Below are 57,558 nucleotides of genomic sequence, written 5' to 3' on the forward strand. Positions count from 1 at the left end.
GAATGGGGAACGGGTGGGGCTGTACTTGGGTGTGAAGAACCCAGGAGTAAGATGGAGCTGCGGACTGAATGAGTCAGCGGGAAGAAGCTGCTTGAGATAAAGCCAACCTCATGCAGGGTTGCAGTAACATGAGTGCTCCAAGGTTACTCCATCCTGCTCGGTGTTGCTGGCTCTTGAACTCAACCATCGCCTTCGTTCGGGGGTGGGAAAGATGATGAGAATAAACTCAAAAGAAGGCAGAAGAGAACAGCTGGGGAAAAAAAAAGACTTTGGGAAACCCAGTGCCTGAACAAGAATTTAATTTGTCTAAACTAGAAAAGCAGCAACAGGAGATGGGAAAATGTGTGTTCACAGCTAAGCACATAAAGATCGTTATCAAGGAAACAGCAACCAGCAGCTCTCCAAGACTGCTGGGAGGAGCACATGAAGCAGTTGGCTTTATTTGCAACAAATACCCTGAACACATCTTCAGGCTTAAGCACTGTATGTAATCGTTACTTTGTTAGGATTTTTTTCCCTCCTTTACATCAAATATCCTGAAGGTAGCAGTAAATATATATATTACAACATGCTAGCTTAGTCATCCGCCCCATAGAAATGCTGCAAAAACTTCAGTTTGGCACAAATGCAAAGACACTCCAACCTCAAGAAAAACGTGGTCCATTTTGCCATGAGGACATTGTTTGTTTTCAGTGCAATTTCTGTACTGAGCCCGTAATAACTATGATACCTGTCCCCTGGGACCAGTAGCTGAAGGAGCAATGAGTTACACATTGAGTTTTCTGTCATCAACATGCAAGGCTGGTTTGTGTTATGCAGAATGCAGAGTCCGAATGCATCAAGCAGCGCAAAGCATGAGCAATACGTCACGGTCAGATTTTTTATTAAAAAACAATTTTGATTCTCTTTGGGATTTTGAGACATTCATCTTTAAGAAAATTAAAAGAAAACTGGATCAGGAGGGGGAGGCGACAGCACTTACTACCCTACAATTTGGAGCTGGAATGTCAAAAGCAAAAACTCGTCTTTGTGTTTGCTGTTAATGCATGAAGAAATGTCAGGGTTTGTGGTTCAGCTGCGATTGTGCGACCCAGTCTGGAAAGAGTTATTTATTTTAGAAAAAAGTTTACAGAACTAGAAGCCACGTTTGCTGCAACAAATGCTAAAAGGCAGCGTGCCAGCCCAGCTGTACCCAATGGGGAGAGTGTGGGCAGCAATGCCGGATGGAAAATCCAAATCACTTTCCCAACCAACGGTGGGCACTGCCTTTTCCTTCACACACTACCCTGCAGCACATCCTGCTAATGCACTTGAGGAGCACAGCATCATCAGGGTGACATTCGCACCCTTGCTAACTCAATGGAGACAAAATATATCACTGAGGGTAGAGCTGAAACTCCCCTGAAGCCCCACTAGTGACCTCAACAACTTTCAAAGCGGCCTTTGCATAAGGTGCAAATCTCACCCCAAAATGCTGATTTTTGGCCCCTGCTGTGCCTGTGCTTTGCAGAAGCAAAATTCTTGCAACACCTGCGCTCCTGCAGTGCCAGGCAAGCCTCGGGGGACTTACCGATTTCCCAGCATAGGAAAAGCTCTGTTTTCCTAAACAGAATGCAAATAATCAAGGTTTGACTCTATGACATATAACTGTGTTGGGCAATGTTTCCTGAAGCAATCTATCCCCCAACCCAGATGGGAGGTGCTGTAAAAGCTGACAGGGGCTGCAGCTAGCAAATTATGCCAGAGACTTAGGAGATTGTAGAAAATATTCCCAAAACTTTCAACTCCACGTGCAGCTGCAGCACGGAAGGCAAACAGGATGTCAGTTGCACTGATTGAGGAATGTAATATAACTGAAAAGAGTTGGTTATTGTTGTATGAGGAAATGATAAACTCTTGTGCAGAGTATGATTTGGTCAAGAAATGATAAGGAAATAAACTATATCAGTTCTCCAGGATTAAGACAGGAGAAACGTGCCGCACAATGGGCTTATTCTCATTTCTAAGAGCATCTGGTAGATGGACCAGCTATAACGTCCAAGAGAATGATGTTTTGTGTCCGTTTGCTTTGTCCAGCTGCCAAATGTGAAAAACACTTTCAAGCAAACTCTCAAAAAGTTTCCCATTCTCTGCCAGCACAGCTCTGCAGCCACACACCCAGCCTCACCAGTGCTGCCAGAGCCAGCTCCGGCATCCAGCGCTGCAAAGCACCTCTACTCTGAGAAGACTTCATGCAATGCCACCAGAAACAGTCCCAAGGAGAACCTCAAAAAAATAAATAAATAAAAGGAAGAAGCTGCCTCTTAGAATAAGGTAACGCTCAGGGTCACCTCTGGTGACGTGACCTCAGACAACTCTGGTTTTCATTTGCAGATGTCATGCGAGAGACTGTACTCCAAAGAACTCTGAAGCAGCAAACAATTGCCAGCTTGGGCTTCACCCTGAGCAACATTTCACGCTTTGCCACACGTAACCCAAATATTTTGCAAACATTGCTTCAGCAGCTCACCAATGAAAGACAGAAAAAGAACAAAACAAAACTGTTACTAAATCAAGCAAATGACGTAGGGTTGGTTAATGAAAGAGATGACTGCTACACCGTTGGCCTTCTGTGAGGTCAAAACCAGAATGCGTTTGTTGATATACCTTCAAAATTAGTTGGAGCAGCAAGAACAGATGTACTCACCTTCATGAAAGTACAGGTTTGGACAGATATCAGCTTTGCTGGGTCAGCCACACATGATGATTTGTCAACCATGGCTCTGAAAAATAAAGACACGTACTTAAACCCATACATCTATAATAAAGGCAGGACAGCTATTGGATTCGGTTACTGAGAGAGAGAGCAGCAATGATGACACCTGGAGATACCGAATCCCACTTTTCAGGTGGGATGACAAGACCTTAAAGGGCTTGTGGGATTTCTGCAAACCCTGTATCTCCCTTGGTGTTTCTCACACAGCCAAGTCCAATAGCATAACCTCACTGGTGGCTGCCCTTAACACCGGTTTAAACTGACTTAGCCTCCTTGTTCCTCCCATAACACAGACTTTCCTTACCCCCATGAAGAGCTGACCTCTTTAGAGCAAGCCTTCAAGTGGCTTGTAAAAAATGAGAGATCCCATCTGAGGTAATGGCCTATGCTCCTTCTCTGGTGTCTCAGCCATCAATAGAAGACCCTTGGGGTCCCCAGGGATGTCTCTCTTTCTCCAGGGATGCGGAGGCAGCCCAGATGCTCAATGTAGACCACTTGACTCTCATTAGGTGCTAGAAGGTACATACGATCTCATGGCTCCTCACCCAGGCCACCAAGCCAGAGAAGCCCAGTTACAACACTGTCCTGGGAGCTTTGGTACTAAATGCTTCTGCTATTGAGTTTGCTTCAGGGAGGAGAGAGTAAGGCACCAAACTGTGCTCTTCTCACTGTTAATAGGCATCGTTTTAAAAGGTTTGGAGGTTCAGTGAATCCCCTGAAGTTCAAGCAGTTGTCTAAAACTTTGTGTCTACCAAAGCTTGAACAGGTGATGGGTGCCAGATTTTTAGATCCCTTGTTTCACCAGGAACACCTGACAATATTCCATGGAAACCAGTGGAAATTATCGTGGTGTTGTCTAGTGCTTAGCGGTGTTGTAATCTGGTCAAGAGTAAGAGCAAGCTTCATCCTTCTCCATTTCACCTAAGCACAACTACCTCTTTTTCTTTCTCCTCTGTATTTCAGTATCTGTTTAGAAGATAAAAATGGAAAAAAAAACCAAAACAAAACCAACAACAACAACAACCACCAAAAAAAACCCCAAACCAAAAAACAAAGCTCCAGAGGTATATGTAGAGACACAGGGTTTTCTCAAAGCCACAGTAAGGGGCTTTTTTTCTTACTTTTACCTGTTCTGAGTTTTACATATCAGCTCTGGTTCTTCTGGAGTATACCATTATTGCTTTATACAGTTTCACAGTAGCAGAGATTTCATACAAACAGCTTGTGTTTTCTAATATCTTCAAGAAAAGAACAAAGAGAAGACTATGTTTGTGATTTTTTGAAAACATCCCTTTTGCTCTAGTTTGCAAAAGACCAGGCCAGATTCCTGCCAGAGAAAAATTCAGCAAGATGGGAGAGATTTGAAGGAAACTTAAAAGTGGTAGAACAGAGAAGGAAAATAAATTAAGGAGATCTATTTTAGTGTATTTTTTCATCTCTTAAGTCCTATAATTGAGCATTATCTGACTATAGACATCATCACAGGCCATTTTTGCTAAAGCATTTAGCTGTTTATCTTTTCTGCTCTGTATGCCGTGATATTTCTGGCCAGAAAAAGGCTATATATCAAATTCATACCCTTCTACTTATTTCTTAATAAAAATCAGCTAATTGCATCATTTCTTCTCCCTGCCAAATGGAGACTGTCGTTTTATTTGGCCTACTCCAACTTGTTTTCTGTAGAAGTCATGATATTTCTGGATTTTTTTTCTCATTTGAGAAAATAAACTTTGCAAAATGGCATAAAACTTCCACAAACACAACCTGATTTGGACCTGAAAAATGCTGTGTTCAGACTAGGACTTTTCTACTGAGGCCAGTGGAATTATTACTCAGTGTTTGCCAGTGATACATTGGGGGGGAAAAAAAAAACAAAAAAAAAAAAGCACGTTTAAATTCTGTCTAGATCTCTTCATCTTGTATTACATTGGGCTTCAGTGTAGTGCTTCAATACTTCAATGAAGTTGAGTGAAGTAAATGGAAGTGTTTGCTGACTCAGTAGATCTTATCTTGCAGCCCCACCACAGGAATCCGTGCAATCACAATCATACTTTAGAACAGCACGTCCAAACTTGGCTATATGGCTTCTCAGATTATACAATTTGTTTCCCTCTTCCACACGAAGAACACATGAAGTATTTTGTGTTATCACTATTAATTTTACCCTTCCAACTAGCAGAAAGCTATGTTCCTTTCTGCATCTCGAGGCTTTTGGAAAAACAGTCATTAGAAGATAAAGTAGTCTTAGAGGATGGGATTTGCCTCGTACTGCCTTATGAATGACAGCTCAGCTACCCCTGAAATGTTGCTGCTTGAAGGAGCACAAAGTGCTGCTGAAATACAAGGTCTTGCATGGACCTCCAGAAGCACACACACGTGCTACCTGCATGTGCAGCTTCTCCTCCTGGCTTTGCAGTCCCTGAAATCACTACCAGAAATACAATCATTGCAACCCAGTGGTATATTTCCCTACGGGAAACCATCAACCCTGACAGACACGTTTTCAATTTGTTGTGCTTGACCATGTTGGATTTTTTTTCTTCTAATGACTATCATCTCGAATGCTGGCACCTCACATGAAACATGACAGACATGGGGACTCAAAAGCCTTTAAAAACCTCCAAGGAGGTAAATGAAGTCAGGTTTGTGGGGAGACATCTCAGCTTCACATACAGTATCTCCATCCAGGATCTACATACAGTATCTCCAACCCCCTTTGTGATTAAAGCATTGGTGGCCTTATATATAATGTTAATGGAATATAATTATTTCTCACCAGACTTTCAAGTGCTACTGCACATTTGTATTTAATGAGTATTTATTCTGGGAGGCCTTCTCATGACCAAAGTCTTCTGCAACTTCTATGTGAAATGACAAGACATGAAATGCTGGCCATACCTCCCCTGCAAGGCACCCAGCTTCTTTATTCAATTACACGCAACTACTTTGAATAATGCGGTCCTGCTTTTTCCTTCGGGAAAGTCTGGTCTGCCCATATCCAAACAGGAACCCTTTGATGCTCACGGGCTGCAATGGCTCCGAGGCTGCCAAAGCCAACTGTCGAAGTGCAAACAAGAAGAGACTCATCCGTCCCACCGCAGTGCCCCGTCTGCAGACATTGCCTTCAAAGACGCTTTCTTTGGGCTATGCTCTTCCGTCTGTTATTCAGCCTGGAAGAGAAGCTGGGTTCCTCACACAAGGGCTGGGCAGCAGAGGAAAGCTCCATCTCCCTCTCCTGCTCCAGGGCTGATGGCAGCCCTATACGAACCTCGCTATACTTTAATGGGGTAGCCGCTGGGATAAAGATAACAGTGAATTCATCAGTGAATTCTGTGTGACCCTTTCTCTTATCACCTCCCACTGTGTTAGCTGCTTCTCTGCACTTGCATCCCACTGAAAGGGGGCAGGATGAGCAAATCCTCAGCGCAGGCTGAGTGGGGGTTAGGCTACCTTTTCCTTTGGTATTGCCCTCGGGACCTCCACGCAGACATGGAGGGCTCCCACCAGGCACAGAGCTGGAGTCCGTGCCGATGCATCCTCTCCGTGTCTATCCCTTGGGTTCCCAGCCCTCTCGGTTGCATCCTGCATCCTCACGAGCAAACTGGAGGACGCCTCATTAACACTTCAGCAGTAGGAGCCAAGCGTATGTTCCTGGGACAGGCTTTCTCCTGCAGAAAGATAAGAAGAAAGAATAACAAGAATGCAAACACCACTCAGCACTTCCAATGACACCAGAAGTATCCAGTTTTGGGATAAAGCCTTTCCTTTCTAACTCAGACACTGAGAGGTTGAAAACAATCTGCTGCTGGGAGTTTAGCCTGGTTTTCTAAGGAAACAATAAATCAAGTACTGCAAAGGCAGCGAAGGTTGGCGCTGGGGTCGAGTGGGTGTTTGGCTGCTTCTGTCTCTCCCCCTCCAACTCCAACTTCAGCTAACTCCAACAACGCGAACCAGGCTATATCTGTCCTGGTTGCTCTTCCAAATTACATTCTGCTTGCAGATATGCTTAAATTCAAGTCATTGATCGGCAGTGTCCAAAAGCTTCTTCTGAGCTGGAGGAGCCAAACGCCCCTGCAGCTTGGCATGGTCAGTTCATCTCCATGGGCACCTCCACCAGTTCCAGCCAGTGGAGGGTCCCAGCACCAGCCTCAGCCCTCCCCTTGCAAGCACTGCATGCTAGAGAGAGGATTTGGCCCGAAAGTTTAAAGCAAAGCAAAACTGTGCAGATGCCCGGAGTCAGGAAAAGCACAAATCGTTTGCATTGGCCTGCTGAAATGTTGGCCGTGTTGTATAATTGTACCTTTGCACACCAGTTTCCAAGAAGGAAAAAAAAAAGTAACTATGCGCATTTTATTGCTGAGGTCAGGTTCCTGTCTTCCCAGTCCTGTTTCTCATTCTCTGATCAAATCATTACTCTTAATATGACTGGTTCCTTAGAGCATGTTTTGCCATAAAGTGCTTTAACCGTAGAATCTTATTTACTGTGACCTCAATTGAAGGGTTTATTCAGACTTAATCTATAAACTCTTTTGTGTAATCAGCCAACAACTTGAGATCAGCAGCAAGTCCTGGGCCCAGAAGTCAGCTGTGCCAAGCCCAGCCACTCTCAAGGTGACCTAAAACTGGGTTGAAATAACACTCTCTGGAAGAGTAGAACAATATAGTGGAGTACAGCACATTTAGAGGAAACCATCCCACCTACAGCAAGACCAAAAAGCCTTTCATGAGGATATGAGGCTAACCTAGAACAAACTGGGTCTGGGCCACCTCACTTTCGGACCTAATTTGTCAAGTTCTCTCATGGTGAAGCCGAGGAGAATCCCACCTCTGTGCCCGCTTGGGAATAGGGACCCAGTATCAGACATGCACTCAGAAATTCTCCCAGGGAAAAGTCATGAGCTGGTAAATAAGATATTTTTGTGGTCATTTCATGTTTCTGGGAGCAACATAGCAGGGGCACTGAAATGCCATGGTCTGGTCATTCATTGCCAAGAAACGAGTATCACAAGAACTTCTTCCTCCAGGCCACTGATGTGTCTGAAGGTACTATTCTTCCCTATACATCTCAAGCTATTAGTCTGTTATACAAGATGCTTTTTGCTGAATTTAATAAGAAAGAAACCAAGTGAAGTCTCTCATGCAAGTGGCTTTATAGGGTTGCTGTGTCTTTTTACAGATCACACATTGGTTCCCATACTGAAAGCTATTCTACTCGGCACGAAGCATTCAGCATCGTGAACAGTCACATCTTTATAGTCACAGCTTGAACTTTGCATGGCTTTAAAAAAAAAAGTGCACCCAAAATATGTTTTCTGGAAACATTTTGATTTTCAAACTATTTGGGTATCCTAAAACAAGAAAAATACTTGACAAAGAAGAACTGCTTGTTGAAAGCATTACTTGTTTCGTATTTCAAAGAGAAAATTGAAAACACTTATAAAGGGTGTAGCTATTTACCAGTCAAGAGTGTTCTTATAAACAAAATAATATAAAACATATCCTCTTTGCTCTTTTGTTGTTTAATATCTTCCAGTGTATCACCATGTAGAGAGCAGAACAGAAGGGAAAATAGACTGTGTTTCCAAGAAGCCGTGCAATAGATGTAAAAGGTAAAGGACAATAGCGTGGCAGCAAAGTTTTTTAGCTTTATATGCACAGGCATCATGAGTCAGGTACCAATTTTCCATCAGAAAAGCTGAAGAGAGTCTCTCATGACATCTACCTGCAATTGCAGTTGGGCACATCAGGAAAAGCGAAGAAACCTGAAGGCCAAGAGAAGAGTTGAGTTCATCCAATGGACAAGTGCGTGTAGGAAATCCTTGAACTTCTTTGACAACCTCTTCACAGAAATTCAGCTTGAGAAAAAAGATTAGTAATAACAAAGTCCAATTCACTGTTAAATTATTCTTATTAAACAGTGTTTCCCATTTTATTTACAACTGTTACGCTCATTGTAATTGCTTTATTCACACCATTTTACCCACAAAGAGCCCTCAGACTATGAAAAATATATTCATGTACAAAGCCTAAAACACATCTCTCACAGATGGGTTTCCAACAGTGAAAGCATGGGGAGGATATTTGTTCTTTTTGCTGGGGTGGAGAGGCTGTGAGAGTGCTTAAGAGACTGCATGCTGAAGAAGTGAAGGAGCTGGTTTGTTTTAAAAAGCGACAGAACCAAATGGCTTTCTATCATTTCACATCTGTAGAACAGCTGAATTTACCCTGTGCTTCATCCAACCATTTTACCAGGTTTCTGTTCTTTGTAAACCAAGCAAACTTCTAGAAATAACATTATAGTAAGTGAAGAGTGATGCATTTGCTGACGCTGGTCTCTTGATACACCGTATACCTCAGAGGAGCGAGCAGTCAGTTAGAAGAAACGCCATGTGAAGTTTATTTCTGTTTCCAGGCTCATGTGATTCCCTGGGAGAGGGCAGCTCTGCCTGAATCCACGCAGCCTTTCCAACCGTAACAGGAAACCACCATCAGCCATGGCATAATTCACAGCAAAGATTTGCAAGCCCCACCAGGTCATGTTCTGAACCTTGGACAGTGATGAGATTGCTTTTAGTCTAACTGGCCCCGAATATGGGGCCGGGTTTAGCATGCATGACCTTATATATCTTACTCTGTTAGCAGCAACAGTGTGTGCTTTTTTAGGCTGTAAACACCCGCAGCCAAAACGCGAAGTTCGTTCGTCAACTGCAGCGAGGTTGTGCCAATTTACACCACCTCAGACACTGCTGGTGAGGGTTTACTGTGCCTTGAAAAACTGAGTGTCCCATTCAAACCCCGAACAAGTCATTTACAGTTTCAGACTCAGATCTAACTTATGGGCAAGAACACAGTCTGAGCCGTGTATTCAAGTGCTGCAAATCCAAAGCAGGGTATCAGTTTTCTTTCATTAGGGAAAAAGAAATTTCTGAGATGAAACTTTCCTTTAAGATTCTCATTCATTTGGCTAAGAAGTTGAAGTAAGATTACCAATTGTATTTCCCAGATACCTGGGACCAGTTATACAGATTCTCCAAGACATCAAAACAGATCAAAAGATTTATCACAAGACAGAGAAATTGTGTCTAATAAGGACAAGCTCCTGTCAAAATCAGAAGTAATCCAATACAGTAATGTTCAGAGTATAATGCAAGACCTCTCTCTCCTACTGTCCAAATCCATACCATGCAATGTCAGGAGTCAGGGTGACACACGTACAGGACAGGTTGGAGGGGTTTTCTGTAAAGGAAAAGAACAACACACAGTAATTGTCCACCAGCTTCCTGGAGCATGGAAGAAGTTTTTCAAGCAGTATGTGACTTGTTTTAGTATTTAGATTGGGCATGCTGTCATCTTCCCATGAGAGTACTAAAATTTTCCAGGGAAAAAGTCCACGCCTTGCTTAAAATGCCACAAAATTCAGATGTCAGAAGTTCAACTTTCCCACCAAAAAAGTTTTGATCAGAAAATGGCCACGCCTTGAACCACCATTGCTAATGCAGGCGCCAAAGCTCTCCAAATGACTTGTGTATCTCTGTTCCATGCTATACAGAGTTACTGCATGCTCTGCTGTCCATTGACAAAAACCCAGTTGCTTTCTCGGGGCAAATAATTCATAAAGGAGAGTGCAGAATTATGTTTACCTGCTCTATGATCAAAAGAATGTCCTGAGTTAACATGTTTTTTGGATACGTACCAAGCCATCTTATCTTCATTCCAAAAATAAATCTCAGATTGATCCTAGTGGGCATTGTGTCAAAGAGGACAAGATAGGGGTAAAGGACAGCACAAGACTGGTAGGGTGAAACGTGCAATGTGGAACTGGTTGTTGTCTTTACCCTTTCATGACTACTGACGGGAAGTTTTAGTTGGAAATCATCCTCACAAGGAACTCGAGGGTCCAACATGGTGGTTTGGGTGTATTGCTAGCAGTTGGCTTTCTGAGCAGGCAATACCTATTTCTCTCTTTCCCGAAGCCATGAGACAGGCTGTGTACAGGGATCCAACATGAGTAAAAGCACAATGAAGGAAAATCTAGTAAGTTTAAAAATGTGGCTGCCTTTTCTATGTCTCGGGACATGGCCCTAGTTTCTTTGGCTCAAAAAGCTCATGGTTAAGATTGGTTCCTCTGGGTGAACAAGGATGTGAGCAGCTCTTGCTTTTATTTTGATGAAGTACAAACACTGGCAATCTTTGATGTTATTGGAAAGATGTTTCACATCTGCCTTCCCTGCTTCTGGATGGGAATAATTAGCTTTATTAATAAGGAGACAAGCAATCTTTCTTTTTCCTGGCCCTCCTGCCCAGAATCCATATCTTACTGACCCAGAGCAATATGGGCTGCTGTTGACAGGCAGGACTTGGAGGCTGATTTCACCTCCTGGCCCATTTCCCTTGGCACATCATGAAGACCCCCATGACTGTATCCTTTTGGTACAGTCAAGAACTGCAATAGTTATGACACACTCTCTTGAGACTTTCTTGCTTTTCTTATATATATTTAATCAAAATATAGTCTCTCTTCTTAAAAGTTCATTTTATTCCCTCCTGTCTTGTTATTAGCTACCCAATACAAAGAAAACTATACCCATGTCCCTAGAGCACTAACTAAGCCCTGCAACAATGACAAGTTCGTGGACAACTGTCCCAGCTGGTGTGAGGAGGAAGAGTGACTGAACATCTAAGAGGATGCAACCAACTGTCAGACTCATCACCGTAATATCCTGTTCCCTGAAGTCAAGACATACTTGGAAACACCCTTCGTCACAGGTCATCTCTCACAATGCCTTGATTCTGGATTTGGAATAGTAAATTCCAAAATTCCCATTCCCTAACTCCTGCTCCTGCCATAAAACAGGTTAAGACACCAAAAGCTCACGTTGTACCGTGTGATGGGGTCGCAGAGTAAAGCATGATGCCATCTTGTCATCCGCTGCCTCGCTTGCGTGAGGGTTGGTGTCCAACCAACCACGCTGCCAGCAGACTAATGGGGCTTAACGAGGGCTGATTATGTTCAGGAAGAGGTACTACTGCGCCCAGAGGGAACCGTCCCTGCAAGACACTCTATTCAAATACCAAATGATGCAACACCCTGACATTGCTCCACATCAGCCCACCAACACTCTGCAGTTATTTTAACAATGGGTCTAAAGCAGACCTCAATAAAATAAGCGAGGAAATGAGCATCAAGATAGCTGCAATTTAGTAAGCGGCTCTTACCAAACCGTGCATCGCATACTCGTGAATCAGAGCGGTGCAGTTTGCAGACTAGGACTTACGCAGCTGCGGTTCAAGTCTGTGGGCTTCCTATGGTGCCTGATTGCCTCTTTTTGTGCCATGCAATATCCTCCAACATATTGTGAGGACCACTCATAACCCTTTAATTAGAAAATTCGCTGGTAAGCCTGTGTTACAGACCCACTCCCACAGCCCTGTGGGTACCCACACGAGACGTTGCCCATACATTTTTCTTAATGCCAGCTGTAACAGCACAGCCACCAACGACCAGAGGCATGGTTTGATGCCATCTCCTGTCCTGCTTCTTCCACGGTGGAAATAATTTGTCCTGTAAAGACACCCTCACCAAGATGCCACCACTCCAGAAAATCTGCATTTTTCTGCCTGGCTGGTTTAGAGCCTCTAATTTGTACAGAACTGGGGTTCATCTGCAAATGCTGAGCAGGCAAACTTGGGGCAGAGATGTAGTGCTCAGGCCCTGGCTTAATGATAAACGAGATCCTGACAGCATTTTGTGAGCCTTCCTTTTAGAAAGGGGATCTGTGCCTTTACACCCTTTGCAATACTGGGTTCCTCTTCCAGTCAAAACAAATTTTGAAATCTACAGTCATTTTCAGTACAAATTGCTGCCGCAGCTGCCCTCCATGCTCAGCACCACCCTGCCTGCCCCTCTGCCATGGGAAGGGAGAAGGAATGCCAAGGTGGGGCAGGGTGTGCAAGTCCCAGGGGTCTCCGATCTCCTTTTAATTAAAGCTAGAGATTACAGAAGACTAGACCGGTCAGTGAGCGACAATAAGAAGGGATGGGAGAGCTCAACACAAAGTGGGGCTTTGATGAGAAATTCACATCTGACAAAATTCCTGTGCCCAGAGGGCTGGTAGGTAGAAAGTGTTTGGTGGGAATAGGATTTCCCTCTGGTTTGCATGACCCCAGCTGTGAGAACGACTCCTTTACCCATCCACCAAAACTGAGATGCTCCCGTGGATGGGATGCAGCTTATCAAGACAAAAAGCCTTGCTGCATCCCAGCAAGGGAGCAACCTGGCGTGTCTCAACACGTGGGTGTTTAAACCAGGTCTATAAATAGAGTAGTTACAAGGGACCATCCACTTGTCAGTGATCAAGCACAAAACTAATGATACCTGAAAACTAATGATATCTGTCATTGGTGTAACAACAGAAGTTGGGCTTTTGTCCAGGCTTGTAATCCTCGGCAGTTTTCCAGGTTGTGTGTGCTATTTGACCAGCTGAGTTAGCTGTTCCACTTCATTTTCTCTGAGAAAGGTCCACTGGGAGGTCATCGATATGAAGAGGTAGAAACAACGGCCGTGTTGTCTGGCCACCTGCCGAGCTGGAAAGCCACCCATTAATTTCCAGAAAGCCCAAAGGCTGCTTGTGGCTGTCCTTTCCTAGTGAGAAATTTCCTTTACATTGCATTTAGCTGGAAGAGTATCACGATCTGGTATCTCATGGAAGATGGTTTTCCTGGAAGAAGACAGAGCCTATAGTAGTCCTCTTCCACGTGCTTTCAGGGGAAGGGTGAATCTTGTCCTCAGCATTTTGGGGCAATTTCGGCATCATGTGGGATCTTTCAGTAGAAACTGTCCAGAGCAGGTTTGGAAGACACAGACTTATCTCCTACACCCCTGAGACCCTCAGACTAAGAGGAAAGAGAAAATTGGCCCCATGTGTACTTGCTGGCATCTCTGTACCAATACAGCTCTCAGCTCAGTAACAAGTATTTTCCCTAGAGCCATAGTGTGCCTTTTCTCTTTGCATTGGATCAAATCCAGGGTCAAAAAGCAAAATGCGAAGAGGAACATCCATTCCCTATTCCTGGAAAGGGACCTCCACCTGCACTGCCATGCGGGCCCAAAAAGCGACCGCCGAGAGGTGCAGACCTTCAAGCTAAGGTATCTGCTAATTAATGAATCAACTGCTCAGAGTGAAAAGCTTTCACAGAGTCCTTGCAAAGCTCGGGTTTGACTTAAAGGAGCTGAGGAACAAGAAGCAAGAAGTAATTTGGGACCACCTAAGTGGCAGCAGTCTCTCCACCGCTGCGCTGGACAAGCCTTGGCAGGATGGGCCAGGGCACATCATCCTGAAATTAGGCACCAATGATGAAACTGAGTCTTTCATAACTGGCAGAATAGAACACTTTTCTTTTGGGGAGGAAGAGGAAAATGTGTTTGTGGTGGTTCAAAGCATTGGGATCACCTCACATCCTGACTTCCACTCACCCCTCTGGTTTTTGGGGACTGGCTTTCGTTCAACGTCCAAGGCAAAACTGCCCTCAGATTTGACAAAAATAAGGTGTTAGACTCCAGTATGGGTCTTCATCATAGCCCCTTGCTCTTCACTCCTCCTTTTGCTCCATTCCTCCAAGAAAAGCCTTTCTCCTGCACAGTTCTGCCTGGAATCTCTCTTTTCTTTTTTTTTTTTAAATGGACACTTCTTTTCAATTTCAAGAAAAAAATTACTCCCCTCTTCACCCAGAGAATACCTCAGTCTCCACCATGAGCCAGAAAATGCTGGTCATACACCATGGGAAACTGAAAAAAAAAAAAAAGGTCTAATTAAAATTTTCTGTTAATGCTTTTCAGTGCCAACAAACTTTTAAGAAGCCATGCTTTCAAGCATGAAAAGAAATGACTGAAATATCTGCAAATCCACTTTTTAAAACTCTGAATTTTTTTTCCTTTTTTCATTTTGATCAACAAAACCACTTTTCAATTAAAACTGCCTCGCTAGAAAAATGAGGGGTGGCTCTCGCTCCATTTTGCTCCTCAATGTAACAAAAGTGTTTTGGGGGATCGGGTGGCTGCATAAACTTTGCATAAATGTGGTTGGCTCGGGGTTGATTTTTTTTTTTTTCCCCCCCAGAGGTCAGTCTGGCAATGAAAGAAAACCCCTCATTTATCTGCAATTTGCAAGTATGGAGTCAAACCAGCCGATTCCCCAGGAGTGCCCCGTTAGTGACCCCCGGATGAGGAGCGCTGCCTACTTGGGTCCCTTCCAGGCAAGCTGCTGCCCTCGTGGGACTTAGACACCAACCAGCTTCATTGACCCAAGACCTTGGAGCAGCTCCAAGCCTGCATCTCAGACGTGAAAGGTTGGCACACGCAAGACAAAAAAAAAAAAAGAAAAAAAAAAAGAGAGAGGAACACATACCCAATTCTGTATTATTGCACGTAAAAAAGACCTGCCTTACAGATCCTGCTAATATTTCTGTTCCCAATGTATGAATTATTAATATTTAGTATCTGTGACTCACTAGTATTTACTTTAGGAAGTATTTTTATAAAATTTGACTGGTTTTCTCGACGTAGGAGCTAATGGAAGCTCCTGTTGTTAACGGCCAGGGAGCCCTCCCTGAACAAACTTTTCTGGTCACTGTTTAAACTGGGCTGCTGGGCTCTTTTATGGCCCTGAACCTCCAATGCCGAGCACTGAGGCTGGCAGGGATCGCTGCCGATGGCTCTGCTGAGACGCAGCTAATTTTAAATCTGGATCTCAAGGCAAAGGAAAAACCTCTCTTTTACTGGCAAAAATGTCACAGTTGAACGCTGTGTTCAGATTACGGGAAGAGGCTGCGAGAGAGCACACACAATCCCTTTTTTGGGTACTTGGCATTAATTTTATCTGAAGTCACGGATTATATAAGAGAAGAGCAGAGACCTCACACAAGCTTCTCCTGCGTCAGCACGGGAAACCCGGGGGGGGCCGGGGACCCCCTCTGCACTGAGCCCTTGCTGTCACACCGCGCTGCGCACGTGGCCGGGGGGCCAGGGCTTGACCACTTTTCCAGTAACTCTCCTCAAAAGACGATCACAAGCGTTTTCTGGAACAGCATCCCAAGCTGTCCACAATATCAACTAGAGTTGGCTCTTTAAGTCCTTTTCTTCATCTAGACTAGAGTTTTGAGCTCATCAAAACTCAAGTACTTTCATAATTTTATTGCTCTTGTTAACATGGTTGGTGCCCAAACAAATTCCAATTTAGTGCTTTGGATTTACAAAAATCATCGTTTTCCTGATAAAGAAGCCGCTCCTCAGAAAAGCATTGACCAGCAGTAGGCTACTCAGCTCCGTGCATCTGTTTTGCTGTAATGGTTTAAGACAGCTTGACTTCGCTCGTGTATTTGGAAAGGCGAACGCAGCCTGCTGAGCTGGCCGGCTGCCCCCAGACGCCTGAGATTGTTTCATGACTCTGTAGATGAGAAAATTTCCATGGTCTCCATCTTCCCACCAAAAGCCTGTCCTCAGATGGTGCTACACGCCTGGCACTGGTATGAGATGCCTCCTCCACATTTCAGCAGTCCGCGCTGCTCTCCAACAGCCAACACTCAGTTTGTGTTATTCTGCTCGGTGACATCCCTACAGGGATGCCCTAAATCACCCCTTGCCAGCATTCCAGATCAACAATTTTCTAGAATTGTCCCCAATACTTTACCTCAGGCGTGGCAGGAGGTCCACAGGTCCATCTACAAACCCATCTCGAGGTCCCACAGGACTCATTTGTCTGCCAAAAGACCTGCAGGGGAAAAAAAAGCTGAACAACAAACACTTAGGAGAGCAATGACTAGTTTTTGTTATCTCAATCCATACTAGCATGACCCTGTGTACCTTCACCTAGGCCACTTCTACTAGAAGGTCTCTACCTGTATCACCCATGGGACAATACCAGTCCATGATTGTGCACCATCCTGGTCCAAATAGATGGTAACACTTCCCATATGATTTCATGTTTCCTTTGGCCTTGAACAGTATAGAAATTACAGCTGGGAAGGCCATGAAGACATTTTCTAGTCCACCCAAAGCAGGATCTCATTTTTAGGAGCTGCCATCCAGCATTTTCTTAAAAACCTTGAATGATGGCCTGAAAAGACCACGCAGAGTACCTGTTCCAGTCAGAGCCTTTCCTAATGGCCAGTCTCAATGTTTCCCACTACACTTTAAACCCATTACTTCTCAGTGGGACCCCTTTGGGCATGAAGAACAAATGCCCTCTCTCCCCTTATGCTACTTTTACAGGCTTCAAGAGTCTTCTCCCTTTCCTTTGTTATCCTCAGCAACCCTTTCTTGGGGGCTGTTTTAACTCTCAGGTCTCTCTCTTTGATTCCTCCCAGTCTTCTCACAGTCAGCCGCATACTTTTGGGGCAGTTTTGTACAAACCTAGACATGATACCGTGCTAGTGACCTTAACAACACAAAGCAAAGCTGAAAGGTTTCTCACGTGTCTTGCAGACTGTATCCCTCTTTGCACACCTAATATGACATTTACCTCCTCGGCAATAGTGTGAAGTTTTTTACTTTTTTGGCTCAGCTGGTCTGAGTTACTGCCTTGCTGGTTGGTCTCCACCTTTTATTATTCCTCATATTCCTCCCTTCCGAGTCCTGGCTTGTTCTCACAGACTGTTTCTCCAGCTTTTAGGGTGACTTGTGTTTTCCCGTCTTACCTTTCAGCACACTCTCAGTCCTTCTCAGCTCTGTGCCATCCATCCCGGCGCAGATTTAATAAGCATATTCTCTGTTCCACCACGCAGATTATTAATGAAGTTACTGGTTAGAATCAGGCTGAAATTTTGCCTGAAAAGCACAGGTCTCCATAGATTTAACCAAATTTCTCCTGAAACAGCGAGCAGGGAGAGCCCTGCGTCCTTACTGATGCAGTTTTGGAGCCCCTTGCATTCATCTAAACTGTATTTTGATTACAAGCACATCAAGTGAGAAGGTATCAAAAATCCTCCTCGAGTTGATCTGTATCAGGTTTTACTCTTTTTTTTTCCTACTCACAAGGCCTGTTAAGCTGGTAGAGAAGGAAATTAGGCTGCTTTTAAGATTTTTTTCTGACAAACTTGCTCTCTGGCCCCTTGGCATAGTTCATCGATGGTACTTTCTTCACTTCCACAAGTGCAAAAAGATGGATGGGCAGAAATAAGCCTTAAAGCAGCTACTGAAATAAAAACCTGAGGATCGGTGTCAAGCACTTCTCCGGACCGTGTATGTTTTGGCAGGTCCTCTCTTGGGGTCATGGTCACCCACAGCTGCTAAACCAGAGGAGCCCGAAGCCTGCAAGAAGCAACACTTACTTGTAAGGCATTCTTAAGCACTGAATTTATTTCACAAGCCTGTGCTCCCACCTCGTTTGGCTTTCAGCTATAATATTCCACCTGAACCTCCTGACTTTTAGCCCGCTATAAATAGCCTTGTATTCAGTTTGAAACTTAAGAGCAGCACGAAGTGCTTGGCTACGCAGAGGATGATGAGGGAAACTGCGTATAGCCCTCGCTGCTCACACGGTACGAAGGGTGAGGAGCAAACACTGCCGAGAAGAGCACTGCATAAGGGAGACCTTGTCTGTTGATTTAACTCCATAACCCTATTTTAACCACTGTCAACAAGATATAAGGGTGGTTTCTATTTACACTGAGGCTTCTTTACACTGCTCTGTCCACACCCTGAAGTGGCATAAACGTCTTCTAAGTGCCTTAAAGTAGGTCCTTAGTATAAATGAGAATCAACCCCGTCGTTTGCAAAATGGCTTTGAAAACATCGCCCCGGTGCATCCTATAAATGAATGCGGGTTTTTGGAAGAACACCCATCCCAAGGTATGCCCGTGCTATACATAGCCTCTGATGAGCTCAGCACAGGATGAGGAGCGGGCAGCAGAAGGCAGAGCAACAGGCAAGACGACGTTTCTCCTGAAACAGCGAGCAGGGAGAGCCCTGCGTCCTGCTGATCCTGAAGGATTACCAGCAAGTAGGAAAACAGGGTTATTAGGTCCGCTCCTTTTGTAGACTGCTCTCCTCACTCAGATCCACAGGGGTTTCTCTTTCCTTTCCACTCTATTTACATTCAGTTCCAGTTTTTAAGTCCTCTTCGCTAAAGCATGAACCTGAATCCCACCCCTGATGGGAAAAAAAAAAAAAATTTTCTCCTACCTTTTTTTGTATTGCTTTAAGTCTTCACCTACCTGATTTGCAAGGCTGCTGCACGGAGAGAAGACACAGCTTTGTCTGCAGCATTACTGACACACAGAACTCCTGATAACAGCATTTTTTTTTGTTGACAAGCATAGGGTAAAGCACATGGTTCGAGCAGGAGACAACAGTTAGCAAAACCAGAGCCAGCACCAAAGGGATGGAAACTAACACAAAGGACAGGAATATCAGCCTTAAATTTTGGATGCTGTGCTGTTTTCCTCCCTCTGCCAACCCAGACCTAAATTTTGCAGTGGTATTTTGGGGCATTTTGTAGCCCTAGCAAATTGGAAATCGGGTAAGTGTTGCAATCAATAGGATGGTCTAAGCAGCCTCAGCGTGACCATGAGCATTAGTCTGAATACCCTTGTCTGCTTACTCTTAAGCTTGTTAAAATCTTCTCCAATATTTTCAGCAAGGGAGATATTTTTGCAGCAGCGAGAGTGGGGGAAAGCAAGCATAAATCGGGCATGAGCAAGCTCGAATGGGCAGTTTGTAACTGGAGAGCATGCAATAGCCATGAAACTTTCCTTCTGCAGAAATCATCAGCAGCTCAATAATTGTGTTACCATGTCAATCCTTGGTTTGGGTTTTACAGGTAAATACCATTCAACCAAAACTGTATCAGGCCAGCTTTGGAGTACTGCAAACATCTCTGTATTTTATGTTGATCTTGTTGCGTACGTAACAGAAAACATAAAATTTCATGGCCTTGTCAATCAGGACTCCCTCCCGTGGTTCAGTCCACATTTTTGGTCAAAAGCCATATGGTGCTCATTGCCTGGAGGCTGAGTTGTAAACCTCCTTGTCATGTTGCTCCTTTAACCAAGATGGTGTTGAATTACCATGAAACAACTTGGTTTGATTTGTGGTGCTGTCAGCAAGTATGAGCTTGGAGAAAATTTCAAGGGGAATTTAAAAAAAAAAAACACACACCCCCCAAAACCCCCCAAACCTGTATACTTTTTCCCTTAAAAAAAATAAGGGTACATTTAACAACAGCCTGGTCGAGTGGGGAGGAGCTCATCTCAGTTGTATTTTGCAGCACTACTTCATTAAACACTTTTTCCAACCCATTAATCTACTTCAGCCCTTATATTGCAGGGACTTACAGACAGACACTGATTTTCCCTTACTCTCAGGGTGTTTTAGGAAAGGATACATCTTATTCTTGATGGGGTAAAGGCTGACTTTTAATGCTTGGGTACTGGGCAGTTTTATTTATTTGTTTGTGGAACAGACTCTGCACATCCTGATCTCGCTTGGGCTCTCCAGGGGATACTCTAGTCCCCAGGAGTAATCCCAAATAGCTCTTCTAAATACAACCCCAGCTCTGGCTAAGCATTAAAGACAAGGGAAGCATTCATTCTGGGAAGGTTTTATTTCACAAATAATTCAGAAATCAAAAGAAAATGGAAGGGGGAAAGAAGATATTTTACAATTCTGTTATTAGAAAAAAATTATAGTTTATAAACAAACACACGGCCCCTTGAAAAACATGCAAAGGCACACAAAAATTTACAAGAAACTTTTATACATAGGAAGTAAAATACATCATTTTTCATAGAAAAAAAGCAACTCTATGAACTGGCCCTAAATATTTAGACTGCACAACCGACCAACTGGAGACTCCTCAATCAGCTGTTGGCTGAACGTCTTAAAATGAAGAAATTAATGGAGCCAATGGACCCGACAGCACACCGGCAGCTGGGGAAGCGCCGCGCTTTGGCTTTCACGCTGGTTGTGTTTTCTGGACATTTGGCTATGCAGAGCTGAGATGTCCTGCAATGACAGTGTCTGCACTGGCAGTCCTGGTTTCAAAAAATAAATTTGTTGGAAAAGAACAACCAGGCAGCATCCGCTTTGCCAGGGGTTTAACCAGACGCTTCGGCAAGGCTACACGTGAGTGCTTCAAGTTGGTACGTGCTTACTAATCTGCTGAGCTGGGGTCAAAGGAGGAACGGATCTGGTGGTATAAAGACAAGCTGCATCTTTAAGCTGCATTGAAATATATTAGGCTGAGAAATGTTTTGGTATCGGAAATAAAATCAGTAAATATGTGGCTAAAACCTGGTACTGTCCCACCTATATATGAATAGCTAGCACACATGATTGCAAGTAATTGATATATCATGACTGCCTTGGAGGACCTGATCGCTCCTAATTCTGGTGGAGGTATGTTTAAATTAATAGCACCCAGGACCTCGAATAATATTTGTGTAGTAAGTCACAATTTCTCTTTTGTACAACAAATACAAAAATAAACAGATACAGACTTAAATTAACATTGGTTTCTAAAAATCCAAACCAGTTGGCTGAAGATAAAAATAGGCAATTGTAACTTGAATTAAGCATTTTAGGATATTTCTGTTGGAATAATAATTCTTCCCTCACCCCCTTTCTGTCAGGTAGATACATCCCACGCTGTTTGGATTTTTATGTGCTCACAATAGTCCCCTGGACTTTTCCCCAAGAGCCCTCACAGTTCTTTCCATCATTTTACAGCATACGTAATTGTCACGGACAGCATATTAGAGGTGGGATCCCATGTTAGCATTGAGGCATTTTATGTGCTCTTGCAGTCCCCACGAAGAATACCTGATCGCATCTCTTTCTTACTCTTTCTGATTCAAGAAATAGCACTGTGGCTACCATTTGGCCCATGATGGTCATAGATTCGTGCTGCAGTATTTAATGGGCTTGAACCAGACCATGTATAGCGTAATTATTCACAGTGGGCAGAAACAGGGAAGCCTTATCTCGCTGCCAAGACGCTTCCAACCAGCAGATTTTCAAAGAGATGTTCCAGCTGTTTTTAACATCAATTTACCTAGTAAGAAAAAAAATAGTTCAGCTTTCCTATCTAGAGCAAATTCTGTACACCTTGAAAGACGATACTCTGTAAACGAAGACGACACAGAGTCATTTCTCTCTATCCACCCCAAAGGTAGGTTTGCTGTGCAGCACTTTTGGAGACGATGCAAAGCAGCTCCATTTTCATACTTTACAAAAGGTCTCTTTCCAAATTCAGATTTCACAGAGAAAGAAGCCCCAACGTTGAGACAAACTGAGTGATAAATGTAATTTCCTTGCTGATTTCATGGTGTTTACAGAATTAAAGAAGTGATTAATCAGATCAACATTTTTGGTCTGTGTTTTGAAACAGCTTGAAGAGATGGCTTTTATATCTGTCTAGATTAAACCAAACAGAGCCTGAGCGTAAGAACAGCTAGGAGACATCTGCCAAATAGAGGGAAATATTTTCCCATTTGTTATACAACATTAAAATCAAGTTATTGAGCAGAAGGTCTATGCATTTACAAGAACTGAAGAACTAAAGTTTACGTTGCCTTCTTATGACTAATGACGTTACTGGATGTGTGTGCATCAAAAGACAACCAGATTTGTGTTTCGATCAATTCTAAAAATTCATTTCCAATATAGAGCTGAGAACACTCTCTTGCCTTAAAAGAGCAGGTCATCCTAGGCTCTTCTCTTGGCTTTGAAATGCATTTGGGTACATGCTGAGACATAAATAACAAAATACAAAATAACATCATTACAACATCTATGGGTTTTGCAAAACATACCATCCTGGATATCAAATGCTCATGGGTACAGCATTTACACTGAAAGTGGGGATCTGTTGGTTTCACAAATTGAACAGGAAAAATTCATCTACCCCAATTTACGCCGTATCCTTCACGTCTCAGAACTGTACACACCACAAAGAGCTTCACAAAGGTGAACATGCTTCCTATGTATGCAACCATTCCTAGCAGAAATAAGATTAACTTTATCACTACTTAACTACTACAGATAAAACAACCAGCACTGCTGTATAAAACAATACGCTGCATTTAACTGAAATTTTATTTGAAATGGCGTGTAGTATAGGATGAGATGTGCCAGCACAGGAGCCCCGATTCACTGACTTCTCATAGGTTGCCAGACTTGCAAAACACCTGTGAATGTTTGACCAGCAAACACTAAACCTGCTGTTTTGATTCTCTGGTGGCCTCATTTTCTGCAGCGAGGATCTCTGCCTCTATTTCACGCCCTACTCCAGTCCCCAAAAAACCTTGATGTCCGGCCGACAAGAACGTCCTCTCCCCAAACGTGACACCATCGTACAACGTAGCCTAGCGCGATGCCCCAGCAGCCTTACGCAGCGGTGCTGATGCATGCCACCTCGTTGGGAAAAGACCAGATTTTCTCTTCTTTTTCACAGAAAACATCAAACATACGCAAAACCACTCTACCAAAGCCCAGCCTCTCCCCAAAAGATGCAACTTTTAAAACAGTTTCTCGTTTTAAAAGGGTCCAGCGCCTGGACAGTCGCTCACTTCTGAGTCTGCTCGGCAGTGCACGTCCTCACGCCCATCACAGTAGATGCTTCACACCCTAAAAATGCCATCCAGGGCCAGGCCGAGATCCCTACATCTGCTGTACATTGAGCCACCGCTGTTCTGTGTAGCACACCTCTCGTAAATTGGAAGTTAGAACAGTTTATCGTTGCTGAATGCCCCTAGAGAAACAAAAACACGAAACGAAAAGATACAACGCTGAACGGGTGCGATGAGATGCGAACAGCTGAGTCAGAACCTGGTGTCTTTTTTTTTTTTTTTTTTCCTTTTCTTTTTTAATTCCCTGAAAGAGATCAGCAAGGAGGGTACGGTCAGAGCTGATACCATCAGAGGAGCCTTCCTGTCTCTGGAGATCAACAGAGCGTTCTCCCAAAGAAACCTGCACCTTCCCTGGGAATTTACTGCTTCACAGCAAAAATTCGGAAAGCGTTTCCATCTGAAGGATTCTTCAAGCTGGAGAAAAAAAAGAAAAATAAAAACATGTAATGAACCAAATGCAGGCACTGCAGGACCCAAAGTACGATAGACCTACAGGCATCTTCAAATTTCTTTGGGGTGCACTGCTTCAGCCCACTGGCTCTATGCTGCTGTGGCCCTACCAGGAGCAGGAAAAAGATAAAGGATGAAAAAGAAGAGGAACAAATCCACAAGTTCCCCTTTGTTTTACGTTTTCAATCCAAATCTACAGTGCTAATGCCAACAAAAGGAGCTGGGGGAAAAAAAAAAGCCTCTCTTACAGTGCTAGCTTTTATCCAAGGAACACTGTGCTCCCTTATGCAGAGATTCAGGCGTAAAGAGAAACATGTTTTCCTAAAAAACAGTTGTCAAATAGGCTGGCAGATTCCCAGGGCCTGTCTGGCCCATCTCCTGGTGCTGGCAATGGGAGTAGCCAGATCAGCTCACGTTAAATGACAATAAATATGGATATTCGTTTTCAAACTGCAGAGGTGTCCCCAACAGCTCTGACTCCGAGCTGCTGGGGTGGCTGTGCACGTGGGGGCAAGGGGTTGTTTCTATTCCCAGCCCTTGTTTCTTCAGCCCTGCTGGGCTGCAAACCCCAGGAAAAGGGCAAAATTTCATATTCCCACAAAAAAAACATTCCAACAAGGGTAAAGACTCAGTAAATCTTAACGGCAACCTTTTCCCATGCCTGTTTGGGTATGTATCTTTACCAAAGGTTATTTCCAGTGTCCTAAAGGATAAGGTTTTCACCTTGATCTTTGAAAAGCTATTTCACTCTCCGGTGGATCTCACAGCAAGAAGGTGCTCCTTATTGCTGAGTGTAAATAACACTTTCTAAACCTTCATGCTCACCCTTGCTGCGAGAACGTCTTTGGTTTCCCTCACCTCCTAGATCAGCACCGGGTGCTCATATTGCATGTCACTGCTAGCGGTAGGGTTTATTCTTAGCTAGGGCAGAGTTTGCCATCCAAGTAAAACGTTGTCTGTTAGTATAAAAGGTAAGTGAAAGCAAGACAGAGATAGACGAAAACTCATACAAACAGGAGGTTTTGTCACCTAAATCCAATCTATGTAATTGCAAATCACAGAACTGCAAAATGCTGACCTTGACAGATCTATAAAGAAGCCCATATTTAATGCCTATATCTTTCCTGTCTTAGTGTATTTTTATTTTCTGAGATGCTGTACAGCATGCTGGGATTTCCATTATTAGAATAAAGACAGCAAACTTGTTTGGATTTCTTATGGTGTATTATAGAAGAGAAAATACATAGAGCAGGCAGACCCATGTTAGTAGTGACCCCCCCCCACCCCCAGTAGTGGGAAATTCTATGTTTGCAAAGATAGCTCTGAGAAATCACTACCATCACACCAATATCTGAAAAAAATGCATCAGAGACTGAAACAGAAGTTTCAAATTAGAAAGGACTGAGTGCTGACTTGATCACTGCAATCATCTGAGGTGCAGGATTTTGGAAGCACTGATTTGCAATTCTTCACTGAAACCAGCAAGGCTGGCCCAAAAGAAACTACAAAAATATATGGACTCATACTGTAATAAAATATAACAAGGCTTAACAATGTTTCACACCAATCTAAAAGCAGCTCCTCGCTTGTGGAAGGTAAGAGCAGGACAACACGCTCTATTTGTTTGGGTCTCAAAATTCACAGTGACACTGTTAAGTCACATATTTCCAATCCACCAGCCTTTGTAGCTGATATCTGCTGACTTTGACATACAACTGAATGCACAGTCAAGAATAAGAGAAAAGTACAAAGAAAAAAATCCCACCTCTCAGACTGGACTCCGTTCTTTAAGGAGCCAACATAACTTTTCTTCTTTTCTACAGGCATCACGTCCACAAAACCACCTCTTTCATCTTGAATGACTCCTGCATGCACCGCGGTTTTGCAGATACTGGAGCTCTGAAAAACATTTGATTATTTTGGCTTACAAACTGTCTATATTGTATATTTGGAGATTTACCGTCTGCATAGGCACCAAGGAAAACCAGGGAATTAAAAAAAAAACAAACAAATAAATAGAGTGAAAAAACTGTGAAACAATTCTGTCCCCCTTATGGACAGTGTAGGGATAAAAGATGTCATGGACCAGATCTTGCAGGTATGTCCTAAGAAGATCCACCACCACCGCAGAGGACCAGCGGCCTTCCCACCACTCCCGCCCGTGGTGGAGCTGCGCCTGGGAGATTATCCAGACCCAAAACTGAATTGAGGACAACTTTCCAGCCAGCGACTCTTGGGTCTGCACCAGAAAAACCGCTGCGGTGAAACTCTTTGCTAGCGACCAGCCGCCTCAGCAAAGTTTATTCACCCGGTTGCCTGAAAAGCAGACGCTTTTCCTGAATTAAGGGAAATGACCACCGATTATCCAGGACAGTTCACAACCTTCTTTCTAGGAAAAACAGAAGGGCTGCACCCATTGAGTGGTGTAGTTTTTGGACAGGCGTTACCCCATAAGACAACACCAGGTATGGAAGGAGATTAACACTTCTGAAAAGACTAAAGCTTCTCTATTGCACATCAAGCCGTTCCCTGCTCTCCAAGATGTGCAGAGTCAGACAAGCTGGAGGAACATGAAACACTAGCAACTGATGACTAAGCTCCCAAAGCATCCAGAGAAGAGAGCAAATGCAGAGAACGCTTAGGCGTAGTATAAACTTGGCCATCGAGTCTCTAGAGGATTTACATACAGCAGGCTGAAATAAAAAAAAAAAAATAAAAAAAAAAGCAAAAACCAGCTTTGCACAGGGAACAGCAGCGGGTGAAAATCCCAACCCCATAAACTCCCTGATCGCTAAAAATCAAAGTACCACAAAACCAGTGCCAAGGGCAAATGTTCCCGTCGCGTACGTACAATACGGATCGTGCTGTTTCATTCTCGCAGCCATATATGGCAGGTTTGCCTTGTCCCCTATATATTTATCACTTTGGATGGCCTATCTCTTGGCAGCTCTCTGAGTTTTGAGTGCCAATTTGGTATTTTGCTTCTATATATGGTCAAGGGAGCAAGAGAACGCTGCGTTTGGAAGATATGCTGTGAATTCACCCTAGTATGCAGTGGGAAATCTGTAAACCTAAAATCGGCTCATAAAATTAAACTGTCCTGAATCAATTTGCAACACTCTCCACTGGGAGACATCCTAAACAATGTTCTTTTCAAGGCATTCCTGGTTTTTTTTTTCCAGGACTTGCTGTTCTGCCTCTGACTCAAAGCTTTGACCAGCAGGCTTTTTGTTGCCTTACCCAAACCTCCTTTTATCACTCTGTTGGATTACAGCCCTCTTATCTCCCAGGCCAGGCATCACTTTGATGAACTGATTGCAGAGCTTTTGGAAGATGAGAATAAGAGCCTTCCCCTCAAATTCAGAAGTAGGACAGCTGTACGGACAACGCAACGGCTTTCCATGGCGTAGCCCCTTGGGATGCTCTGAGAGCATTTCCTGACGAAGTGGACTCTGAGCCACACACCATAAAATGACAATACTTTCAGAGTGGGCCATTAGCAATAGTTTGTGACTATGAGCTTAATGACCCATAATTTCCTCATTAGCGTGACTGGTTTAATCATTAAGTTCGTATCTCCTGAGAGCTGAGCCACCCAACTTGCTTTGCTTTGGTGATAAACACCTGCCTCCTTATGTAGGTGATCTATCCTTCTCCAACTAATTGCCACACAACTGTGAATAAAAGACCTTATCTCAAGAGCAGAGAGTCATTTTCTCTCCCAACTCGACAGGACTCCTGAGCCGGGATGGGGACAGGTTTCCCTTGCAGTCTTGTGTCACACTAGGAGCCAGGCAGAGTGACAAACGACAGTGTTAATGAAACTTGAAAGCTCTTTTACAGCCTTGATAAAATACCCCTGGGTGTTCACACAGCTCCAGCATCAGCCCAGAACTGGTCCTGTCCACATTAGCAAGACCTGAGTTTTATTTCCTAGGCACAACCATGTGCTCATAGAATTCCCCCCCCCCCCCCCCAATTTACATGGCAGTGTAAAGAACTTTGCTGTGATGTGCCACCAGGGAAAAGACGCAACAAATTTTCTGTTCCCCAGCCAACTGCTTCTCACTACCAGTTTCAGCACTGGGATGATGCTGGATATGTTCCCCCCGTGCCCTCCCTGTGCCACTTCGATCTGCAAACCCTGCATGCAGGCAGCAAGTCTGTTCTCACCAAAGAGTAATGCCATTCAATGGAAAGACCTGGGATTCGGGCATCAACTTTTCCCATGGCGTATTTTCTCGCATTTTGTTCATTTATCCCAAAATTTAAGGCTCCTCTATGCCCCTGGTTCCACAGCCTTACTATAATTTCACCATGAACAATTTCCTGCACTGCTTTTTAAAGCAAAGGCTGCCAATATCTCTTTGCGCTTTAAGCCACCAGGAGTACTGAGGAGATAATCTTATAAACACATAATCCAAGATAATTTTATAATGATGAGTTAAAAAAACAAAAAAATCAGAAAGCATTTAAAGCAGGTAAAAATCCCTTAATGCAAACAGAGATAGTGGCTCCTATGCCCCCTGAATAAAAATCAGCATTATCCCACAAAACCTGCCAATTCTTCATGTCACAGCTTTGTTCTTTGTGGCAAAACAAACTTTCACATGCCTTCCTGGGATCACGTAAATGTGAATGCTATCTCAGGCCAGAAGCACAGTCAATCAGGTCATAACACAGACTAGCCAAGCATTTTTGTCATCACAGTTTGGACTACCAACTCCTTACCTGCCAGAGCATTTAGCAAATGGATGTTTTGGAGAGGGTGCTAAAAGGCTAGAGGGCACCTTGCAGGGAGTGTGGACTGGAAATGGGGCAAAAGGCTTCATTTTCTTTTAGATAACTTATTTAAGAAGACACAGTTGGAGCACAAGTCCCCCCAGGGCCATGACGGTGCCACTCTAGACACGAAGCCAAAGAGCCCTCCCAGAAGACTAGCACTTGCCTCATCCAGCTTATTGCCTGCTTAAATTATTCCTCGGCCGCAGGCTCAAGTTAATTCATAGCATCCCCTCCCGGAGAGCATCCTGCAGAGCCCACGCTCCCTTGGAAAAGCCTTTGCCCAAATTCTCCCTGCACGGCACACGTGTTTCTCTTGTCAGCTTTCCAGCCTGAATGTTTCTCCGCACCAATACCTCTCCCTTTGCAGCACGTTTCACAGCCGCCTCAAACTCTTTTTTTTTCCCAGCTGGTTTCACCTCCTTTGCTACCAACCTTGCACTCTTGTAAAAACCTAAACGTTTTCCTTATTACACCCACATCACCCTTATTAGTACAGTAGTCCAGAAAAAATGTTAACCAAACCCTCTAGGAAGTGGCCAAATACTTTTTTTTTTTTTCCTATTTTATTTTTCTCCCAAATCACAGTCCATGCTGCCATTTATGAAACAATACCCAGAGGGTACGGTAGGAAATGGAGCTTGCGATTCATTAAAGGACACTAATCCTTTTGCGTCAGTACAAATCAGGAAACAACGCCAGCCCGGGATGCTGGTCCTTGCCTAATACCCTTGTAATCACTAATCTGAGGTAGTTTTGTCCTCATAAAAGAGAAAAAACTATTTCCCATTTCCTGCAGGTCAGAGCATGCACAGAGGCAGGTACCGTAGGGTGGCAGCTACCCCATAAATTTGCATGTGAGCTAGTCTAGGCTAACCTGTTTGTGCAGCTCTACCTTTAAAAAAAATCAGTTTCAATAGGTTTTCTTTTAAATTGCTTTCAAAATTTCTTGCCCAAAATTATTGTATGATTTCTACAGGATGTTTTTTCTCAGGAGTCTGCAAAGCTCCACACTGATCCCAATCTGGGGGTCCACAATCTACCGACTGCTTCCCCCAGGCCTTCAGAAAGCACCTTCCTACACACCAGCCAGGGAGCTGGCATTTCTAAACACAATCTCCAATAAAGGAAGAAAAAGAAGAAAAAAAAAAAAGGGGGGGGGGGGGAAAGAGGTACCCACAAACAGAAAAATGTTGAAACCTGGTTTTTAAAGGCCTAATATTAAAAGATTTCCAAAAAATGACTCTCTGCCTAGTTTTAGCATCAAGACTCTGCTCATCCCCGTGAGCAGAGTTTAGAAAAACAAACCAATAAAACCAACTCGCGTGCTTTCTTTCCACTGCTCTGCGCTGTGTCGCGACTGCTCAAAAACGCTCTTCAGCTCCCAGAAAGAGGAGGACAGGGGAGGGGGAAGAAGGCCTACTTTTGCCAACTATAAAGTGTGACCGTATATAATAAAAAGCCTTTTGATGCTCATCTCTAGATCCCAAAACGCTTTGCAAAGGCAGGTAAGCGCTACCGTCATTTCAGAGCCAGAGCCCCAGAGGCACAGAGCGGTTAAGTGACCTGCCCAAGTCCATAAGAATAAGTCGATGTCGGAGAGTGGAAGGGTTCCCCAACCTGGTGTCATAGCTTTTGGTGCTACTTCTTCCTCTAACCTCATTTACCCCATCCCCAAATCGCAGCAACGACAGAGATTTTGACTGCCTTCCCTAAATCGCAGAGTACGACCCCGGCTCTGCGATATGAATGTTGCGATATACGGGGTCATCAAGGAGCGGAGCATACTCACATCTGCATAAACGTTTGTGCCAAACACCGGCGCCCAGTACGATGGCTCGTCTTTACAGTGGGCAGGACAATAAATCCTAGAAAACAATTTATTCATATTTATTCTCTATATCAAGGCTCAACAGGAAAGCAAGCTGCATTCTTGGGACATTTCAAGTGCCTGCATCTGGTCTGCAGGTGGCAACAGTGAATTTAATTATTTGTTCCCCTCAGATGACATTTGGTAGTTACTGCGGAACTGTAAATAGAAGCGTTTAGACCAGTAGAAGAGGGATCGGTCTTTTATGACATTTTCAAAGGGGAGTATTTACGTTTTTGCACAACGCTGTGCACGTAATTATTTGCACGTGTTTGTGCCCCCCCCCCCCCCGCCACGACTTACACCTGCACAAAGCAGCCTTCTAGAATAAACTTCTTCCACGTTTTAAGGTGGAAAGGAAAACCACGTCCAAAAACCAGCAAGTGCAGGAGAATAAAGACAGAGCGCGAAGTCGCACGCTCTTACACGGGGGTGTGCTGAAACGGGATCACGTTGTGTTATTGAAGGAGTCAGAAATCTTTTCTACGCGATGCCAAGCAAAGCAGGGTGGCAGAGGGAAACACGCCATTCCCAGCCCTCTCCTCCAGTTCATCTGGTCAAATCAGCTCCGTTCCCGCTACCCCTCAGATTTGGGGACCTCGGCATCCTCCCTGCCCAGAGCGGAGCGGGTTTAAGCTGAAGTTAAGCGGGCTCGGGGCACGCAGTTACCTTGGGCAATGGGTCGCCGGTTTTTTGAACTGGCACAGCTCAGCTACTGTAGTATAGCAATCCAGCGTCTGTGCTGCGGAGATAAATAGGGACAGGCGAATTACTAGACCTAATAGCTCAGGCGGCTGCAGAAAAAAACCACACATCGCATCTGGCGAGTCGGCTGAGGGCAGCAGGAGGAAAGCTGCTCGCTCCTTTACCAGCACCATGCACCCAGGAGAGGGCTGAGCACCTCTCCAGCAGAAATCCTGCTACCACCCTACGATGCGGCCTTAAAAAGGTCACAGCTTTCAAAAGAGAAAAGCAGCTGATCCACAAGACGGTGCAGTTTTCCTACAGTTCCGGATGTGGAGTGTAAATAACCTGACACCGGTAGTTTTCCCTGAAAGTGGCTCAAGTGGATCTAACCCAAATGCTGATTATATGGAGGAGGAGGAGGAGTTATTCAAAGACATTCAGAGAATGGGAATTGTTTCAAAAGTTGGACTCCACATTATTTATTTATATGCTCATCGTAAATATGATGACTCACTGTTATAAACTAATTTCGTATGTATTATGTGTTTCATTATACTACTGCACTATTATATTAGGTACTTTTTTTTTTTTTTTATACAGTGTTCACTCTAGGCTGAGGCTTTCATACAAGGATGGCTCATCTTCCATCACTTTATTATCAGCAGCTTGTGACACTGCAGCTAACGTTTGGATCCGATCGTGATCCACCACCAGATGCTGCTGGAAACGGCCCGTTATCGCCTTTTTCTGTACCTTCCTCTTAGATCCCCACAGAAAAATGAGGTGGTTGATGGTGCAATTGCCCAGAGCGGGTGACAGGTCACCACTCTAGGGTTTAGTTGTGGTACTGAACCATTTGGTGTGACCACTTAAAATGAAAAAGAGCTCTGTAAGGAACGACGTTTTCAAGTATCCCATAAAATTCTAGCAACAATGGTTTCTTCTCAACTTTTAAAACTTACTTGTGACTTTGGAAACCATGAACGCATTTGAAGGCTTACTTTTCCTGCAAAACAAGCAGACGAAAACATTTATTAAAAAAATAAGCAGACTAGAATTACTTGAATCGCTATGCCTACATATGAGTAACAAAGACGACTGAACATCTGCATATGCTTAAAGCAAATGCAAAAACTTTTTCATGAAGGTGGTACCTAAAAGACTCCACGCCGTTCCTGGTAGACTTCACAAAAGCCGGTGTCCTCCCCTTCCTCGTGATATCAACCAGTCCTCCTTTATTGTCCAGGATGCCGTAATGAATTGCAGCACGACATATGCTTGATGACTGACAAGAGTACAAATACAAATAGTATGTGAAACAAATCTCATTCAGAGAGCAACGCTGACCAACCGCTGTGCAAAAAATGAAGAAGAAATGAAACCACCACCAAAGTGCCAAATGGAAAATAAGCTGAGTACACTCCTTTGGAATCTGGTTGTTAAATCTTGCTCTCCCAATACAGCCTTATTCTTCTATTATTATTATTATTATTATTTTAAGCACTGCCTGGTTGAATGGCAAGCTTTTTTTAAATAACAAAACCGTACATTTAGATACAATTTAGAAGAAAAGCAGCATTGGAAATTAACAACCAGTATGAAATATTTCCAGTTCTCGACAAAATATTCAAACCCAAAATATTTCTGCTGAAACCACTTGGAGGAGGCGGCTGTCTGCAATCACAGAAGTTGCAGGGCAAATATGTATCATGGGCGATGCAGTCATGCACCAACAGTGAGAATGGGGAAAGCAAACATGCTTTTACACAAAACCCCTTTTATCTTCAAGCTTTCTTCACCCCAAAAGTAGTTTTGATGGGAAAACAGTGGCATGCTTTATAAATAAATTATCTTCCTAATTCAAGATCCAGCAAATCAGCCCAAAATATTATTGAGTTACAACATTTACCAGTGTTTTTTGTATAAAGTTTCTGTTCAGCACGACAGCTGCCCACACTAAAGAAGAGATCTTTGTACGAGCTGTCTGTTGATCCCCATCCCTCACTTTCCATGGGATTCATTGCATATTAAGGGCATTCATGATAAAATCATGTCTGGAATCCCTTTGCCTCTCCAGACTGCTGCTTTTTTTCATCACTAAGGTGAGGAAAATACAGATAATCTTTCTTAGCACCCTTTTACAGCACCACAACTGGAGAATACAAAAAGCCAAATTACACTAGAATTGTTGGCATTTCCCATTTCTGTTATTACCGCTAACTCCCCACAAATCACATCTATGAGCTATTAAAAGGTACTTACACTCTCATAATAAAATGTTCCAAAGATCTTTCCCTTACTGTACAAGCAGCCAGCTGGGCACAAATACCTAGTAAAGATATATATCTTTGAGGGTGGCGAAAAAACAATTCAAGAAAAACAGACTTTGACTCTATTTCATTTAATAGTCATTCCATTCATTTCACGTAACTCTTCCATTTAAAAACAAGATTGCAAAATAGCTACTTTTTAAAACAGTTTCTCCACCCTCCTTAAAAGCCCAACCAATATTTAGATTCTGTGGATTTGATTTTTCTCCAAGTGATAAACTGTCCTGTTCTTTGCAGAAACCTTAACCAGAAGTTCTTGACTGACTGGGAGGGAACAAGCCATGAATTATTGGTCTGGCTTGGACAGTGGTGGAATGCATGAAAAAGGTTCAAAAATTACTCTGCCAAAATTTATTAAATTACTTTGGACACTCGAAACTGTGGGTCATCATGGCTGAGTAAAAATAAACTGAGTCACCTTACTGCTAGGCTTGGCTGAAGGCTTTGTATTAAGAGAAATTAAGGCTTTTTTTTTTTCTTTTTTTTTTTTTAAAAAGACCTACCTAGATAGTCACAAAAAAAATACACAGTATAGCCTATATTTGCGAGAACTGGACAATTTTTAGGCCACTTTTTCCCGCAGCGCTCCAAGAGGTATCAATAAAACACTACCTGTTGCATGTTGAGCCTCTGCATTTGTCTCTCATCTTGGTTTCACAGGTAATGACTTGTGCTGAGGAGAAAAAAAAAAGAAAATAAATTAATATTTTATAAAGGAAAGAGATTGCCACAGCCTGCTCTTGAGCTACGGAGATGAGCAACAGCCATGCATCTTTCCTGGAGGTCTTTGGTGCAGGAAGATAAAAATCTTATCACAGACAAACCCAGCCTGGAGCAGTTCATGCCTCTTTAGCTCTTCACCTGAGACAGGTGTCTTTGGAAATATTAGCAAGGAAGAAACATCTGACAGCTGAAGGCTTTGATTTACAGCCTCAGGTCTGCAGCCAGAGCTCTCATTCTCCATTTAATTACAGACTCTCAAGATGCTGGTAGATAAACTTGAAAAGGATGCATTGGCTTGCCTCACCTTGTTTTTACAATAAGTCTCTTTTAATTAACAGCAATTAGAGAACAACTAAGGAAGTACTACCAGCTCCACAAATAACTTCAGAAATCTTCCCAAGGAAAAAATAAAAAGGAAACAAACTGAAAAACCCAGAAAAGCTGCAAAGGGGATAACTGCTGAGCGTGGAGTATTTTAAATAGGAAACAAAACCAATATTTCCTAAATTGATTACTGATCAGGGGACCTTTGGTCTTCATCGATACTCCCTTAAGATGGCTTAAAAAACCAAATAACTACCACAGATTGACGTGCAGAAGGCACAAGTGGCTTTTGAAAGGTTTGCTCCCTGCTTCTGGCAGGCTTCCGCTATAATTAACAGCGAATTTTCGCACAGGTTACCTCCCCCTCCACTCAAACATCCTCCCAGTTATTTTTTCCCCGAGCCTTCTCATCGCTTTCCACACCTTTTCCCATAAAGGTACTCAAAAACTTAGAGGAGCTGAAAAAGAAAGAGGCCATCTTACTCATGTAGGAGTCCGGGATGATTTTCTTGGATTTGCTGGGTTTGCTTTCCGGAGGATGGAACCGCACCGGCTTTTGCTCCGCCACCTGCGAAATCTCCACTTCGTTAGTCTCATCCGTCTCAGTGATGACGGGATCTTCGTAGCGGTAATCTTGTTAGAAGAGGGGATTAAAAATAATTACAACCTGTTCGCGTCGATGGGGAAGTCAGGTTCAGAAATTGAGGAAGGAGATTTGGTTTGACAAGGATCTGGTTTTAAATAGTTGGAAACTCCAAAATGCCAGCAAAAAGCAGCGCGGGGCTATCGCCAGGGCAGGTGCGGCACCGGGAGGGGAGATCTGCTCCTCTCCCGCTTCTCTGCCCATGAAGTGGCATTCAGAGCATCTTACAATAAAAGTTTGAAACCAACCCCGCTAATCAGCGATATAAAGTGCTGATATTTCGTCTTCTGCTTCCCACACAGCTCTTTCTCTCTGCAGGAAAACACAAATTTGCTAAAGGGCTCGTGCAAAGAGGGCCCTCGTATTTAGGAAGGTGGCTGAAACCTCTTCTCCTCCCACCTAGGTTTTGCTTTTCCAAACCATCCCACCAGCACGGCTTCAGCCGATCCTCCGGTAAAGCACAGGTTCTGTCCCGGCTTCAGCGGGTTTTATCCCTCGCTTTACCTCCGCCGGAGAAAACAAGCTGCCTGCCGTTGCAGCCGGGCAAAGGGATTTGGGAAACTGCGCCAGCAAAATTTATTCCGCTTTGGCCGATCTCACCCGAAACCCTGTGCTGCTTTCATCCTCGGTAACGAGGAGAGGAACGATACAAACGAAGGGATGACGGATGGTGGCTCCGAGAAGGCTTTCTGCCTCTCGCCGTACCACTGGGACATCCCCTCTCCTCTCCCCGCTGCAGCCCACCCGCACCCTGGGGTCCTCCCCCAGAACCCTAAATGGCTAAAAATGCGAAACGCAACGTCGCAGCAAAATAAACGTCTGCTTTGGGCGAGTCTCCAGGGAACCTGCCTGTTTCCGAGAGACCAGTTCTTTGTGAAGCAAAACACGTGGGAGAAGAAAAAGGCCCTCAACGCGCCATCCCAGAAAATCCCGCGTGCTAGCGCCGCTTCACCGGAGGTTTCAGCGTTCGTATTTTTCGCTCTGTTGACCTCTATTCCGAGAAAACTCCACAGGTCAGGAAAAACCGTCCAACGATCCCCTCCTCTTCTCCAAGAGGCACGAATCGCTGTATTCATTTCGCAGCCGTGAAAACCAAGGTGGGGAGAGAGGGAAACGCTCCGTCCCCGGCCCCCGAAGGAGCGGGGCAGGCGGCCAAGCTCTGCCCACCCACGTCGCCTTGGGTAAGCGCCGGAGAACATTCCCTTCCCAAACAAACCCCGCGAGGACGGGAGCGCTCCTGCCTGCAGCCTGCCAACAACTCCAAATCCCGCCGGAGCTCCCGAGCCAAACCCACGTTAAGCTCGGAGCAGTTTCTCCCTTCCCCGATCCGAGCGCTCGCTCTCGTTTTCAGCGGGGAAAAACGCGCCGAAACCGAGCTCCAGATTTTAAGCAGTTCAAGGGCTTTTCCGTTTCAGCAGCGGCCACCGATTTACCACGTGTCGCGATGTCGAAATTGTAAGGATGGCTAATTAAAAGGCGCGTTAAAGCTGCGGCTGCTTCTAATTAAAAGTTTCCAGGCGTAAGTTTGGGCCAGCCTTTTCCCTCCACCACGTACCTTTGTAGCAGAGGTTGTTCTGGCAGCCTCCTCCGTAGCTCGGCGGGCACTCGGAGCAGGGGCGGCCGGTTTTATACGGGGCTTCTCCGATCCAGTTACCCCTGCAAGCACAGGAGCAATTTACACCCATCAGACACCCAAATACCCATCCAAGCCCCCGAAACCACCTGGCCCTACAGGAGTGGGGCAAACAGGGGGTTCTGCTGTGCTCATCCTTGGACAAGGGGCTGTAAATGGGAAAGACGGTCTGTCCCCAGCTCTTTCCATCCTTGTGCTGCCTGTGGTTCTCCAGCGATCGCTCGGCAGCTGCCTGCCTGCTGCCTCCATCTGCCTGACACTTGCCTTCACTTCTCTCGGTCATCAGAGCCACAAGTCCCCCACTATTTTCCGCAAACCCCCCAGGCAACTGTATGGGACAGGCTGGAGCACAGCTCTTACCATTTAAAAGCTGCTCCGTTTTCCGTATGAAACCATTTCCAAACAGAAAAAACAGCAGAAATACACGGACCCTCATGCCAGATCATCTGGGAAGCAGAATGGCGCTTTGCGCTCCCTCCTCGCTCAACCTGGCCATCCTCGAGTCCCCAGGTTTGCCTCTGAAGCTCCAAAAATGTCGTCCTGGCCCAGAGCAACTAAGCAAAGACTAAACAACCAGCCTAGGCAAACCTCGTAAGAAAAACGTTCCTCCTCATTTCACCTCCAAGATGACATTTTTAGGGTTTGACTTAAATAAATGCCATGCAGTATCGCTTTTGCATTAAACTTCTGTATAAATACTGCAATCTTACGTAAACAGAAGTAGATCAATGGATTACTGCATTTTCCACAAGAAACTACCCAGAAACAAAAGCCCTTTTTGGCACTCCATACTGCAAACTTTCGGGGCTCGAAGGAGCCGGAGTTCAGCCCGTGGCTACGAACCCTTGGGTTATTGCTCTTTCAGCTGTCTCCACCTATAAGGCTAGATGAGGACAATGCGCACTGATGCCAGAGAGAAAAGATTAAGCAGAAACTGCCAAAATAGAGTATTTTTCCATCCAGCAGCCCTGAATGGATGACGTGCACACAGCCCAGCCTGCTGTGGGAGCTCCACGGGCGATGGTGTGATCCCTTACGAGGAGCAGGTTATTAAATCCCACCAAAGCACGGCGTGCTCGGTGTCTAACGTGGGGAGAGGGGCTTCGACAACCCACCCATAGAGCTCTGCCTGGATCATGCCATCCGCTGCCAGCTCTATGCCCGCACACCGTTTTTTTTTTCCTCTGCATTATTCTCCCCTATGATCTTCAGAAGCCAGATGCTCTCCAAGCCACTCCATTTGTATATAGTGATTTCCCTATTCCATTTTGGTTTTCAGTTTTAAATTGCCAAGGACTTGGAGTGGGAATGTTTCTCCTATTAGCCATTAAAGCAGAAAATATTAATTGCCATTGCCAGGGAGGAAACTTCTCCTGGGTGCAGTAGTCAAGAAAGGTGATTTTCATTTTGAAAATTAATCAAACCATCAAGCTAGCTAAATCTTGACTGATGCAGTTATTTCACTTCTTTTTTTTTTTTTTAAAGCCACGGGGAGCTCACCGGGTCTGAGATTTATCTCTTTTTGCTTGCAGCGGGCCCCAGCTCGCTTCGCTCCCACCACCGACTGCCACGGGGCTGGCTTTGCGCGAAGCAGCCGTGTGTTTCAACCAGCAGATTTCCGTGGGGAACGGGACCGAAAAAAACGCCTGACGATACGGCAGCCTACCTGGCTGGCTACGAGGGCGGCTGCTGGAGCAGCTCTGAGCGGCATTAATCACCACCCCATCTTCTCCTCCCCACCTTCCGAGCAGCAGAACGAGCGAGCGAGCCTCGCTCAGCTCACGCCAGCTCCGTCCTGGCCATCTCCTCCTCCTCCTCCTTCCCATGGCAGGAACATCAAAGCTCTTGCCTGGCCCCGGCCCCTCATTCCGTTTTCCAGGCAACGCTCAGAAGTCTCGAACCGGCTCTGCGCTGCCGCCGAAAGAGAAAATTTAAAGCCACAACCACCGGTCTAGACTGAAATCTCTTCCCCAGATCCTGGGCTAGTTCAGCAAGTTTTAGGAAAGCTGGAGAGAGCCCAAGCTCATCTGCCTTACTTCGGCGAGTAGTTGCAGACCAGGTAGACAGCATTCTCCCAGATTTCGCCCCAGACGTTCATCTGCTCGCAGACGTTCACGGCGCAGCCGATCTTGTTCGTCGTGGCCCAGACTATCTGCGAGCGCAACGCGGTTATTAAAAACGAGCAAACCAGCCCTCTGCGGGCACGCGTTGCGGTGCGGGACAAAGAGGGTAGAGGTACAAAAGCCCTTCGTCTCCTTTACCTGGGTGTAATGCGTGCACATCGAGCCGGTGCATTTTTCGGGGCACCACGGGTTGCACTCGTGGGGATACGGGTAGGTGTAATCTTTAACTTCGTCATACCAAGCCTGGACGTGGAAAGCTGGAGACCGATACCTGAAGGAACAAAGACAGTTTAAATCACAGAGTTCTGGTAGAAGTTTTCAAACCATACCCGTAGCCTCCTGCTGTGTTGGAAGCTCAGGTTTTTTCACTACAAGTTTTGCTAATTTTTAAATAAAAGTTTCTTAAGGCAAGTTCCATTCATTGAGAAGGTGTTGCTTAAAGAACCCAGTAACATGGTCTAGTGAACAGAAAAAAAAAAAAATCTCATTGAAAGTGTTAAAGATGATTTTTTCCCTAAGATTCACAGCCCAGTCTGACTTTCTGTATTATTTATAGGTTTGACATGCCCTTCAAGTGCCGCTGACCTGAAATGTCCTCCTGACTTTTCCACACAACTACAAAAAACTTCTAGTTTGGCGGAAAGTTGTATTTTGAAAGTAAACAGAAGTTAAGGTTTGCCAAACATCTTAAACCGAAAGCCATCGTGTACCTATTTCACCACCAGGCAATTTGCTAAATCTGGAAGGACGCTCGCAGTTAATACTGTAAGACCTTTGAAAGCGAGTGGGCTTTTTCACACTCACATCACACCCAGAGTTAGTGCAGACTAGTTGGTGCACTACACACGTACAAATTTATTTTTTTTGCAGCAATTTCCCTCTGCACCAAGCCCCCACGTACGCCGCGTGTACTTTGTGCAAACTATGCACCAGATATTGCAGCCTGTGGCATTGCTGATGCTATATGTGCCGTTTGGGGGAACACAAATGGTGTTGAAACTACCTATAGAAACTCATAGGCATTTTGCTTGCTACGTACACAGTGAGCAAACAGAGCAACCTGCAATTTTTGTATCAGAGCAGCACTTCAAACCCACTGCTTTTTATTGCTTTCAACAGCTCACATGAAGCAAGCGGCCAGAAATATAAATGATATCATTACCAACTGGAGTTTGGTCTTTCAGCCAACTCTTCATTAAAAATCATTCATTAGAAGTATTTTAAAAACATTAATGTCATGATGTCATTAAGTGAATACTTTCCGAATCCTATTTTACAGGAGAGGAAATTGAGGCAATCAAGTTATGGCCCGTTCCTGAAAAAACTGAGATAAATCTGATTTCTTTTTCCTCTCGGTGACTGCAAAGGGAGCAAGATTGGATCCACCTCCATCAGTAACCCATGGCCATCTTGAGCGCTTGTAGGAGAGCCAAGAACAGCATGATCTTTTGACTTTGTTTCCAATGGATTAACCACTCTACTTTCCAATCATTATTTAATTCTGCCAATAAAAATGGGCCCGATTTTTATATCGGGCTAATTTCACACTAGCAAATTTCCATTGCTTTCAACCAAGCTCTACCCGATTTACACAAACATAACTGCACTTCCACCCATTAGGGCTCCTGAGCACGTACAAAATGTTTGCTGTACAAAGCAGGTTTAACCTATAACAGGCTTAATGATAGGGGCTTAACAATAAACAAATTTCACCATGAGATGGAGAGGCAAATCCAGTTGGAAGCCCTTCCTAACTGGGACAACAACAACTCTAGGTTAAAAACTTCCCCAGGAAGTTGAAAAAAAAAATAAAAATCTGCATTTCCAGTAAAGTGAAATAGGATCTGGATAAATATTTATGGGAAATACAGCAAGAGATAATTAAGTTCTGAACTAGCAGCTGAGTCCAGACATTGTTCCTGAGAAACTTCAGCTTTCAGCCGGTTCTCAGCATGGTGTCAGAAACCCCCCTGGAACAGCAGATTTAGGAGCAGGGCTGAGGACTTCTGTAGCTGTTCTCTTTAAGGAGTAAGAGTGATCTTAAGCACATTACAGCTGCATTACCCAGAGATACAGATAAACGGAGTAACCCACATCAATGCTGGTTTGCTGGGAACAGTCAGCCGAAGGTGGCTGCAGATGTTATCGCTATAACCATTTCACCGAAGCAACAGCAATTAGCGATCCTCAGCTTTTCTCCCGTCTCCCCAGCGCTCTACTAAGCATCAACAAGGCACACCTTTCCAACTGGTTCTAAAGGAGGCTCCATAAATTGCTTTTTGCAATGAGCTTGGAGCACCTCAACTCTTACCTGCCCCAGTGAACCGCCAAGTTCTGTCCAATTGACCTGATGAGGGCACTAGGTCCATGGTCCCAGATGCACTGCTGAGCCCAAGCGTGGGCTGATCTTTCCAGCTCGTCATCCCAGGTCTTCAGGGCACGGGGAGAGAAAAGAACAGGTCAATTCGTCATATCAAGCTTATTAGATCAAGAGACTCAACCAACAGCAGTTAGTGGGGAAAGACTAAAGGACAGCTCACCCCTGGCGTCTGGCCTGTCTTTGTGAAGCCAGCACGTCTCGGTGATGTGCCCTAACCCAAAAGCAAGTTTGTCAGGACGTCCCCCTGCCATGGAAATGCAGGGCACTAAAGGGTCTATTATTTTTCCTGCTTGATGCCATGCTTCCTAGGAGATGCTTTGCATAGGTCAGCAGAAAACACACCTGGGAAGACCTTGAGAACCCCTCTAAGACTACCCACCCTAAAACACAAGACATTCTTTGCAGATGGTTTTCTAATCTGTTAAAAAAAAAAAAACCAAACCATCACGGATGGAGATCCTAGCACTTCCTCATGACACCCATTTCTGAGATCTGCAAGAATTCTAACATGCATGAACTCTGATGAAGTTCAGCACGATTTTCCATCCACTGTCTTTACTGTCAGGACATTTCCAGGCTTTCCCATGAAGGGGAACTCGACAGTGGATGTGCTCCTGCCCTCCGCTACCGACACAGCTGGAGATTTTTGGCCCAACCTCTTAATCAAGGAGTGTGGGTCTGAGTCTCCCAGTCCCTTCTCCCCTCCTCCTTCCAGAATAACTGCCGAGTCCACCGACGGACCCAGTCAAATTTAACAGAGGTGGCAAAGTCCCAGAGCTGTTAAGCTAATACCACTCTCACTGAAAGAGGCATCGGGTTAGAAGTGACAAATCCCATTTATGTTCCCACTGAGGGAAGGACATTGGTGTGACATCAGTCCTCATTGAATATCACCCAGCTGTAAGCCAAACGAGAGTTCAAACTCGATACAAAGGCAAATCGGAAAGCAAGCTTCACTGGCTCCACTGCCCAGGAGTGTATTTGTTTTAAAGGCCAGACTTGCCGGACCCAGTAGACAGTACCCTGAATTCATTGTGTAATTACTGACAGCTGGTCTATTCAGAACAGTCCTTAGAGGATAATTTGTTGGGATTAAAATATTACCGCACATTCCTACAAATAAAACCAAAGAGAAGAGAGGTCTTGTAATGTGTCTCCAGCCCATTCACGTGCCAGCACAAGATTATGTCCTCTTTGGACATTTACCATCACAACCAGCTGGTCTTTCCAAGTCCTGTCGTCTCCACGAGAAGAGGAACTTCTGATCTCAAACATATCAAAGGACCTGTCAGACCCCGTTTGGAGGACTGGAGGGCATTTAGGCTCTCAAACACACTCAAAAAACAAGTGCTCATTCCGAGTAAGTATCTGAAGACAGTCTCAGGCAGTTATAACTGGGATGGGGAAGGACCACATGTCCCTGGCTAAGACAACAGGAAAACGCAGTGTCTCCTGGAACTTGGTGTGTCTACACTATCTTTGTAAGGCAAACATGAGCTCATCTAACTGAGCTAACAGCCCAGACCTCCGAGAACAGCTTATCATTAAGCATGCTCAGCAACCCAAATTCCAACAACATCCCAGAGCTGCTCTGAGCTCATCAGCCTGGTTTTGAACTGACCGGTGGCCAAGAAAATTCATGTCAGTCTGCAAAACCCTGTGCGGACAAAGCTCTGACAGAGGGAATAAAACCATTTTCCGTCTCAGCCCTCCAACTCCTTGAAGGTGGATGGGATCTGACCCACCACATGCACATTTCCAAACCTCTGTTCGAGCAGACTATTGCAATTGTGCCTAGACACACAGCTTTCTGTGGTCTCCCACTTTCTGCACTAGGCAATGACCAGCCACAATCCACCTTCCCATCCAACACATAAGCCACAGAAACTCTCCCAAGACATTAGCGCTTCAGACTTTCTAGCAGAGCGTTACTCCCTGCAGCCTCAAACGCAGAGAAGTTCCAAATCTCCTAATTTAATGCAGAGACGTTATGAGCAATAGGCCATTAAATGGAAATTGATGTGAACATATGCGTTACATCTTCCTTTGATGCCTACGGATAAAATAAATTAACTCGGACAAAAGATACTCAACAGGCAATTGGGAGCCAGCTACGTCTTTGCATGGCTTTGTGCTTGATGAGTAGAGAAGCTCATTTCTGCAGGCGTCAGATTACAAAGCCACCTCATTTAAATTAGAGCAGTTATTTGCCTCTTGCTTCTCAGACGTGAATGCGGTCAGGAGGCTGGAATTATTTCAGAGCAATAAACATATTAAAAAAAAAAAAAAAAAAAAAAGAGAGATTTCAGACTTTCCCAGCTACGCTTTCAAGAGTTCTTTATGCCAATATTCAAAGCAGTATCTAGGAAGACTACCGAAGCCAGAGGGGCAGTGTACGCCTATGCTCAAGCAGAGATAGAGAAACCTTCAGGAATGTGTGATTCCAAGTGATTTAGCACATGGACTCTCTTTTTTTACTCCTGCAAATTTATAATGGCCTTTCAAAGTACAGTATTCACCGTCTATGTAAAATACATGCATGGCACACGCACACTATACGACAATTTGTAGGTTCAGATTTAATAAGAATATATTCCACAAGGAGTCTACTTAGTCAGCCTAACTAGTCTGTAAATCTAACCCCAGACACCTGAATTGTAGTGATCGGGTTACTCGCACATTTTTCTCCCCGGCTTAGACTTTTTGCAATACTGGCAATTTACTTTGAAAAGTGGCATGGGAGTCCAGGACTGACATGTGCTGGCAGAAGCTTGGATACGCTTTGCTAACCCACCCAGAAATACTATCCCATCCTGACAAGGAAAGTCACCACCCTACGGTTTAGAGGAAGGATGCATACCTTATACATGAAAACAAACTATTTTCCTTCCAGCAATCTGTACTGAGAACAATTTTGTTCTATCCAGCTGTCTTTGAGGCCTCCGCAAGAGGAAAGATTTCTGCCTTTCATCACTGCTGAAAGCCATCTGACTAAGCCATCTTAAAAGGTCACGATGTCTTAAGAACTATTATGTCCTTTTTACTCTGGGTTTATTAACAGGGAGTTTGTTTTGCTCTTGGAGCCCATCCACTGCCGTGACTGCTGTTATAAAGTCCAAACCCACAGTGGAAGTGTCAATCGTAAAGCTGTTTGAGGGGTTGAGGTAATTCTGTATTTGACCAGCTTCGTCAGGAAAATGTACACTGCTCGCTCGTTTTCCATTAACACTGAATACCTGTGCTAGCTTTCAATTAATTATGCAAACCCAGCAGCAAAACTGTTTCTTTCTTCATTTCTTCACTCCACTTTACCTTTATCCTGTATGTATATAATTCTTTTGATCTCCAGATAAGTCATGGGACTCACTGCATTATTGTTTTCTTATTAGCAGCCTCCACCAAATAAAGTTCATCCTGTAGTAGGTAAATATGTCCCTTGCCTGGAATATATTAGCTCCCCTTGCCACTTTAGATTACTTAAACATGTCAGATATGGAGCTGGGAGAAAGGACTTTCGCAAGGCAGCGTTTGGAGGTCGATGGGCAAGAACAAGTTCTACCTACTTATCCACAAACCAGCACCGCACGTCGCCTGTGATGCTCCACACCGGCACCAAAGGAAAAGAGAAAAGCTTATCTAGGGCACTAAAGACAGGCCATCCTCTTAAACGAGTCCAAATGAGAAATGTCCTATGCAGAACAAAGGATTAAAGTGAAGTTCACGTTCAGAATACACACAGCATTTCCAAGCAATATTGGGTAAACACGAATACATGAAAGACTGATTATAGCCTTTCCAAGTAAGCACCATCTTATACTCAGCTTCTTTCTTCACAGCATATAAGGCCCTTTCATTTACCCTCAATCGCCCATAAAAACCACTAGAAAAGCACACGGAGCAAAGGCAAATATAAAAGTGTAACCTTGCTGCAAGCGTAAACAGCAGTCGGCCAGTGGACAGCCCGCAACGGCAGCCCTCTCAGATCCTCAAAGCCAACAAAAACACATTTGGCTTTCTCATGCCTTGTGTTTACTTTCTGGAAATTAATCAAGTCACCTCTTCTCTGGCAGGACCTTGCCTGCAGGATAACGTGAGAGCTCGCTGAGAAAGAGAGATACAAAGCACCGGTCCTTAGAAAGGCGTGTGATTTCTGCCAAAAGTGGGATGAAAGACCAGGGGTGTGAACGCTCATGGGGACCAACTGATGGACAGTTGTCCTTCCTCACTGTCCTCTGCCCTCCTTTCTCTTTTCCTTTTCCCTACAGTCACAAAAGGCAGGATTTTCCATTTGCAGCACTCATTTCAGCACAGCTGGCAAACAATTTTATATTACATTTAGTGTACTTTTCTTTTACCCTTTTAAACGTGGTCTTAACAAATCATTAATCATTTAATCCATCAGCAGGAGCGCACAGTTGAAGTCAGACTAGTTTCAGTCATAACTATATTTGCACATTGGGAAAAGGCACACACACACACAAAAAAAAATTATTTGCCTACATCATTTTCTGGCCCCACAATAGTTTGATGGCATGTCAAAAATAGCTCAAAGTAGGGTCTCTGGCATCTGGTGAAAAAACCCTATTCATCTGAATTGTTGATGGTAAGGACATATTTCATACTCATACTTTTAAATTCTCCCTCTGAAGTGGGAGAATACATTGACCAAACTTTTATTTTGGTTTCTTGAACTACAAAAAGCCAGTAGCACTGACCCATCCACCCATGAACTCCTGAAGTCTTTCCAGCTATTTCCAGTGATTGAAATTCTTTGCAGATTAAGCAACATTCCTCAAGCCCTGTTTCTCTAAGGTCCTGAGCAGATTCCCAGCAGCACCACAGATGCTTGGCTCGCATCGATAATCTCTGGCGATCAGCGTATGACAAAAGGGCAGACGCTACCTCCGGCGTTGGGTGGTAGCTGATGGCAACCCAAGGACCACCAGAAGTTTCTCTGAGCAGACCGCGGTGTCCCGAAACACCAGTCACAACAGTCTGAAAGCTTTCACAGGGAGAACGTGGGTTAAACACTAGGGAAAATTTGATGCTTTTATGACATTAAGGTAATGGAAGAACCTGCTGAGGCAGGCTGTGGAATTACCATCACTGGAGATGCATCCAGGGCTGGGCCAGACGCTAGTTTATGAATAATGGAACCAGTCCTGAAACTATGCAGCGGATGGACTCGATGACCCATTAGTGGCCCTTTCCAACCAAAACAGTCCAATGATCTAACGCATCTTTCACTCTGGAATGAAACTGCTCCAGGAAACCTCTTGAGAAAAACTTACTTTAGAGGAAATTGGCTACACCTCTTGCACCGTAAAGAAGATTAAAATAAAGTTTAAAAAAAAAAAAAGCAATAATAAAGTTAGGTATCAGGAGCTAGACTCACCATGTATTCCATATTAGAGGCCGCTGGGTACACTTGACCTCTCAATTTATTGTGGAGCATCAATATCTCCTGTCTGTCTGAGAATAAAATGGCTCTCTTGGATCTGGAGTGAGTTTCCCCATCCTGGTATTTACTCAGAATGCTTTCCAGGTGACTCGAGTTGTGCAGGATAAAGCATTCGGCTGCCTTTGTCAGGAGCAGTACACATCCAAGAGGAAGGATCCAAGGCAGGGCAGGATTCATGCCTCCTCCTCTACAGCCAGCAGATGCGGAGACGAAGACGATGGTAGGTTTTCTCGCAGGGACTCCCGTGGCTCACTGTGGGTCTGGATTTTGGGGAGAAACAGGCAGTCAGAGCAGCGCCAGAAAAGCTCTCAGTGCATACGTCCCCCAGCGATGAAGCCACACAAGCCAGATTTTTTGCTCGGAAAAGAGCGGTGCCTACAGTCTCAGCAATTATCGTTCACCCCAACGATGGGAAGACCTGAACACCACCGTAAGTGATGGGAAGTCAGTTTATTACACCAGGGAACCCCACCGACATCGCATTGGGAGCGAACATTACCCAGGCACGGCGGTGGATGCCTTCTCCACCAAAGATGCCAGGGGTGCAGGAGTCCCCCAGCAACGCCCAGCAGCTCTGAATAATCCCAGCTCCATCCCATCACGGGCGGGGAGACATTTGAAGCTATTCGCCCAAAGAGCAGCTGTTAAAGTGAACAGATATGAATAAAAGGGAAAGTAAAATTCCCAGCAAGCCAGATCGCAGAGGTCAGACATCAGCAAGAGCTATTTCGGAGGCCCCCGCTCTGCCAATAGACTCCAGCAGAGCAGCTGCCAGACTCTGTGAAAGCGGCTGTTTATGTGAAATGTCACCGTAACGTCGAACAACCGAAATCCCTGCTGGCGAATGACGCACCGGGGTGTTCTTGCTGACGCATCGCTTTACGGCGGGCGGGAGCAGGGCCAGCGATATAAATTAGGATAGATTAGGAGAAGAGCCGGAGCACCCGACCTCCCCCGGTCAGAAGATTAGGTGTTCCCATGCACACTCGGTAGCTGTCAGCACTGAGGGCACGGAAAGATGGTCTTGATTTGGCCATCGCCGGGTTTGAACGGCTTCATTTAATCCCCATCCCCTCCCTTGCTCCACGGTGTTCCCATTCCACCTGCCATTTCCAACCTCCTCCTCCCTTCCTCTTCCCACCGCCCCGACTTCTCCATCTAACGAGCCTTGTGCATCTTGGCTGGGTTTATTTAGATCATGAGCTATTCGGGGAAGGAAATACGTGCCGGTGCATGGCTCTGCAGCACCTAGCGCTCTTTAGGTGGGATCTCAGAGCCACAAGAGCAGAATCAATCCATCGGGGCAACGAGCATTCGTACAGATGGTACAAGCACAGCATCTCTCTCCTTAGGGCTAAATTTTGGAAGAAGGCTGCCCCATCCCCGTCTTCAACGCTAGGTGAGGATCTGGTTTTGACAGCACTGTTACAAGACACGCTGAAAGCATTCCTGTGCAGCATCAGAAAACAAACCCCAGATTAGCAGGAATTATTCGAGAAGTTTCAGCCCAGTGACACGGGATTTGGACACGCTGAGACTGGACGAGTTGGAAACCATCCAAGGCAGGGAAGTGCCTTCCAGCTCCCAGCTGGAAAAGCTACGTTCGAGCACAAAGTCCCAAACCCTCTGTTCCCCAGACCCAGCATGACAGCATCCGTGGAGGACGGTGGCAAGCACAAGGTGCTTTGCACAGGTGGGAACCCCCAAAAAACCTCAGTGGCCATTGAGAACCCCTGAAAACTTGTTGGCTGTCTAGGCAAAAGAGACAAAGTCCCTGTTTGAGGCTTCTTACTTGTACTGTGTTAAGGCAGATGAAAACCAGCTGCCCTCAGTCTCTCTCCAGGCAGAGCATTAAGCCTTTGCCTCTGTAGAACAATGCGGGAATGTAATTTGCTCAGGTTCGGTAACGGCTTCTCATTATTTCCTGCTCTGCAGAGCAAGTCAAACACACACGCCTTGTCCCCAGCTCCGGGCACACCTGAAAGACAGGACGTTCGGTGGCGTCGGGACAAATATCGCTTTAACCTCATCCTCTCCTCAGCCCTGTTTGTTGGCATTTGCTTCCCCCCAAGCAGGAGCCCAACTTTCTAACCCGGCTACAGAGGGGGGGTAGGGGAAGCAAAAACGAGCTGTTGCTTTTGTAGACTGTCTGACCCAAATTCAGGGAACAATTCCTACTTTGAGGCACTTCCCCAAGAGTTTAAAAATAGATGCTCTGCCACAGCCATTTACAATGCGGCCATTTAGCACAAGCAATTTTAACTGCAGCCTGCCCTGTAGGTAGAGCAGGCAGGAACAGACAGCTAATATATGCTGCCGTTGTACCCCTTCATTTGGCCGGGTGCCCTTTGCTAAATAGGAGCCCGTATCCACCACCCATTTAAGGCAAACACTGAACTTACAGAAGGGGCAGCTTGAAAAAAATCAGCTGTAACATCTGAAAGCCCAGAAGAGCTGCCCCACTCACGGCTACGCAATGAAGCCAACGCGTCTGGTTTCGTGATCCAGCCAAAACTTTGCAACAGATGGTGCTTTATTCCTCGGGATGTTCTTCCCTGTATCCCATTTGCGAGCGAGGGGATACTAGTACCTCTCTAAAATTAGGTCGCTTTGGCACTATCTTCTTTTTCACTTGGGGCATGCAGGTCCCTGCCTCTGCTTTGGCTCGAAATGGGGAGCGCTGAGCATCCAAAGGAAGGATGAAGCCATCAGAGAGGGACGGGGAGCGAAGAGCTCCCCGGCCAGATTAATTGAAAGCAGCAGGAAGATGCTCACGTTTCAGCAAGGTCTCATTGATTTCAGATGTCCATCCATTTGCCTGTCTTAATATCCTCGTGCCCAGGTGCAACGAAACACTCGGACGTGTGTTAAAACTCAGCCAGCCCAAGTGCCCTGCAGAGCCTCTGCGCTGCATCAGACACTCCTCGTCAGGGAAGATTGAATTTATATTGCCTTGGAGTTGGGATTTGACATTATTCAGAAAAAATTATCACCTGACAGTCAGCTGAGGAAGTCGCTGCTGTTGTTTTCAAGGGTTCAAGAGGAGCATTAGCACAGCCTGCCTTGAAACGCATCAGGCCCTTGATACTGGTGCCAGGTAAACATCTGGGAGCAATCAGAAACGCGTGAGTCAGCAGAAACCGACTCCTTAATACGCTGTAAAGCCTGTCCAAACTGGGGACAAAGGGGAGGCCTTCTTCTGGGGTCTGAGGAAGTTAAAAAGCAGCACCGGACTTTGGAAAAAAGCTTATTTTTAGAAAGCTATTCCCCCAGCTAATGGATGGTGTCTGCACTTCACGGAAAGCAGAAGAGCTGGTAGCATTTGAAGCCTGGCATGCAGCACTGCCTGCTAAAGCCACATGCAGGCTGACTTCTGGACTTCATTACGTCCTCGCTTCACCTTAGTCCTTACGGCTAGTGATCTTTAACTCTCTCCCTGGTAAAGTATACGAGTAGGTCTCTACTCCTTGGTTATGGAGGACATCTGCAGCTAAAATATCCCAGGACCTGTGGAGCTTTACGCGGAACAAGCTGACAAGGCAGGAAAATGCAAGAGTTAGCAAGAGATACCTGCAAAGCATCTAAAACAGCAAAGCAGAAAAGAGTTAACCTGGGATCAGCTTCTAACCTGTGCAAAGAAATGCAGTTTTAAAGGCACGACATAATGCATTAAAAGCCAGGTCGCCTATTTAACCGAGATGCACGCATTTCGAGCTTTGAAGAATTGCGTCGGCTTCAAAAGAAAAGTGGGATAACAAGTTCTTTGACACAGGACACAACGTTGTCTGCACAGAACACACTATGCATTCAGCATCTTCAAGGCCACGAGCCAAAAAACATCTGGATCTTCCATTACAATCCACTCCCACAGAACTGAAGTGGGTGAGTTTCTACGCAAAACCACATGGAAAACCCACTGGTAACAGACACAACATGTGGCGACACTGTGAAATTCCTTTTAGACAGGACTTTAGAGCAGAGTTGCATAAACACAGGCTTCCTGGAGCAGAGTAGGTGTGCCCATGGGTAGTCAGCTATTAGAGGCTGCTACAGCATCCCCTGGATATTCTCTATTTGTGCAGAAATCCACTCTTGTACTTGCAAACTCCTCCCATTCATTCAAGATTAATGGTTATTAATCTTGCATTAACCTCTGCAAAGCATACATAAGGGAAGCTCGGACAGTATTGTGCTATTTTATACCATGCAGGCAACTTTTTGGAGAAGTTACTAAAACTGTGCCTTCTTAATAAAGCCATTTCTTGCACACACCCCCACCCCCTAAAACCACATTTCAGAAGCAGGGACCAAAGCTTACACTTACCTCGCTGAGTACTTCCAAGTCCCCAGGAAATTGCAGCTCCTCCAAGCCTGCTTGTGGAAAATAAATTATAGATCTGAAATATTTAAACTAGGAGGAGGGGAAAAAAAAAAAGGATGAAATAAGCCTGAGGAGGTGCGAGATGTGCAAGGTCTCAGCTCAGCAGCTCGTCCCAACTGCAGTCTCACAGAGCTCCCCAGTGGTATTTATGCTCTCCAGGCAAAGAGGACAATCCTGGATCATCCTGTTTGGCAACGGGCCTGGAGTAATAACGAAAGGAAGGGAAAAAAAAAAAAAAAAAAAAGAGGGGGGGAGAACACCACGAAAAGGAGGCAGGAGCAAAAAGCAGAGGGGTGTCGGATAAGTTTGAAGATAGTCATTGGGGCTCAGCAAATTAGGGCCATCCTCCCAAAGGCAGTAACGCAATACCCAGGGAAGGGGGAGGAGGAGGAGGAGGAGGAGGAGGGAGTGCAAGCGGATGATCATATAAAAGGATTTTGCTTTGCTTTCCCCTGCAGCCAGCTCGCAGCCCGGCCGGCTCCCCGAGCATCCTCCCTGCCACCGAGGGGGGACCCCGACGCCTCGGTGAGGGGCTCCAGTGATGAGGGAGGGGTCGTTCAAGAAAGGAGGGGTTTTTTTCCCAGGTTAGCCATTTCCCTCTCCCCCCACGGAAAAACCCCACAGCAGGTCCCGTCGCTCCAGGGCTGAGACAACTCCGCAGGACCCCACGGCAAAGTGGGGTCCCCAGTCTGGCAGCGGGGCCGAGCTGGGGTCCAGACGCCGACAAACCCCATAGCAGCTTTTTTTTTTTTTTTTTTTTTTGCCAGAGCTGGCCTTTTGCTGGGAAACAGGGGATTTCTCACCCTCTGCAGTTCGTTCCGGCAGCTTCTGCCAGCACTGACATTCCCAGCACAGAGCTGCGGTTCAGCCCTGCTGCTCCGGCACCTACAGCAAGAATTACAGAGAATAAGGAAAATAAAGTTAGGGAAACATCAAGGCAAGGCTCACCTCTTCCACTGCGCAGCTGATGCCCCAAAAGCCCCAGCTTTTGCATCGAGCTCTGTGCCTGCATCCACTGTCAAAACACAGTTTTACTCCCTGTGAAAGGAAACGATTGAGCAAAAGACAAGCTGAAAGTTCCTTTTTTTTTTTTTTTTTTGAGTAAACAAACAGGAAAAAATAAACCAGTATCATGAATATATTACAGCACCTCTGTGGCAGCAGGATGCTGCGGTGCCGAGCACCCAGAGTGAGCAGGTCCAGGCATCCCACCCATGGGAGTCCCCTGGGGTCCCCATCCAGCTGTGCTGGGGGGTCCCCACATCTGCTGCCACGTACCCAGGGTGACCCAGCCCCAGCGCGGAGGCAGGGGAGCACCCAACTCCTGGATTTGGCATATCCAAAGCAAAGCAGCTATGACTTTTCCCTAATCCACTGTCCAGTCCCCCTCTCTCCAAAGTTCTTGGGAAAAGGGTCCTTCCATTCTTCTAAATGGTCAATATTTATTTCTTTGAGCAAAACACCAACCACTTTTGTTTACTGTTTACAAGAAGGGAGCTTACAAGATATTCTGCCACGGAGCAGCTTGTTTAAAGCCCAGCAGTGCTCAGAAAGCAGAATGACATTTATCAAATTTGTTCAGCAGTGCATGAGCAAAGCAGAAAATAGCAAATATTGGCAGCTGAGAGAACAACTCCATCGAGCAAAGAAAACAACCCCTCTGAAGTCAGCTCCAAGACCTATCTGCTGATTTAATCTCTTACACCGTTCTCCTGAGAACTTTTCAAGTAGCAGCAGATTCCAATCACTTGGGGTGTATCTTCAGCACCGTTTCTGGTCTGTGTCTTTTAAATTGAGTCACAGCCGAGACACGGGGGAACCAGTCCTCACCAGTCAGTCCCTGGTACGGCCACGACACCCTTTCTGGCTGCTCTTCCCCACTGGCCACATTCTCCCAGCTGTATTTACAAAGAGTTTCAAAACAAACTATGTGTGTGAACCGACAACATATGGTCCAGCGTTTGGACCTGGCACTTCTACCCTGCTAAGAGCGATTCAGCGCAATTTGGGCAGCTCGCTCCCAAAAAGGCTCAGATGCTGCCACCAACACGGGCAATTCAAAGACCACACAGAACTGGGTTGATGAGAGGTTCTACACTGCTTTACTTTAAAATCACTGTATCCTCCTTTTTCTTTTTTTTTTTTTTCCCTTGCTCCTCTGATTCACACTGGATCAATGACTTTGCTGTATTTGCAGAAGTCTTATTTCATCAGCTGAAAGATACCGTAGCTCCTGGTTTCCTAATTTCCCCCAAATAATGAGGGCCGACAGTGGTGAACCATCGTGCCCCCACACAGGCTGCCACCCCCAAACCACGCAGCTCCGCAGCCCTGACTCACAGCCCTCAGAAGGTGCTCTTCACTCCAATTACCAGAAAGTTGAATTAACTCATTTTAAATCTCACATACAAATGGTTTCCAGATCTCAGGGAAATTCAGTATTTCATAATCTCCACAAATGTTCCTATGGGAAATTAATCCCTGTAGGATGGTTTGGGCTGTCTGACTTCTCCATCAACTCTGCTGCTTTACAAAGACTTGGTTTTTTAATTTTTTGTTTTTAATATACACCAGTATGGTTTCACCGTACAAGTCAAACACGGTGCATGGTTGTGCTTAGGGATGAGCACAGCCCGGAACGAGACTTTTTACCCACCTCATTTTGTCTCGAGTCAGCAGTTTCAGGTCATACATTTGACCAAAGCCAAAACAATCAGACATTACTTTTAATCATTCAGCGTTATTACCGCCTTGATTATAACGTCTCCATTTCATATGTGGTAAAAGCCACATAAAGCAGGCTGCATATATAAGTATATATTAGGAGAGAAGGCTTTTAATGCAATAGCCAATGAATAGGAAGAAACACAGATTTCACTATGCCCTCCTAATGGAGCATGCAGACAGTATGTCTTGATTTTCAACTTCAACTAAATTCCCCTTTATTTCCTATTCAAATAGTAGCTCGGTAATAACAGCACCGAACACGAGCAGGGGCAAAGAACAGGGCGAGAGACTGAAAGCCCGAGTGCTAACTCCTGTTACTAGCTGGTTTCGACTCCTGCTCGGAGTACAAGGGGAATAACGGGGATGAAGCAAACCCGGCGGCAAGAGGAAACATGCAGAAACTTGGCTGTAATCACGTACAAGAAAAACATAACGGAGAAGACCAGCAACCCATCGGCTACCCCGATGGACGCTGGGCAGGCAGCGGCACGGCCACGCTCGTGTTTGGGGGAACCATCCTCAGCTTTCCTCTCTGCTTACGTTTCCCCTCCAGTTTGGGCTTTATCTCTACTGGAGGATGATGCGGGGGGGTAGAGGTGGCCAAGAAATCTCTGCTGTGTTTGTCCTGCCCCTCCGCAGGGATGAGATGAAGATGCCCAAGTCTCTTGACCGTACGGCACGATGCTGCCTTGGAATTATACGGAGGCTGCTCCAGCAGATGAATTAAGAGCGTGGGGATCCCAGATCACTGGAGCAAAAGCCAGGCATTTATAGGTTTACTCCCAAACACAACTAATATTTGGCACTGTGAACCCCTATTTATTCTCTCTTGCTGCTCTCTTCTTTTGGGACAGCTTCCCCAAACATTTAATCTGCTGATGATACGCAAGAAAACAACTCCCCACAAAACTTCCCAAAGCCTGTGCTGGTTCGTCAGTGCCCAGGTAAAAATTGAGGTAAGACAAGGAAATAAGCACACAAGCAGCAGCAGTTTCAGAAAATTCTGGGGGCACCGCTGACCGCACTAAGTACAAGTGAAACGTGAACTAAAAACTACAAAACACCTCACCTTGTTATTGCAGCTCACCACATTTCCTGGTGACATCTGCAGTGAGAGATGTTGAAACACACTGTTTTAATACTAAAGTAACGAGTACGGATCCGCAGACTGAAACAGTTAAGAAATATTAACCCAACACTCATTTTTGGAGATTTCACTCCCAAAGAGAGAAGGTGAATTGCAATTGCAAGCTCCATAGCCATTACATCTGGTGATTTGCTAATACAAATTCTTTCCAAACCCCTTTGGGTCATTAGAAATAGCCTGGAATAAAACCCACAGTTGCACGAATCCCCAAACATCTTGGGAACACCCAGTGCATGTCAAAGGCATACGCTTCATTCCTATTCAAAACAAGAGGGAGATTTATACCAGATTTATGAAGATAAACCCCTTGTCAACAGCCCAGGAGCTCCCTGAAGTCTGGGCAGCAATTTTGGCAGCGGCTCGAGAGCTGGAACACCACGAAAGTCGTGTGTGCCACCACTGCCCTCTGCTGCAGCCCGTCCCGCCTCGGGAGTGACAGCATCTCAGGGGGATATTGTGGAAAACAGTACAGTTTCTTAATTAAAAACCACACGATCTCCCCATACCCCCCAAGCACCTTGTGCTTTTGATAATCTTTCATCCCTCACCCCATCAAATCATCCTTCACGCAGACCTGGCTTGTGGTGTAAGATTTTTTTAACAGCCTTTTGGATTCGCACATCCAAAGTTTCTAGTTTTGAAAACTTGAGGTCTTAATGTGCGTTTTTCAAAAACCATTTCTTAAAACCTGGTTTAAACATCAGTAAACAACCACCAGATTGGTGTATTGGGGGGGCGGGGGAGCATGTCTTGGGTGTTGTTTTTTTTTTATTTACATAATCCCTCACAGACAAAGCAAATAATCAAAAGGCTGCAAAATCCTTGTTTTGCAACAATGGGAGGAGTTTAATATAGAAAATAAAAATTGTGGTTATGTGTTCACATCAGACTGTTGCCACATACTTTTTAGTCTTTTTCTTCCTTTGAGTAATAAACTGCAGAAGACAGATTTTAGCAACAAGTGCATTTGTAATATCCTTAGTGAAAAAATCAAAAAATTAATACCATCTGAACAACTTCCATTTCATACTAAGAGAGGATTTCAACACTTGCTTTTTAAATGGCAATTACTCATTGCCATTTCTTTAAAATAATTAGTAACACTTGTAACCTGTTCCTGTTAAGTGAAACGTAGAACTGAATATACAGAGTGAATTGCATTTTTGCAGCAGGAGCTCCTCTTTTATAAAAGTTGTCAGGATCAGAGAAGACAACATGTCTATACAGGTCTTTTATGAACAGGAAAGGTCTAGGTTGTACACCAGAACTTGAGTTGTGATATAAATTCATTTTCTATTCTTTTAGCCCAGGGGATAATGCACAGGACATGAGAGAAGCCCCTGGAGCTCCCACAGCTGCAAAGGAACACAGCACTGTTCAACACCAAAAACCTCCTGACAGCAAAAAATATCAAATAGGATGTTCTCAGGACCAAGCATGTACTAGGCAAATCTAGATTAGGTGATTAAACTGTAATTTAAATACTGTAATATTAATTCATCATATATGCAGCAACTCTAAGCAAACCTCAGCAGAAGCACAAGCACAGCTCAATGAAATACTACTAAAATCTCATTAGTTGTACACCAGTTCGTTCTTTCCATCCTAGTCTTCATTTCTTCCTCCCCTCTTCTTCACTTTACCCTTTTTAAGCTATTTCTGCTGTGCTGGACTCCACTCGAAACCGCTTATCACAAAGAGGATTCCACTCCAGGCTGAACAGTCATTTCTGAGGTTGATGAGTCACCTATAACCAAGAAGACTCGCTTCATTATTCATGGGAAGACTGAGACTAATACAGCATTCCCTTCCCAAAAGATAACAAAATGCAGGACTTAAGAGAGCAAAAACTTGAACTTAATTTCAATGTACATCCCCAAGTCCTGGGAAAGCCTTGCTGCTTGCAAACAGCAACCATCCCCCCTAAATAAAAAATAAAATTGTTATTATAGCTGCATTTTTAATACACCTGTATGACAAACCCATCCACAATTGGTTAAGACATCTGTAAACAGTAAAAGCTTTGTGCTAGGAAATCCCTCACCATCAGGAGTCCTGTTAGTGCAAGAGCAGACCAACAACACGAGGTGCAATTTGTTTCTACTAAATACACCCATTGTCCTACCTGCAAACTCCAACCTGTAGTTTTTGAGTAACATGGGTCAAAACTCGCCAGCCAACCATCTTGTCCAGTCAAAACCAAAGTTAACTGCAAGGACCTGATATCGAGTAATGTATTAATTACTTATCACCTGCAATTTTATCTGGACTGTTCTGGTACGCCTACACTACCAGAAAGGTACCTTTTCACAGTCCACTAGAGATACAGGTAAACCATTCCACACAGTCACAAGAGAAAAAAAAAAGTATTTCTATTTCTGCAGTACAGAAAACTATTTCAACCAGGGTGCAGAAACAGGACATGAATAATAACCAGTACAGAACAGCAATTTCAAAACCTCGTTTCTTTCCTATTTGGAACACCCCCACACCCCCAAACCCACTTCCCCCGGATTTCAA

At 44.8% G+C, this 57,558-nt stretch overlaps 1 protein-coding gene and 1 long non-coding RNA gene across 7 annotated transcripts; both read right to left on the bottom strand.

Annotated features, from left to right (window-relative positions):
* Positions 1-6,211: 6,211 nt before the first annotated feature.
* LOC142036239 (uncharacterized) lies at positions 6,212-17,884 on the bottom strand. The gene is made up of 5 exons (XR_012652123.1): positions 17,447-17,884; positions 16,441-16,521; positions 14,492-14,540; positions 9,937-9,991; positions 6,212-6,423 (listed from the first exon to the last, which is right to left on the bottom strand). It is a non-coding gene; the product is annotated as an uncharacterized LOC142036239 (long non-coding RNA).
* A 5,700-nt stretch (positions 17,885-23,584) lies between these two features.
* CRISPLD2 (cysteine rich secretory protein LCCL domain containing 2) lies at positions 23,585-52,180 on the bottom strand. 6 transcript variants are annotated; one of them, XM_075039912.1, is made up of 17 exons: positions 52,113-52,180; positions 51,108-51,154; positions 48,576-48,761; positions 46,718-47,043; positions 41,254-41,372; positions 39,081-39,213; positions 38,856-38,971; positions 36,742-36,842; positions 35,027-35,176; positions 34,109-34,169; positions 33,429-33,495; positions 32,321-32,451; positions 32,129-32,172; positions 31,149-31,221; positions 30,402-30,477; positions 25,593-25,726; positions 23,585-23,791 (listed from the first exon to the last, which is right to left on the bottom strand). In XM_075039912.1, the coding sequence occupies exons 4-17, from the start codon at positions 46,958-46,960 to the stop codon at positions 23,737-23,739; spliced, it is 1,503 nt and encodes a 500-aa protein (XP_074896013.1). In that variant the 5' UTR covers positions 46,961-47,043; positions 48,576-48,761; positions 51,108-51,154; positions 52,113-52,180; the 3' UTR covers positions 23,585-23,736. The 6 variants fall into 6 exon arrangements, with proteins under 6 accessions (XP_074896013.1, XP_074896012.1, XP_074896011.1 ...); XM_075039911.1 differs by lacking the exon at positions 48,576-48,761; XM_075039910.1 differs by lacking the exons at positions 48,576-48,761; positions 52,113-52,180 and having other exon boundaries at positions 51,108-51,527.
* Positions 52,181-57,558: the final 5,378 nt, after the last annotated feature.

Source organism: Buteo buteo, chromosome 11, assembly GCF_964188355.1.
Source record: "Buteo buteo chromosome 11, bButBut1.hap1.1, whole genome shotgun sequence".
Lineage (NCBI taxonomy): Eukaryota > Metazoa > Chordata > Aves > Accipitriformes > Accipitridae > Buteo > Buteo buteo.

What these genes read in the sequence shown, in the direction of transcription:
- CRISPLD2 (XM_075039911.1), bottom strand. Translation starts at nt 46,960, where the DNA reads ATGAATCCTGCCCTGCCTTGGATCCTTCCTCTTGGATGTGTACTGCTC. An exon ending in GTCTGCAACTACTCGCCGAA is followed by an intron (nt 36,843 to 38,855) that starts GTAAGGCAGATG and finishes CTGTGCTTGCAG; the next exon opens with GGGTAACTGGATCGGAGAAG. An exon ending in AACGGCGTGGAGTCTTTTAG is followed by an intron (nt 32,173 to 32,320) that starts GTACCACCTTCA and finishes CTTGTTTTGCAG; the next exon opens with GAAAAGTAAGCCTTCAAATG.